At 33.4% G+C, this 72089-nt stretch overlaps 1 protein-coding gene across 1 annotated transcript; it reads left to right on the top strand.

Annotated features, from left to right (window-relative positions):
* The first annotated feature begins 19149 nt into the window (after positions 1-19149).
* LOC132946906 (NK1 transcription factor-related protein 2-like) lies at positions 19150-49180 on the top strand. Its single transcript, XM_061017023.1, has 2 exons — positions 19150-20264; positions 45422-49180. The coding sequence occupies exons 1-2, from the start codon at positions 19523-19525 to the stop codon at positions 46045-46047; spliced, it is 1368 nt and encodes a 455-aa protein (XP_060873006.1). The 5' UTR covers positions 19150-19522; the 3' UTR covers positions 46048-49180.
* The last annotated feature ends 22909 nt before the right edge of the window (positions 49181-72089 follow it).

Here is a 72089-nt window from a genome sequence, read left to right as displayed (position 1 = left end):
TTGAGTTTCAAAAGTTTCAAAATGGTCTTCACTTGTTTAAAATAATTTGTCATTCCCACTATATATGCATTATGCAATGACCATTATCTTTTATGAACTCGAGTCCACCGGTGATCTTTTTTAATTATGAATGTTGCTGATTCCGCATTAGCCGATGATAAATTTTAAAGGAGAGACGCGCTTAGACTCGCAGGTAATACTATGCAATAATTATAATATCTTTTCAACACTACAGCTGACAATATGCAGATTTCGGTTGTATTATTATAATTATCGTATTCGTTCGTGCAGTATTTTAAATGGTTATTATACCATTATTATTGAAAGTTTATGTATATAGGTACTATAAAGACTTAAGTTATATCGTTTTAAAATGGCATTGATATAGAATATCTGCGCAGATGATGTGGAAAAAATACCAAGTATGTTGTAAATTGTGTTTGAATTTTCTATAACGAAAAAGTTGGTATTCCTACCCATGCGTTTTGTAAGTAAATATAAAATATAATCAGAGAAAAACTATAATTGAGCCAATATGATACTCACTCGTAGACCGTATATCAGTATAATAATAATCATAGCATAGAGCCAAATGCCAATGTAATATAGTATAACGAGGGAAAAATTCTCGTTAGTTTCTTCAAAGACAAAAAATCGCCATAGTTTAAATCGTTCTTATAAAATTGCTGTGTTATATTTGAAAGGAAATCATTAACAATTGCGCGACGGTATAAAGGTAAAACGACGGTAGGTATACATCATTAATTTACAATTTTACATCGTTAAAACAATATTTATTAACGTTAATATTTTTTAACAACTTCGTCGTTAAGTTGAACGGGAGTAGGTATACATAATATAATAATACAATATACGCGTTTGCTACTATTGTGTGTTCAATGTTCACAATGCATTATATTATTAAAGTCAATAATCGTATAATCTCACGTGGCCTGCACGTTAAACCCCACAGGAAAAACTACTTAAATTTCGTGCATAATAATTGTTATTAACACATAACGTTGTCTGTGTGAGCTTAGTTTATAGTGATCAAACTGTTATAAATAATATTATTATATAATATGCGCGTGGCTTACAACGCGATTCGATATTAATATTATCATTTACGATTCTATTATACAAACGCGTATTATATATAGGTAATAATATAATAGAATCACGAGTGATGTATAGGTATATCACATAATATACTCGACGATTGGATAATAACCACAACACTCCATATAAATGTATTATAATTAAGTCTGCCCTAGTATTCAGTTTAATCAATGACGGTATTAGGTACCTAGAACTAGTGATTAATTATGCGAGTGTAATATGCGACCCACCAATACTCTACAACTTCATTTATAAACTTATTAAAAACCAGCTGTCCCACCCGGCGTTGGCCGTCTCAAAGCCGTCGTTTTTTTTATAGATTTATTTATAATAAGTGTATACACCATAAAATATTTACTTATTATAATAGTGATATAATATGTTACCAAATAATGGTAATCACAAAAAAATATTCTTTTTTCGTGAGCTGAAAAAAAATGCATGTACGAGCTATACCTTTGTAGCTGTCCCGCACACGGCCTTGCCCGTGCCAAAAGTTTGTTTATTTTTTTATAAATATATTTGTAAAAAAATGTATATACTATATTATATATTATAATATACATGATGATTCTATAGTAATACCTAGTAATATAACATGTAATCAATGGCAACCCTATAAATAAACAAAACAGTTGATCACTGAAAAAAAATCAGGTGTGAGCTACCTTTAAGCTACATGTGTATGAGGACTTAAAAATAAATTATTAACGCCCTTTAAGTTTCAAGGAATTTATTGGTATAACTTTTTATTGAATACAGTCCAGTAGTTTATGAGTCTATTAACTTCGGATAAATCAACGCGGGTTAAAAATATAGTGACCAAATATCAAAATTATAAGTTTAAATTATTATATTCGGTCAATTATATTATATTACGTAACATGTGGTAACCATTTGTATAGAAAAAATACTTAAGTACTAATTTCCACCATGAACTAGTTGAATATCCTGACTTCGCCCGTGTGCAGTTTATTATTTGGCAAATCCTATACTATAGTATATATACGCCATATAAGTGTATCTCAGTTAGAGTGTTCCTCAGTTTTAAGCTACGGTAGTGTACCTCAGGTTCATGGACAAATCGGCGTCATTGTAGGTAGGTACCAATAAATTTGTGAAATAATTCGACCTAGATGGGCAACCGCAAGTCGCGGATTGAATTTAGCACTTAGAATATATTTGAACTACCTATACTTGCTCTCTAAACTTTTCTGACGTCTTTGAAAACAAAATATCTGAGATTTGCTAGTGTGCAGTTTTTTTATGTGGAAAATCCTATATATAGATGTACTCAGTTTGAATGTATATCATCCGCGACTTGCGGTTGGCCATGTAGGCCGAATTAAAAACAAAGCTAGGTATACTGACGTCGATTTGTCCGTGAACTATAAGGTAAACTAAAACTAAGATACACTCTAACCGAAATCCACCTACATAATATATAGCGTACATAGTATAATATTATAACAATATACTACATAGGATTTAGTATTGGATTTAGCACTTGGTATATTATATTTTTTAACGTTTTTTTAAACTACTTATTCGGTTAACTTTTCTGACACCTCTAAAAATAACCTATGCGATTTTCGTCAAATTTAATTGAATAGTTTTTGAGTATATGAGCTATACACATACTTTTGGTTATGAGATTATGTAGTTTCTTTAATCGAGGCCATACGCGCGACTATTTGATGCATGCGTACCTGATCTGCCCGATGGCAACTATTTATAAACGAAAAAAAGTTTCAATTTCCACCGTGAATCTCAAGCTTCCTGTTTCGCCACCTCTTTAAAATGCGTAGATCGGAAAACCCTTTTTGTTACTGCACATCTAGAGCATTAAAAGAACCTGCACTTCAACATTTAAAGTTCGACCATTTTGTAGTTTCTGAGATTTAATGATAGAAAGTGAGTAGTTTTGGGATTTTATATACATAGATTATGAAACCAATGGCAACCATTTTACCTAGGTATTTTCAAAAACCCCATGGACAAAGGCCTTTGAGTTTTTCCTGAATTTTTTGATTTTCCGGTAAACAGTACCCGTTTTTTTCAGTAAAACCCTGATTTGGAATATTACAAACATAAAAAAAAACTGGCCAAATCGGTCCTCCGTTCACGATTGATGCTCTTACCAACGAACAGCTTTTCATTTTTCTACCTATTATATAGATTGAACATGTTCTTTAACTCACCTTTTGGCTTTCATCTTATCTTATTTATATTATATCAATTTTTTATTATTATTATTATTATTATTATTATTATTTATAAGTTTATTATAGCTTCAATCAAAGGCTATAAGATTTGTTTGCAAGCTACATTTGTACACCTATATAATATAGTTGGATACATATAATTAGATTAGCATTATATTAATAATATCATTATTCATTGATTATAGGTACATTATATGGTATAGATTTCCCACTGGTCATGGTTATGTGTTGCGTTAAATTTTAGTTCATTAGTTATTGACAATTATAGTTAATAGCGTTAATAGTCGAAATTAAAATAATAATTTGACCGGTGGTAGCGGCTGCGTAATTGCAGGTCAATACATATTAAATCGGTATTTAGTATTGGTAGCGGTGAAATACTAAAATGTAGCCGGATACAAATAATCGAAACCGCGGCGGCACCATCAAGACAGTATAATTAATCCGTACAATAATATAAACTATAAATAATGAGAAGGGGTTACTCTTGTAGGCGTAGCAAATAAAACACAATAATATTTTAAACACCGATTATAATTTATTATAATTGTTTTTTATTATTAAAATATTGTATTCACACTTGTCTATTAAACGTCATTCGGGTTGTGAATAATGATATGATAATTATATATAAAGAAAAAAATAAAATTTACCAATAATCAGTATTTAATACCTGTTAATTATTTGAAATGTGTGAGTGACAGTTAATGATGTTATAGTAAGTTTATTAGTTACATTTAGAGATTAAATCACTAATTATTTCTATATAATATTATCATGATATCAGTATCACATACTTATTATTATTAGTACCAATTATTAGTACCAATCACAGTTCGTGCGTAATTACTTACACATAGATACCTATCTACATGCCTACGTCTTAGAAACCGGGAATTTAGCAAGCTCACAGAGTGAGCTTTCCTAACTTGTTTAATTCCTCGGAATAATTTTTTTAAATTTTTATTTAACGTATTAAATAATAATTAATAAACTAATATATTTTATTCCTGATGATATACAAAAACTATAAAAAAATAAGGTTGCTATGGGTAACGTTTGTGTTTGAAATATATTTTATTCGTTTCTGTCTCATTCGGTATCTATTTAGTTACAACGAACATACGAATAATTTATTTCTACCGTCTAAAAGTTAAATAACGTACCTAATTTTCGTATAATGACTGACGTATATACCTATATCTGACCACGTCGAATATCAGAGCACTGGATGTGTCTAAAGTCGAGATCCTGCAGTCACCGCGATTCGTAATACCGATCTGATGCTCCTGGTTTTTGCCGAACTCCGGAAAAATCGTCCGAAAGCGTTGGAAAGACGTGGTCTCACGAGTTCACCGGTGCACTGCAGAGGATTTAGTTTAATGCCCATAATATGGCAGTGCAGACGACTCTCGCCGCCTCCGCACGGAGTTGCACGTTTCGACAGAGATCCATCACCGTCCACTGACTCGTTGACGACGCAGAAGGATCCGGTCGAGGCTTTCGAGTCTCTGCAGGCCCCCCCGCGATAGTCGTTGCGAATTATGCAAGTCCGCTACTATATTGTATTGGTTGACGTGGTGACGGTGAAACCTGCCTCTGCGGAAGTTTGCGAGATCGAATCCGTCTCGGGGTTCACCTATGCCAGAGGTCCGTCCGGTCGAAACGGAAGTGCTGCAGACAAGCCGCGATGCAGTAGTAAGTCCACGGCCGAGCAGATTCGATGACAAACATTGCAGTACAGTTTGGTCCGGTCGAGTCAATAAAGACGGATCGACTAAACATCCAACCAACGAGAAGCCTGTATAGTTTGCAGGGTCCGGCGGTAGGTAACCGATAAGTTAAATAATAGGTTGATGCGCGCGCGGGCTGGTTTCCATGTTTTTCGGCGGTACATACTCCACTAAATTGGATTGTTATCAGGGAAACAAAAATCATTTCTATCGTCATTTAGTTAAAATATTTTCAGTTACGCATAAAATTCTTGCTTCAAGCAGACGTAGTTCTGTACATTATAATATATTAGCCCGCGGATCGTATCCCTTGGTCTGATTCGACGTGTAAATTAAGTTTATTTTTAAATTTGTTTAAATCCTGGTGAATTTTTGTAACTAAACTTGTAGCATATATTTTTATATTTGTATTATTGTTTTTGGTCACTTTTGCCACCTAAAAACAAATGGTTATGAACAACACATAATATGAACAGTACCTATATTACGCACATTTAAATGTATAAATAGATTATATTTTATTGTAGATAAGTGTACTTGATTTATTATTCTAATCACATCATATTATGTAATTTATATTAGGCTTCATCGATTATTTTCTATCATCATTACAATATTATATTATATTTTATTCATTTCTAAAAAAATATAATTATAATTATCCTTATATAAAAAAACAGGCCTTTAGTACCAAAATGTATCAATTTTCTGAACTTTTTCCAATTTTTTTCTCAGAGTTGTTCTGAATACTTTTCTAAGTATCACCACGTCACCGGGTTTTTCATTTTTTTTTGTCTGTGGGGGAGGAGAGGCGGTGGATTGTATTTAAATTCTACGGTTTTTCAGCGTGTAATTTAAATAATTTAAAACGATTTTCTTTCACATAGTTATTCCAAATACTCTTCCGAGTGATCTATTATTTCCAATTGTACTGTTACTTAAAAAAATGCAAATCCTGTTGTTTAAGAAGCCACGATTTTATTCGTCATTTCAGTAACTGAACTGTAATCCGTTTTTGTGTTTGAAATATACCTTTAATGTCTATTGTTTGCGAAAATGTACTTACATGTACAAATTATAATATTATAATCGTTTACGCACTCTGTCGTAGATAAAGACTGACCAAAGTTGTATACTACAAATTAATATACATTTTTTTACGTACATAGTTTTAATATTAAATATTTGAGAATTGTGTGGAAAACACTGATCACTTTATTTGTATACCACGAGTCATGAATAGCTGAATTATATAAATTGTGTTATCGAAAAAATGTATTACTTTTACATTATACTATAACAATAATTTAAAATGTATTGTCTTTATGACATTATCTTATAACGAGATACGTCGATATACGTAGCACCAAATTTTAGGTGTTTTCATATTTTTTTTCCCGGGCGAAATCGTGTGATACTTCTTCTTCTTCTTCATTGGCTTTTACGGACCATTTATGTCCATTGCCGAAACAACCACTTGCCTCCATCTATCAGCTCTATCTCGAGCTTGTTCTTCTCCGTCGTATACTTCAAACTTGATGCATCTTTTGTAATCCCGTCTTTCCACCGCTGCCTGGGTCGTGCCTGCCTCGGCCTTCTTGTGTCCGGTTTCTAACTTGTGCCAACCCTATAGTGCGTTCGGACCTCCATACGTGTCCAGCCCATCCCTGCAGCCTACTACTCTTAGGGACTCCAATTATATTTGTTTCGCCATACAGCTCTTCTACTTCTTGGTTTGTTATTATTTCAAATTCTTCTAAAGCAAACGCTTTTGGCCCAAGGATCTTTTTTTCAAAGGTAGCTAGCCTATGTTCATCTGTATTTGTTGTTGCCCATGCACCACAGGCGCATAGTGCAACCGATCGTCTCACAAGACCTTAGTACAACGTTAATTTTGTTCTCCATCTTCTTCATTTTTGATTTGAACAGGAGTACTAGTCCAAAGTAGCATTTATTTGCTGCTACCTGCAGTCTTTATGATTCGTGTGATACAGATAATAGTATAAATAAAACATAAAATATAGTTTTTTTATGATTTATATTTTTATTAGAATAATAAAAGTTATTAAAAGTATTCTGCGTTGTCGATAAACACAATATATAGTAGCTAGGTTGCGCTAGCAACATGATATAGCAATATATTATAGAGTTACTTATGCGACATGAGGGCAACGGTATATCGATAATTTTTCTACGATATTATTAATGTTGACGATATATATCAGGAAGAATTTATGATTTTACCGCTACTAAAATTTTGCCGCTCCAATCATCTTACTCCGCCTGTAGGGTAATCCGATGCTGACACGCACACACACACGCTACACTCAATATTATTGTAAAACCAATTCATACTTCGCTAGTTCCGCTGAGGATCAAAAACAGTTCAAAAGTATATATTGTCCTATAAATTATGGAAATATAACGATAGATAGAATATGTTATAATGCGGTGTACAGGCAGTCCGTTATTGTAGCTGATATCAAAACCCTACGGTTTCACGCCTTAGCAGAAATGAAACAACATAGGTACGACCCCGCACGTACAACAACTGTCGTCGTCTAAATAACATTATGAAACATCGCCGCCCCGTTTGCTTTCCCGAAAAAAATAATCCGCAGTCCGGGTGGTGGAGATTCGCGGAGGAAATAAATTCTCGAGCAGAGTGTGATGTAAATATATATATTATGACTCTCGAGTATATAAACAACGCATCACACGATAATGTTATAATATTATTGTCCCGCAGTATAGTATGCGTAGATACCATAGGTATAGTATATAATGATACCGCCAGTTTTTCGGAAACCCCTCGACGAATGACGACGACGATGACTATACTGCAGTGAAGATAATGATAATAAAAAAAAAAACAAACATTATATTAATATTATAATGTGACGCGCTCGTAAATAATGCGAACACGAAAAAGTCGCGATGATATCCGCTGAAAACGGTTGCGTGTTCGCCGACAGCTGGCTGTTGTACCTACTATATATAGATATATATTATTGTATAGTCCTAGCCACCGTGGCGCTAGGCACTATATATTATTATTCTTAAGCGACAATAATATTATTATTATATACTCGAGACTGCTGCAGTGTATATAATAATAATAATAATAATAATAATAATAATAATGGTATCCATATATTATTATATAATACAGCGCTCGGCGCTAAACGAATATAAATATATCGCTCTAAATATCCATTTGTGCAACGCCGAAGAGTGCTGTAGGAGGTGCTACCGGCGGCGGTGGCGGCGGACGAAATTTATTATTCATATTCCTATTTCGGTTGGGGCGCGCGCTCGTTTTGTGACACATTGTTACGCGGGCTCTTTACCACCACCCTTCGACCCACACACAATATATGTGTAACTTTGGAGTACTTAATATATATGTATACAGAAGAATACGGTCGGGTGGCGGAGATATACGCGTGTTATTGTGTGTTTGTGAGTGTGTATATATATATTACATAAAGCGCGCGCGTGATGATAACGAGAAAACCGTTAAGGTTGTACAAGCCGTTTAAAATATGAATGAGATTGGCGTCGGGGGATCACCGGTGAGCGGTGGTGTGGTATATATATATTGTACGGAGAGAGAGAGAGAGAGAGAGAGAGAGAGTGGTATACAGAGCGTTTGTCGTATAGATCGGAGAAAGAGAGACGACGACTAAACATATTTTATATATATATATATACGCGCGCGCGTGGAAGGGATGGAAGTCGGTGATGGAGGTAGAGATATTAAACTCGCCGGTTTCGATAAATAATACAACGGTGGAGGCTATATAATACGTATACGCCCTCGTTACGCGAGCGCGGGGCTGTCGTTAACTGCTTTTCGCCCATTATGTACGACCCGACGACGAAAACGCGCACATTAGATACTCGTGATACCCGCAGCGTACATTTCAACCGCGAAATCATTCGTTAAAACTCCCTCCACGCACCTCCACCCCGGGCACCGCTTCGCTGTTTATTATATCCCCGTGATTTTCACGATTTTCACGATTGTGAGGTGTGAACGCTCCAACACTCGAATATAGGCACGTTTTCCGCTGTTCTCCGCCTTTCGGAATTAGCGGTTACTTATTGTTTTTGGTTTTTTTCTCGGTGGAGAGAGATGAACTAGAAATCAGATTTTTATTGAAATCGATCATAGGTCCTAAAAATGTATGAATTGGTACTTGTCGTTACAGTCGTTACTGTAATTATCAGGCGGCGACGAACAATTACCGTCGAAGCGCGTTGCAAGCGTTCACCGACCGCCGTAAATATTTTATTTGGATTACAATTTACTTGAAGTCAATTTAGTTTTTTTATTTGTTAAGAATCATTTTTTTTTAATTAGTTGGAAAAGTAAAAATCGCTCCGCTCAGAATCTAAAATATTAATTAATTTTGTCTGTAATTGAATAAGAATTTTAGTGAAATAATTTAACAAACATTGTTTTATTTAATAAAATTAGTTGGCTATTATTAAAAATAAACCTTATCGACCTTTACCTATAGCTCATGTGTACGTTACCTTAGTGGCTTGGTATTCATATCGACCAATGGCTACCTCCCATTAAAAACAAAGTTCAATCTCTAAATAATCGCCTACGCCTCCTCCGTCTCTTACTAACCTCCAAAAATATAAAACTACCAAATAAATTATTAATTTACGAACTATACTGCTTAGACAAACTACTTACTACTTACTACTCCTAATCTGGACATACGGCATCTAGCTCTGGGGCGCATCCATCAAAATGGTCAAATACCACAATCATATCCAAAGAGTCCAGTCTAAAATTATTTGTACCATTTAAAAAGCTCCATTATATGTCTCAAAAAATCCCTCCACTCCGATCTAAAAATATCTACAGTCACGGAATTAGCCAAACTACATTATAATCGCTTCAATAACCGATTATATCGACATCCCAATCCACTTAACTCGCATCCATATTCATAACTGGTAATCCCAAAAAGAAATTAAAAAGACAGCGCGATGGTGTCTAGACCTGCTCACATGAGTATATAATTCATTAGCGGGGGGACGGAGTGGCCGAGCGGACTAAGGCGTCGGCTGCGACGCAGCCGGCGCTGGTTAAAACCTCGGCCGCGGGTGGCATTTTTCTTCGGGCAAGTCACGGTGTCCGGAGAACAAGTGCCGCCATCCGGGGCATGGCAGAAACCTACGGGTGCCCCATTAGAAATTCTGCCAAAACACAACACACACGTGTACCAACCTACCCAATCTAAAAACCTACAGTTCCCTCCCCACACCCAATGGCCTATGTTGCCGTGGGTTATCCAATAAAAAAAATTAATTAGCTGTTATGTACAATTATGTAAAAAAAAAAATGTAATTGCAAGTGCATAATATATATTAACTATCTATTGACGAAATAGGTACCTCTACTGGGAAGTCTCTTCACTCTGTTTCCTGTGTGTACTAAAAAAAATCAAGCTTATTGTTCAACTTTTGTAACAGATTACCTGAAAAAAAAAATTATGTTAAAAAAAATGTATTATATTTAAAATATTGTAAACAAAATTATTTTATATAGACATTTCTGTTGTTTTTATTTATATTGTTTATATTTTCATGTAGGTATTCATACACTACAGTCCCAGCACCTCTGATACTGCTGAGCACACTTTGTTCCAATAATGCTGCTCGCCAGGTCCTTTGACCGCAGACAATATATGCCACATTTACTCTGTGGACCTGTGTTTTCGGACATTCCCACGCACATGATCGAGATGGCTACGACTCTTTAAGAAACCGGAGGCAACCTGCGGAGAGAGCATATAATATATAGCTATACACATTTATTGTTGTAAATATATTCTTTATTATGAAATGATAGCTTTGGCCAATACTGCGTATATGTATATTGTATTAGTATTTATATATTTGTGACTATTGTATTTTGAATAATTTTTTTATTATTACCATTGTTCAATAAACGATGCAACTGATGTAGAAGTATAGTCGTTCCCACCTTAGTTTCGATACCACACGGAACTAAAAGGTATTCAAATACTGACATTTTGAAAAAAATGCATGCATCTTTAATTTTGTTCAAATTTTCTTTTTGTTTAAATGTAAGATACCCGAACCTAACCTAAAAGTAAGAATATATCAAGTATAAAATATATTATTAATATTTCTGATCAATACTTTTTAATATAAAAATAATAATTGTATAGTATTTACCCTTCTGTAACTAGTTGATTATGTCCATAGGCAGGTAAGTACTTTAAATATTCTCAATCGGGGATTATTTAGAATAACTAGTTATTCTAGGTACATATACATATATATGTACATTATTAATTTAATTTTAATGTAAATATTTTAACAAAAGCAGTTCGTTAAATTATAAAATATAATACGGATTTCATATATTATTTAATGGTATAGTAGATATATAATATGTAACAAATGGTCTTAATATTTGGACAATATTGATTGAACGAAAGTGAATATTTGGACTAAACAAATGGTACACTGAATTACAATTTCACGAAAATTACTATTAATGGACGACAGTATGATATATATACTCAATTCATCGTCTCTACGGTTTATCAACGATTTAACTCGTACCTATCTACATTTTATATTTTTACACGACTGATAAATTGTTAGTCTTAAGACTGTATTTAAGTTACGAATATTGTTCAGAGCCGATTGGCGTTAACTACAGTAGGTACTTAATAAGTGAATAAATAAAAATAAATAGACGAAATGCCGATCTTTTCCATGCTCGTATATAATATCCGAATATAGGAGGTATAGGTTCACTTATATTTTATCTTAGAAACGAGATAAACGGACAAAGTATTTTATAACATTTTACCCATAAAAATAAATACCTAAATGCTCACCATATTTAGTAACGTTTTGTTTTAGGTACATACCTATGTATATTATATACATTTGAAAACGGCACCTATATAGAATATCTGACGCTTATATGTGATCGCGTTCAAATGACAGTTCAGACTTTTCTTAAAATGTCGGCTATACGCTTCACGTTCTGATATTAAATAATAAATCGGTTATCCGAAACCGGAAATATAATGATATTATATATGCATTGATGCATGTCATCATTGACTAAACATCATATATATTATTATCATCAGCGAATAATGCTGATTAATTGTTTAAATCTTAGTTATGCTCCAATAATGCGTTGTAATAATATATTTTTTTTTTTTTTATTAATTAATGCGTAGCCACTTAGGCCATTGGGTGGTTTTTTACCGTGGGGGAGGGTACTGCAAGTGTGAACACAGTGTTTTTGGTTTGGCAGATTTTTTAGTGGGCACTCGTAGGTATCTGCCATGTGGGGGATGGTGGAACTTCTCTCCGGACACCGTGACTTGCCCGAAGAAAAATGCCACCCGCGGCCAGTATCGAACCGGCGCCAGTGTGCGTCGCAACCGACGCCTTAATCCGCTCGACCACTCCGTCCCCCAATATTCATTTAAATATAACCAAGACATATTTTATGTAATGCATCTAAATGTAAATTGTATATAAGTAGGTACCTATAATTTGACTACAGAAGACTTTACCATCAATCCGTTCAAAAGTTCTCGATTCACGCATTAGCTACATTTAGGTATGTATAGTAGTCGTCGTACCCACACTCTCCTATTCATATATTATTTAGGTATATTATGCGCACTTATTTTCGAGTACACTGAGGGCCTACACGAGCGAATTATTCCTAATATATTACGAAATTATCAATCGTATTGTATCAATGGGCGAATGTGAGTTCCCACACGAGTTATCACAGGTAAAAATCACATCCGGGTATGCATACGTAAGTTACTACACGAAAAAAATTTCACCCATACGTAGGTTTCCACACAAAAAAAGGCGAGATTCGCCTTTTGATTTTAAAATAATATGCATATATAATATATAATAAAGCTACGGCGATATAAATTAATAAGATAATCTACTCAAGAAATCGTTTTTAGAAGCCAAAATCGGTTTATAATTTGACTAACTGTCGTATAGGTACCAGAGGCTAACCAGAGGTACTTATATACTATGCCCGCGGGATTGTCCGGGGATAAATGAAATCGAGACTGCCCAATTGGCCTGCGGTGAATAGTAATAATAAATAGTTACCTTTTTTCGACGGAAAGTACATTGTTTTTTGGGTGCTCCCGGACATCAGACGTTCCAAGTACATAATTCGTATCACTTAACAAATATTCTTCAAAGATGAACCTTTTTTTTGCAATTTTTACCATTCCAGGTGATTTCATTAATTTTTAGTACCTATATTTACGAGCTTTTAGTGTAAAATAGGAAATTAAAAATATTATATCAAAGCTAAATATAGTTTTCATAATATATCTCCCTATAGTTTTAAGGATTTTTCATCAGCACCTTATATTGTCCAATCCTTATATTATTAAAGCGATAACGCTTTATCCATCGTCGGCAATCATAGAATGTGGTGTCATTACTCAAAAAATTAACAACTCGCTAATATTGGTCTGCTGTTGGAGATAAATCGCGACCGCATTCATTTCCAGTATACTTTTTTATTTACTGTGCGTGCTTGGTAAGTTAGGTATTTAGTTTTTGTATAATTGTTAGTTTATAGTCGAGATAAAGATGTTAAAAGTGTCAAAAGTTGTATCATTGTTCCCTGTCGGTTGCGTAGTTGAATCCCTATAAAAAAAATGTTTAAGTAATTACTTTAATTTTGAAAACGGTACCATACCTCTGTATCACACGCTTTCGTGGTCATAGAAGATTTACCGAGTACCTATACCTATGTGTAATATAATATCTGATAATTCTGTAAGAGTTGATAAATTAATAAAGCCAAAGTAAGGTAACATGTTAATGACCATAGAGTATTCACCAACAATATTGTATACACAGAATTAATTATTGTAAATGATCAACATTATCAGAAATTTACTTGAAATTATTGAGCAATAATTAGAAAAAGTTACTATAAGTATTTATATTAGATTTAATTATGATACTTATTTGTCATTGTCATATTTTGTCTCCTTCATAATGGCTCACTCCATATACTATCATATAAAAAACACACAACTTAGGTGTAAAATGAATCATGTAGTGCTATAGCGAAAATTGTGGTTTAAATATTTTTAAAAATTGTTGAAGTAATTTTTCTTCTTCTACGATGTGTTAACAAGTTTGTTGGACCACGTTTTAAAGTTGTTGGACACCAGAACTCAATATAACGACAGTTAAAAATTTTTCAACATGAATAATAGTTGAAAAACGAAAAATGAAGTGCGCGAGGGAACTTACATATGTGCCCGCTTACCTGCTATGTTTCGTGTGGGAACTTACTAAAGCCCGTATCGATATAATAAACGCGCACCAATTTCACTCGAAACGGTGTCATTTCATTTTCCCATACGTCGCATATATCGTCGTTATATTATCGGTGTGTTTACAATGCGTTATATTGTGATACGGTATAATATATATTATATCATATCTGCAGCCCATCATCGTTCTGCTGTGAGTAAGTGTCGAATCGTATTATAATCGTAATAGTCACCACCACCGGCGACCCCGCGGACGAACGTTAATTTCACGGTCCATATTGATACTCTCCGAGCTGCGCAGTGGCCCTGCTCTCTCGTCGTCATTGTCGTCGTCGTCGTCATCTATACATGGCTTTGTTTTTTTCTCTTTCCGACATTATCGCGAGGCCCCTATCACCACTCCACTCCACACCCCCACACCGTCCTTATTATATTATATATTATATCCCGCGGGATTTATCCGAACACTTGTTCGACAACATTCGCATCCGCATTATATGACTTTAAAAAGCAGTCTATCATGCGTATACTGGTGCACCCCTGCACCGCCACCCCGACGACTCGCTGCAAAACTGCACTCACCCCTGCACCGCACCGCGACCGGCGTCGTCTATACATCCGCACACACATCGTACGCGCTCCCGCCACTATCCGCCACCGCCGGCCGGCACATGCGCATTATGTCAACACTTTGGGGTGTTTTACTGCGGTTATAAAAGAGTATCCCCTAGCGAACCATTATCAAACAATACAGGTCCCTTGTGTTGACTTAAAAATAAATCTAATTTCCCTCTATTTCGCTCTTCGCGTATAGATGTGTGTATGTATACATATATATATAAATATATGCGCATGTGTGTATATGTACATATACGACTGTATGTTATATGATTCGTGCGTAGCGTGCTGCGGAGGGTCGTGGTATTATATGTATATAATTATACGCGTATATTATATACGATATAGAAAGGATCGTATAATATGTATATATAGTCGGGTTGAATAACGAGCTGGAAAAAAAAAATCACAAAATCATAATCATCTGTGTACTGCAGGCACAGCGTTAATGATACGGAATCAAATGTTTTATTCGAGTTGATATTATTATATTATATATATTACAATCATACACCGCGATAGCTTTGGAAATCGTTTTAATTATAATATACGGAATTAACCATCTGCCGCTGTATTTTTTCGCCGTTTAAATTCGGACGCACGCGAAGACATATTGCAGTCCGATTCGGTTGGTTTTTCGGGATAAGGGTGTGGGTGTGTGTGTGTTTGTAAATAACGTTACCGTATCATTCCGAGGGATACAATTGTATATTACGTTTTACTGCAGTCGACGGTGCGTTTGATATCCAGTCCGAAAAATAATGTTATTGTCCCTCCATTATAATAATATAGATAGTGTATAATATATGATATAAATATATACGCGTGATTATATCGGTGATTATTCATAATATGATTTTAGAATATACAATTGTGAATATGAGAAAATAATTTACCGTAAATGAAAAGATGATTGTACATTTTCTCCCTAGATATACATTTTATACAATAGCGCAAGTACTTACTTACTATATCGTTGCAGCAAACACATACAATTATAAGATACGAATATACGATTGTATAAGTCAAAACCAATAAAAAATAGTAAAACGAATACAGCCGATTATAATTTGAAAAATATTTTTTTCTTTAAAGCTGCTATTAATTATAGTTAAGTTATGACATAAAAGACATTTTTTTTCTCGAAAATAATAGCAATGATTTTTCTTATAATTGACTGTGTTTTTCTCTTGATCAACCTGAATCAATGGAGGGAAAATGGGGGCATAGCCCCTCCCAAACCTCCTGGACTCAATCCCGTATCCCCCTAGAGTTTTTTCTGAATAATAACACTATTCCTGATGCAATCCTAACCTAACCTAACCAAACAGAGTTGAACCTGCAGCCACCTGAAGACCTAGTCTGGCTATCCGCACCACCTCAGCTTGAGTCATTTTTCTAACGCTACTCTGTGGATATTTTAAATAGCTCGTAGTTAATATATTATGTTTAATAAGTCTTTCTTTTCCTTTTGGTTTTGTGTTAAGCGATCTTCGTGCGCCTCTTATTTTCATCCAACTCAACTCTGAACGCACTTAACTTGCACTCGTGGCTTGATGCAGCGGAGTTTTATTTGATTTCTCATTTAGTTTAGGTTCATTAAACATGACGCCAAACTTTTGAAAATTGAATAGGAACTCTTCAGAAGAGGCAATGAATTCTAAGTTGACTGGTTCAGTCTAATCGACATCTATATTAAAAGCCATAATGAAATTAACCTTAATAATATAGTAATAATAAAGGTCTTCAGGGTTCCGTGTACCTATTAATTTTATCTGTATCAAACACTCAAGAATTGGTAGTAAACATTATTAAAATTAATATTTAAATTTAAACATTATTAAAATTATATAAATCACAAGCGCAGTATTTATATACCTATCTGGATAAAAGTATATTTTAAAATGTAAAATCTAATTTGACCTGTAGTGATACACTAATACCTATCTATATTCTATAATTTACAATAGTTTTGAATGTATAAAATCAGCAAGATTATTTTAATCTTATATTGGGTATATTTCAATCATAACTTCATATAGGATATTCGTTTATTATGGTACTGTGATTGTCATATAATATATTCGTCACACTAAAATTAATTTAGCTTGGAGTTGATAACCTTGATTAGCTGAATGTCTGTAACAATAATGACATCGTCAATTTTTTTCGTCAGTATAGGGTATATTTCGCTAAAACCTAATCAACTGCAACAACAACTACTGTAAACCAAACCTATTGCGTGCAAGTTATCTGGTTAATTATTTATGTTTGTCATTAAAAATACAGTATTATTGGTATATATACCTAAGATTGATCAAGAGGACGTCTGCAGCGCACTATTTGTTTTCTCTCTCCGAACCATCATCGTACAACATAGAAAATTTGCGTTCAGAACGTTCAGTAGGATCAATATTATGTCGTTAGGTTTAATATTAAAGCGTATATATTGAGTATTGACCTATTATTAAATTTAAAGTTAGGAATATTGTCTGCACTGTTTGTACGTTAGCTTTTTTACAATATAAAATGTGTATGCAAGTTATGATTAAAGTATAAAATATTACAATTAAAAATGTTCAATATAATATTATATAATACATAATCAGGCTGAAAAATTGTAACATCATAAAATGCCAACGCGTATAAATACCGCTGAACTTAATATACATGGAATTATGCGTACCTATTACCTTTGTATAATTCTCATAATCTCATATATATATATATATATATATATAATATATATAATGAGCCTATACCGGAGCCATATATACATTCCGATTTGATTTTTAACGCATTAATATTATGATGATTATGATAACATTTTTCATAGATAACATTATATACATATAACGATTCATCATATGTTTTCCCATGTCTCGGAATGCAAATGGGCATATGACGACTTCATATTTCGGTTAATACACGCATACTCCATATGTATTTAGTTCGCAGCAATAAACTCAACTATAATGTTTCTAACTTTAAATTGTTTAGGTATTCTGCAGTATGTCAATCTAATATTGAAGAAATATATGTTACGGGTAATGTGTTCCTGCCCGGACAATGTGAAACACGATTTTTTTTTTACTAACCAACTCATATTATTTTTATTTTTATTATAAATTATAATTTTATTATTACCTATTTATAAGAATTTATAGTATTTTTTTTTCAAATTTTTACCTATATCTATAATATTTTTTAAAAAACAATGGTTATTAATTTTACTATCATATTACGAATATTTTAAAACAATTATAATAAAAATAATTTGTTATATAATATTGATGAAAAAAAAAATTAACTATTATTATAATCATTATTTTATTTTTAATTGTAATCGTATTATAATGCGATAGATGGTATATAGGTAAATATTATAAAACCGTCGCTATATCGTATATTTAGCTGCACACCTCTGCATTATAACGCGAGTGATTTATTGACCGGCGTCCGGGGTTAGGTTATGTATACCTGTACAGTTATAAAACCTGGCTGATGATTATAACATTATTATTATTATTATTATTGTAGTAATAATATGGTACCGGGTTTAAGTAAACGTGCGAAATTAAGGTGGGCTCAATAATTGTCTTATATCCGGTGCACAAATTTCCGGAGCGGCGGCGGGCTTGAGGGTTGTGTTCGCGCGCGGTTAAACGAGCGGACGACGGCGGCGGAAGATACGCCCGTCTCGGAAGAGTAAAGTGTGGTCGGCGAGACGGTCGTACGGGTGAGGTGTGGGAAGGACGCGACGGACGGTTAGGCGGCGGGGGTGTGATGGCTGGCGGGGGTGGTTTTTGCGTTGCGGGGGAGGAGTGGACGCGCCGCGATTGTTGATCAACGCCCGGCCGCGGCGTAATAGTGTTAGGCGCGGCGCCGAACGTCGAGTGGAAACGAAAACGTAAAAACGTCGACGGGCTGGAGAGGGGGGGCAAAATCGCCGACGAACGGCCGCGCCCACAAATCGGCCGCCCGCCAATCGGACCGGTGCACGCCCAACACGGTGTCGCCGCCGCCGCCGCCGACACCGCCACGCTGGCCACACTCACCCCTACCCTGAAGAACAGCCGCCAAAGCCGCCGACGGAACGACTGTGCGCGCGCGACGCAATTATTGCTACTCACGTGTTGATCCGTACCGTACACGAACGTCGTCGTGGTCGTCCTCGTCATCGCCGCCGCCGTAGTCGTCGCGATAGTCGTTTAAGTGAGTTCGTTTCGTTACCGTACTGTATAATATCGTCGGAATTTCGGATTTTTTTTTTCTGAAGGATTTTTCACGACGACACCTGCAATATTATACGCACGATAATAATAATATCAGCAATAATAGTATATTAAAAAAATAATAATCACGTTGTAAGCGGCGCGTTTTTTGTGCTTTCCGCCGCATTACTGCAGTGCACGCAGTGATGCGTTTCGGCTGCTTGCGGCAGCAGTGATAAGCGAACCGCGGGAACGCAATGATGACCATGATGATGATGCAACGTCTGCTCCAGAATAACAACAACAACAACAACAACTCCAACAGCAACAATAACAATAACAACAATAACGGTTACGCAGACGAGATGAGGCTGAACGGCATACGTCACCATTCAGCAAGTCCATTTTCGAAACCAGCCGCCGTGCAGGCCGCGGCGTCCGACAGCTGCGGAGGCGAACAAGACGCGCTGACGTTGCAAACGTCGGCCGGTTGCACTGAACCGCAGCTACAGCCCGTCTCGCCGCAGTTCGTCTGCACCGGTACGGCGACGGCCGCCGCCGTGCAAGCCGAGCCGACGTGCACCACCGTGGTGACCGTGGCCGCGGCGGACGACCGGCTGACGTCCGACGAGGACGACGAGCTGAACGTGGACGAGCTGAACGTGGACGAGCTAAACGTGGACGAGGACCCGGTGGACCTGACCAACAACCGGTTGCACGGTGGCCGGGTCAGCGCCGGCCACGGACTGATGTTGCACTGCGACCGCGGCGCCGGCAGCCTGCAACCGCAGGCGGGGAGCGTGGCCGCCGCCGTCCCGATGGACACCACGGCCGCGGCCAACGATTACGAGACGAGCGGCAACAGCAAGGGCCGGCTCGCCTTTTCCGTCGAGAACATACTTGACCCTAACAAGTTCACCAGAAAACTGATGGCACCCGCCGCCGTCCTGCCCAGGTGGAGGCCGCGGGTCGACTTCGCCACCGACCCTTCCGGAGCCGGTGAGTGGTTGTTTCACTATTAACTTACAAATAAGTATACCTATATATCACGCACGTTATTTATATATTACAATTTATTATTACTACATGGGATAATAGGATTTCGATGAATTTTGCGTTGTTTTTTAAAGTAAGCTATATGCGATGCTCGTTTTATAAGGTTTACGTTTCTTTATGTATTTCTAAATCACCATGAGAAGTTTTATTTTCATTTTATAGAGCATTTTAGGGCATTTATCACTAAAATCCAGTTTTTTTTAAAAATTAAATTTTATGATTTGTACTAATCACTGTCTCTGTTAACGTCTTAACAATAGGTTTTTACCTAATCAAATATTGTTTGCTGGTAATCGTAATTTTTCGAACTATGCGTAATAGTCAAGAAAATCAAATGAGATTAACTATTTTTTTTAAAAAATAGTCTACGTACATGACTTGAAATTGAGTAGTCCTGAAATACTTTTTTGTAAATTGAATAAAAAATTTTTTGGTTCAAAACGTGTTTTAAATAAAAAAAATAAGTGTATTATATAGGTACATTATTTTGAATTTTCAGGGTATATAAGCATTTTTTGGGGTGGTTTTAGGGCGTTCCCGGTCTTGATTATTACCTAATATATTATTATATTATATTATAATATTTATTTAGCACACAGTTTCACGTGACATGAATTACATTTTCTTTGTAATATTTGGACCTATATAATTATCCTGCATCGCGGGTAATGAAACTCGCCCTTCCCACGTCATTATTTACACTGCAGATGTGTTATTCCGACAGTCCGGTAATTGCAGATTTCATATATTTCACGAGCACCTATTATAGTTATATTCCAACTATAGGCATATACAATAATATACGTACAGGCCCACTACATCAAATTTTAGGCCGCTGTACTAAATGTTTTTGAGGGCCCTATACAAAGTTTCCAATAAAATACAACCCATTACGAGCGATGCGATTTTTACTTAATATATTATAATATACATTTATATCATAAAATAATAGTATTCCTATCAAAGTTTCAAAATTTCAAAAATTACAAATTCATTTCAACGGGTCCCTTAAAAAGCTGGGCCCTGTGCTTCGCGGTTCCAACATACCTAGTGTCATACTGAAAACAATTTATTATATTTTACTTCATACCTAGGTATATATGGGTATTATCCATACTAAATTATATTATATTATATCTATATATTAGATGCGAAAGTAACTCTGCCTGTCTGTTACGATTTCATATGTCTAAACCAATTTCGATTAAATGTGTTATATAGATGGCTTGAGACACGAAAAAAAAGGACATGTATACAGGCTTCTCTTTTTTTTAATCAATCATCCTTAAGGGAATGAAACTAAATATAACCACTCCAATGTGATTATGGAAATATCAACCTAACCTAACCATGGATAGAAATTTGAAATTCGGAGAGGGTTAATAACTATTATTACCTATGTTGCGGTATTCACGCCCATCGACACAATTAATGAATTTTGGCATTTTTCAAAATTGAATAGGATGTCAACGTTTTAGATTTCAGTGATAATTTTGGCTATTGCAACTATGTTTTACTATTTTTAAAAGTATGCAACTAAACAAAGATGTTTTTATAATTTTACAAAATCTTGTTAAATTGAGTACCTACTTAGTTATTGTTCGACATATTATTATAGTTGTTTCTTTGTTTCTTTTACTCATCATCACTCATCATAACAAAACTATTGATACACGAGCGAAGTCGCGGGAAATAGCATTAACATTATTATAGGGTTATATATTTACTAATTCTTTTAATAAAAGAAAAACTTAAGAAGCAGATTGTTACAACAGAAATGTAAACGTTATTTATAAACGCGTAATGTATTTTTATAGTTTATTATAATATTATACCTATTACTAAACAAAAAGTTTGTAGTTCTTTATTTTTTTATTCTTTGTTCTATATAAGCAATAAGTTGCAGTTTATGATTTTAAATTACAATTTTCACGTAAAAATGTTTTATTATTGCTATAGGTACCTAGGTAAATTATTTCTAACCCACAGTCTTTTGACTCTAAATAAATTACCTACTCACATTAATGCTTATTGTAAATAATATATTTAGATTGTGTACCTATATATAATATTTAAAATAAATGTTTAAAAATATATTATATACCTATAGGTAATTGTATAATAAATTATACGACTTGCTTAATTAATTGATTAATCAATGGTAGACGATACTTGGTTTTTGTCATTATCGGAGTAATCACTGTTACACACACATTGACACAAGTTGTAGTCTTAAACTTATTTTAGTATACAATATTACAATGGGATGATCATAATTTTGATATTGATTTAATTATATGGCAACAAATAACATAATTGATAACTGTTATCCGATAACATTTTTTATTTGAAATATTTGAAAAACAAATAAATCACAGCAATGAGTTTTATTTACCATGCAATGTACATAAGTACACTTTGTTGCAATAATGATAACATACATAAATAAATACACATACGTTTTCGGAACTTTTGTACAGTTTCTCCCTTATAAATCGATAAAATATATAACAACTATATGTCTATATAACTTTTTATAAAAAAAATGATTCTCTCGTTTTCGGTTTCTAACCACAAGTTTAGAACACCTTACATTCACGTTGTGTCCGCCCGTTTGTTACCAGCGTAGGTAATATAATATAATATAATATAATATGCATATAGTATCGTTATTGTTGATAATATTAAAATATTAATTTATTCACTATTTTTCGTACCTATAGTTACTATTTACATATTATGGTTACGAATGTTTGTACGAGGATAATATTATAATGTTATAAGTAGGTATTCAATATTAGATTAGTTTTTTTTTTAATAGATTCATATAGATACTATCCAAAATATACTAACAAAATATTAAAGTTGCCAAATTCTTTTAAAAGTGTATTTGGAATATTATACAGTTTATTGCTTTGTATTAAAATGCGTCTGGAAACCGGGAATTTATAGCATGGCCGGAGAGTGAGCTTTCCTAACTGAAATTCAGTACGCATCATAGATTTCAATTACATTTGGTAATTTTAACTTATAGTTTTTGAATTTAAATTGACCAACAACTAACAATAGTAATAACTGGTTATTTTATTAACGAACGCAATAATATTATACTATTGTTTTTCATATTCGATTATATTATATAGGTACCTATACATGACTTACAACTATTGTTCGCAGACTTTTACGCCTATACAAGTCATAATCTTCGCCATGTGTGTAAATAAGCACTAAAAATAAATTCTATATTAAACTAAAGAAAATAAAACGGGTAAAAAAGCAAAACAAATTTGAATATTTTGAAAAGTTTTATTTTTGTGTAATATATATTCCGAAAATGTCAGTTAAACATTATAAATCTACCTGCGTGTGTAATATTTTTAAACAAAATGCGCATAATACACCTGTCATCACAGTAAACCGTTGGCTTGAAAATAATGTAGTGGAACGTTAAAAAAAAACCCTGTTTAAACGTAAACAAAACGTCAGTTGTTTGTTACAATCGTTTTTTTCCGAAAGCTTTTAATACAAATCTTTTATTCAAGTTTGAAAAAGAATCTTTAACGTCATCATTTAAGCAAGTTCCTACGTATATAATACGCTTATATAGCAACAAAAATCAATATAGTGTATTTAAAATTTAAAAAAAAACAATTCAACGACCATTTAATCCAATTAAGCAGGTATAAGAAAATTAACTTTTTAACTTTTTTCATAGTGATTTAAACCGTATATTATAATATTATATAAGTACATAACTATTAAAACAGTTATTTATATTTAAATAAACTTATAGTTTAAATTATAAAAAATTTGAATTATATCGATACCTATTTATGTTTTCTCTCTACTTGCAGATAATATTTTTTCAATAAAATAACCAATATTATATATCAGAGGTATAAAATTGTACGTGCGGATTTAAATGGGTATAGACTATATAGATACACAAATTAGGCCTCCAATAGTATTTATTGTACCTACTTACTTGCGCACCGGAAACGTTGAATATATATTATTATAGTTGTAAATGATTACTTCAATTATTTGTAAAACCGTACTATATGCCATGTGTGGTAATTAATTCAATCTCGGCGGTATTAATAGATATTTTATTTTATTATGCCCATGATGATGTCATGGCGTGAATAATTACAAAAACTCATAATAAAAATATAGTAGACAAGTATTATTACGGCAATCGAGTAGTGAAAATTGCGAAACAAATTATAAATAACAACCGTTTCATAGCGGGTAGATAGAACTTGATAAATAGCGTGAATATTTTATTTTCAGTATTCGCATAGTTAGGTACTTATATGGGTATTATATACATTGACGTTAAATCTTGAAGTTATATGTATTTAATTTTAAATTAAAGTTTGACAACAAATGCTGTTTTCGAAAAATTCGAAATTCGAAACAGAATTTACTTAATTATTATTATTTTATCCACATTTTTCTATACTATTAAATAATAAATTGGTAGGTACATTAGATGACACTTTGAGGAAACAATAATCAGACGTGTAGAGCTGTAGAGGTATAGGTACACTAAACTATAACAATATCAATATATAGTTAAATGTTCGTAAATTTGAAGTTCTCTCTGATATTATATAATATGAGTTTCTTTTACCACGCTATTATAAGCACTTGACATATGTCGAATGAAGTGGTTGAAAAACTTATACAAAACTTCTTTAATTTAAAACTCAGAAGTTAAATACTTTTGGCTGAGTGAAATATTACTCATCGTCTTTAATATCTATTTAAATAAACGGAGGGTGCGGGGAAAATCCACGATTTCTTTATCTGTGCCAGGCGTAAAAAAACTTTTTAATCTGATCCGCCCGTAAAATTAATTGAAATAGTTGAACCGAAAAAACGATTGTATTCCGCACTCCGGTCAAGTAGGGTAATTTTCAGAATTGCTTTTTCCCCCATCTGACTACGACAGCCGCCTGACCGGGTATGCGATTTCGTTAAAATATATATATATAGACATTATATATAGGTATAATACTAATCATAATATATGTACTATAAGTCTATAAAATAAACACCAAAATCACATATAGGTATGTATACATAATGCGCACGTCCATAAAATCAATTCTATAAACAATATTGCAGTGCTTAGAGTTTATAAAACCTATATATATATATATATATAGGTACAGGGTGATTTATTAAACTCCAGTAGTTACTCGTTGATGGTTGCCTGGGAATTTTTTGTGCAAAATGTTGAATAACTATAAGTGACGACTATATTTTTGAAAAAAAAAATAAGATTCGTTGTATTGAATTATAGGGCATCGTTTCACTTTTCTCATACCAAAATTTAAATTTAAAAATGCGCATTATAGTGTGCAAAACTATATATTATATTATTATTACATTAATGTATATTTGATATTATTTTATACGTTAACATTTTTATAAAAACAATGTACAATGATGGTCATCAAATATAATATAAGCTGTGGATAAAAAGTAAAAAAATTGACAGTGTAGTATATTCTGTGGTCGCGTTCACCGTTAAAAAAAAATTAACCAGTATACAATAATAAAATTGCTTCTGTGGCTATATACCTACGTCCTACATGTATAATATAGGTATAGTATGCGAAATATTATTTAAAGGCATCTGTTCTGGAGCTGTGGTGTATGTAAATATTGAAAATGTAAACACGAATAATTGAAAATAAGGAATAAATAAAAAAAAACGTATTCCCGGCGTATCTTTTATTCATAATAAATAACTCCAATTACGAGCTTTATCGGGTTGTATATAATATACAAAATTACGAGACTGTATATGTAAATGGAATTAATACAATTATCGCGGTAATGCGTTTTTAATTTTCCATTTAAATTCCCTTAAGTACCTCACTGTTTTGATAACAGTGGTTTAAAATCCTTACCATCTTATATCGACGGATTTTAAACGCCGGTTAACATTTTGCCCTCCCCGTCGCTGAAATGCGCGTCGCGCCCTCCACATACAAAACACGTCAGAAGGAGGATTTAGATGATTTAAAATCCCATCATTTAGCCCCACAACGCGCATTGTTCGCGTTTACCGACCGATTTCGGATTTTCTTGCCTCGCTTTAGTCGTCGTGCATATATATATATATATATTATTATATGATGTGTATTATTGACGATAAATATATCGAATAGACCGCGCGAGAGCATACGCCTTAATCGGATCGCCGGTCCATCTATACTATAATAATTGGATCGTTTAAAAAATACGGCGATAAATATATTATTTATGTATAGCATATAAAATAATAATTATTATTAGTCATAAATTAAATATATTACATTGTTATTTCCAATGAATACAACGTATTATTTACCTACGCTTTTTGCTAGTCGTACCTATTTATAGGTAGGTATACCTCGTAAAAGCGCCTCCTGTGTGTAACACCTGTATACTGTATATAGTTACTTATAGTATGCTTCCACATTATATAATTAAAAACATTTTAATGTTTACCGTCAATCAATATATTATTATAGTATATTATTTTCTCCTAAAGCATTACATTAATTATTAGCATGGCGTTTGAAATTATTACGTTATTAGTTTACCTTCTGCTCGAAATGGTATGTTACATAAGCAACCGTATAAACCTAATAATAATTCGATGTATGGGTTAGGGTATGATACGTTTGTAAATATTATTAATATAATAAATTATGTTTTAGCCATAATAACGCACTACCTGAAACCTATAATTAATTCAGCGTTTTCTCATGTCATATAAATAATATAACAAATCGATTATTGGTAGGTTCAATAGATTCGCTGCTCGGTATACATATAACATTTAATTGTATAAATATTTAGGTTAATATGCAATGTAGGTACACATTTTTTTCTTGATGTCCAAGACTATTGATATGTGCACATTTTACACTCGGAAATTTATAAAAAATGTAATGTCTACTGGAAAAGTATACAATGCTTGGTAAATCGTAAATGTATATATGATGTCCAATGTGGCAATGAAGTATAATATATATTTTATGACTTTTTAATTTATCACACATCGAGAGGCAACCAATGCTATCGCCTGTAAATTGTAATCATTAATAAATTATAATTAATAATAGCCAATTATTGAAATGATAAGTTATAAAGTCTAAGAGAAATAAAATAAATGCTTCTGTATATTACACTTAATTGCACGTGGTTTAGATCTCTTCTCAGTTCCTATACGAACCTATTTAAACAAATTTTAAATGTCCATTATTGGTAGGTTCAACCAGGGGCGGCTCCAAAGACATGGTTTAGGGGTGGGGGGAGGGCTAGTAATAATTTTCATAAGATGTCTATCATTTTTTTTTTGTAATTTTGTTTTTTACAGTATAAAATTGTTTAGAAATACAGCTTGGGGGGACCACGGGCCCTAGGGTCCCCCTGAAGCCGCCCCTGGTTTCAACAGTTTCACTGCTCGGTATAAAAAAAAACATTTAATTTTATTTAGTTTATAATGGTTACATATATTATTATTATGATCTATATTTAATGTTGTTTTAAATGGACCTGTTATAATATCGTATGATATAATATAAATGTAGATTTGTTTATTTTTTAATGTTGAGTCATTTTCTATGTTTTTTTTTTTTATCTAAAAAAACTTTATTTTAAATACGTATGTTACTCTTTTATTGGCCTATACACTTAGACCGCTTAAATTTTCTGTCGGCCAGTAATCTGTCAGTGAATCTCGCGCTGTCCTCGCAAATTACACATAGTTTAAGATCTCTAGCGACACGTTTACGTCAACATCCGAGTTAATTATGCGTCCGTGTAGTGTGCGCGTCTCGTTTGAGTACACACTGCAATTATATACATGTGTATATGATATAAATGCCACTGAACGCGCTCACACGTAATAATAACACAAGTAAAGACTACTGCACAAGTGTGAGCTATGTGGTGTGCGTGTGCATATAGGAGACGGATAGGAATAATAATAATAGTGAAAAAAGTCGTCTTCGACGTCTCTCACCAAAAAATTATTTCGAGTTTTATATAATTACTAAAATAGACAGTTTTAGATTTCTTTCATGCCGAAAATTTCTGTACGATATGACGTTTGATCGAAAGACTCTGTAGCGGTATTTACCGAGTAGCTAAATACATATCATTGAACATATTATCATGGGTATGCGTGCCGTCGCGAATATTATTGAGGATTACGTTAAATTAAGATATAATATGCTATTAAACGATCTCGTCCGCATCCGCTTTGTTTAAAAGAGTATAAAGTGTGCATTTATGTTCGATCCTTGTCTTTCCATTGTCGCGTATACACGCCGGTCATTGAAACGACCTTTCTCCGATATGGGTTCCGCTCCGTAAAACTTTATGCGACGCCTTTGGAGTTCTTATCGAATTTCCTACGATAATATAATGTATAAACTATGGCAATAATAATAAGCTCGCACTCTGCCGGTTAAACGTTCCGACTTCCGAGACCATTTTTTTAGATTGTTGGTCAGATTGTGCAGTCCAAACGTTTTCTATGCTATACTGCGCAGCGAGATTCCCTCGTGAAGTCGCGATCACATTAATAGTCTGATCTATTATATATTATATAATCGTGTTCGGGGTCGTGGCCACGAGATAAAAACATTCAACCTGCAACTCCAAACGTTTAAAGAAATATTCCTATGCACCTATACAACCCGAATTTTATAAATTTATATCGTAATCGTCTTACTTCATCCCTGTTTTTAATATAATTGTTAATATATTATGTTAATGTGTAAAACATAATATTAGCAAAAATAGGATACAATTACACTGATTAGGCTGCTTATAAATATTCTGCATTGTAAAAAGGATATTGATAAATTATAATTATAAATTGAGAAAAAAAAAACTTAAAAATTAACAATAATTATTAATAATAGGTATTGACTATTGATAACAATTAATGTAGATGTGGATAAGAACATATTATTATACTGTTGTACAGGTACTCACTGTCTCCCCATATGCGCAGGGTTTTCACGCCGAAAGTAATCGTGCACTGGCCTAGAAATCGAATATAATATTATATCATTATTATTACTTCGCTTTTTCTATATAATCATAAGACGCGTCCGAGATATCGCGTAACCCGCGTTCACGGTATAAAACATAATAATATATAGAAATTATAAAGGACTGAGCGAGGGATTCGTTCTTTTTCTCGGACGCTTTATAATAAAATTAATAGAAGATAGTAGTAATAATAATAATAACATGTGAGACGGGAAAGCGAAATAATACAAAGTAGCCCTCGTTGACGCCGATGAATGAAACCGCCTGAGCTCGGTATATAATATTAAAATAATATCATAGTGGCGCAGATAATACACAGCTCTTGTATTTGTTCAACAGCATTTTTAATGAACACGTCGAGACGGATATTTGTAAACCGAAATGACAGCGTTGGACGTAATTAATGCCACCGGAATGTCTTTTAACGCTCGAGCCGCGTACGTATACCTCGCGCTTATATTAAAACACGTCGAGCGGCGATCTATGGCACACACACACACACATGAATATATATAGGTACACATGCAAGCGACACTCGTCGAGCAAAGGTGTACGGTAGCCAATTAAACTCGATCGAACGATAGAAAAAAAAAAAAAACATCATATTATATTATAATATTATCAAAAACTTTTGGCCTCGATATTTTCGGCAGTCGGTATTTTTAAAAATAAAATGTTTAATTTGAACGCGCGACGTCGCGTAGTATTTCATTGAGTGAAAATCATAATAAAATGTACATATATACCTATATATATATAGTAACAATAGTGAAAATGGTGTGCACGCGTTAATGCGCTATTATATTATAATACACGCGGTCTGTATATAGCTGTATACCGCGTGTGCACAGAGTGCATATTATAACTACTGAGAACTAAAAACTAAAACGTTCCAAAACATCTGTGCACAGTGCGGCGAGGTCGCACGCTCGCCGCGGTGCGTTTGTATAATATTATTATTGTGCGACGGTCGGAGGAAGAGGAGGAGGAGGAGACGGTAAAAAAAATAACCGAATAAAGTATTTAGGGACGTTGTGCGCACTTTTGTTGTGGTCCATCTCTCGTCGCGCAATAAAATATTTAGGAACCTATATTATATCGCACGACGACTATTAACCGAGTGCACATCACACTGTGACAACAACTATCGATACAACAATATTATGGTATACAATAATAATTGCAATATAAACGCCCGGAGGCGGATCGCGAGATTAACTTATTGAGTCTTACTGGTTTTTTTATCACACCGGCAGCTGTTTAATCACTATACATTATAAAGAAATATAATATCATACTGGTACGCGCACACGTTTATAATTTTAACGTCTTTCTTCGTCGGACAATATTTTACGAAATAACTATACCGCGTCAACCGGTGGACAGTTGTTGCAGGTATGGTCTGGTATCTGGATTACTCGTTAGGGGGAGAATACTTCAGATTATGCAAAAAAAAAATTCCAAAAAACGTTTTTATAGTTATACTAATTTTGATTTCCATTTAAAACGATGGATTCTTGTTGCACTGCCACAGCCAGTACAACCGGGTAAAACTACACGAGTATATACTGAATTTCACAAATTTCGGGGGACTTTATTCTCCAAGTCAGTTAGCCTTCGAAATTGCGCAACCGGGTGTCGTCACGTCCTTTTATTAAGACCGTCCGTTTCAGACTCGCACGTGAATCGCGGACGATCCGGAACACACTTAACGTCACACGACTAACCTACAGATCAAAGGCTTTAATATTACCAACCTGCAAGTTATAGTCGTACCGGAGATATCCATATAATTATCCGCCAAGTCGACAATCCACTAGGCCGCGTTCTGCTGGCCGTTCAGTGGATACGCGTTCTTTGGTTAAAAAAAAACCAATTGGATTATATTTACACCTAAGCGTTTTAAGATAAATCTTTGCAAACGAAATTGGATAGACATAATGTTCAAACGCCGAAATCTTAGACGATGTTACAATATATTATTATATCCTGACTTTTAACTGCAACTCGTCGGCGGCCGTCGTAATAATTATTGTAAATCGTAACAACGACGAGCGGATGTGCAAACGTTAAAAATTATTATCTAAGATATAAATATATAATATATATTACAGTAAAATATTATTATTATGACGATTTAAAAACTCTGTGAATGAAAATATATTATTATGATTGTCGGACGTGACGGCGGTTATTGGATCGGACAGCAACGCTTGGCATGGTGGTTAAGCCAGCACGAAATAAAAGAAAAAAAAAAGTAGTGCATTATTTTCACCTTGGTAGTCGAAAATAAAATCACTTTAAACGTAATATATACTCGCCGTGACTATAAATATACGCCCGCCGCGGCTGTTGTACCGCTGGCCGCCGTCGACGTGTCTATTCGTCATCGACGGAAACGCTTGAATATTATTTCATCCGATTTTAGTCATAATAATTATTAATTATCGTAATATTATTGTTATATTATTAACGTCCATCCCACATGACATAATATATTATAGTAGTAAAATAGGTACTTTACATTTAAATCGATTATTATATATTATATATTATTGTTAATATATTATATTATTATATCAGTGGCAATCACTTTTCAACCAATTTCGACTTGCGACCCAGATTTGTGATCATAAAATGGTTTAGCGATCCCGTGATCCTATTTATAATATTTATAATATCCTATAATCGAGACAACAAAAAAAAAAAGCTCCTATTCTCCCGGCCAATTGACGAATACAATTGTGTATAACAAATGGTGGTAAGACGTTCCGATTTTTGACTGATTTATTGCGCCGTTATATTATTATATTAAATTTCATACATTTTTTAATAAACTATTTGAATTGTATGGCGATCCATTTGTCGAAAATCACCGATTACCTACGCGACGTCAATAGGTCAATACGTCAAAATGATGCGACTGCGGATGAACTTCATATACGAACTCTGATATTATTGTTTTTGTTAGATAGTAATAATGATAATTGATAATACACTAACATTGATAATTATGTACAAAACGCCCACGCATTATAGTATACGTGTGTATGATTATTATTATTATTATTATTATTATTATCATCATTATTATTATATCATGCGTACGACGATTAGAGATTAAAACCCGCTGCGGTTTTCGTTGAATTTCCGCGGCGCGGGACGTTTCGCCTCGATCGGTTTAGCATAAATTTCGCGATCAAAACGTTTCGCGAGCGGTTCGCTATTATAACGTAATAATAATATTATACATATAACTACTATTATATCGCCGCCGCCGCCGCCGCCAGTTCGTTAAACACCATCAGCGAGATATGAGCTGCAAACTGCTCGCGCACGCGCGTTTAACGTCGTGTATCCGCATTATAATATTACTATATGCGGATACGAACTATAGTATTATTATTGTCGTAGTAATACCCGACAGTATTATAATATTATATAGGTACCTAAAGTAAAAAAGTAAAACTATAATATATTATAAGTATAAACTGACAAATTAAATGCTTGTGGGTCGGTCGGTTTCCGTACATATGTGTTTACACCGAAAATATGTCCAGAATTAGGCAAACCAATCGTAAAAGTAATCATTGTGATATTGTGCTCAGAAGTATTTGGTTTTAAGATTTATTTTTTAAAAAAAATTATATTTGTAAACGTTTTTATATACCTACCTATAGATGCCATTTTCCACTATAATTACCTATAATTAGGTATTATACAGTCTATAAAAAAAGTTCGATTTTCGTGAGCCAAGACTTACCTCTTTAAAATGCAAAGTTCACTATTATGTTAGGTATATACTTAAGTATTATATCGCTGTTGATGGTTATATTATTACCCGTCACGGATTCTGCACCCGCTCCAACCACCACCTGAACAAACGTTTATAATAATACCAGCTATATGCACGAAATTCGTATGAATAAGCTCAAATTGAAATCGATAAACCGAATTTAAATATTTCACATAATATGTACCTATACTATTATAAGTTATAACTGTATAATGTAAAATATAAAATGTAAATTGTTTTTTTCCCGTCTAAAGACTAGTCAAAGCCGTAATAAATATAAAAAAAATCGACATTTGAAAGCTATTACATAAGTATTCTTAGGGTTTTAATGAGCACTAATTCAAAAATCGTGATTTTTTTTCCGATTTCATAATTAATCAAAAAACACTTTCAGAATAGTATAATCGACAAACATCTAAATCATAGATCATTTTATCGTGTGCTCCAAAAAAAACAATTACAAGTAACGAATAACCATTTTTTTAAATTATATTTCAAAATCAATTAATGGGTCACTCTGTATACCTAAACGATATATGTGTAATATTATGCATAGTGTGAAATGCGAATATCCGTCAACCTTACACCTGCCATGCAAATCCCATTAATTTTCCTGGTGATCGAACTCATCCCCATTTTATACATACAGGGTGATTCTAGAAAATCTGTAATCTTTTCGAAAAGCATCTAATATGATATAATATATTAAAGTATTTACATAGTTTAAAGTCATAACAAATACACACAACATGATTTATGAAAAGAAAATTCCAAATACGTTATAAGACTAACTCTACGATAAAAGTATAGTCATGCGGTTATGTATAATATAGCAACGTGTCGCGTAATAAAAAATAATTATAACAATAATATATACTCTACGAGAATATGCATGTACGCAATATATAAAAATATAATATAGGTCGAGCTCACCCTGTATATGTTGTATGCTACGAGAAAAAATGTCGCGGATGAACGGACTTCCGGTCCGGTTAGAAAGAAAAATAGTGTGGTCGCAGTGGTCATCGCGGGGTTTGCGCGGGGTTTGTGTGTGTGTGTGTGTGTGTATATACACCATTACACGGTCGTCCAGAGGGGGGGGGGGGGGGTGAGCGTGTTGCGCAATACAATCCAAATTACTGGGCATGAAATTAATTGTTGTCCTCTGGTTCCGGGCCGGAAACCGTTGTGCGCGTGTGTGCGCGCTCGCGTGTCTGCTGCGGGGGGGCGAGGACGGAGTGCGCGCGCTCGCTCGTTTGCGAGATAAGCTCTGCGCGCTATCAAAGCACAATTGAAAGTTAAGCTCCCGCTGATCCCCGGACCGTGTTATACGATTGTCCCATAAAAATCGTCCCCCACACCTTCGCCGCGCACTTAAAGACCGCACACCGCCGCCCCGCCCCGCAGCAGCTCTCTCTCTCTCTCTCTCTCATCGCGGCGGCGCGAACGGTATGCGTAGGCGGTCGCATAATAATTTGTATTACATCACATACAGGGTGTGTCTGGCCGCGCGTTTGGCCTCGCTGCAGCTTATTGTGTTACAACTATAATAATACTGTGACCGGAAAATAATAATGTTTGCATTCTGTTTTCCATTCGCGCCGTCTGATATAACATAAAAAAAATAACGATAACGACCGTCGGAAATTTTGCGGTGGAGCTCAACTATCGCTCTATCCAAAGACTAATGACAATGCTTACAGAATATTGTGGGCAAAGCGGAGTAGGATAGGACAAACGCAACGAGACATCCCGACGTCCTGCGTATATGATGTAATATTGTGTTATGTGCGTCAAGTTCATAAGACTGCAAGTCGGCGTCTATATAGTACATTGTGTGCATTTACTCGGAAACAATATTATTGTGTACCTTTTATACGGAAATCCTGCGGCGATAATTTATATAGCTAAAAAAAACCAATTATTATTATTATTATTATTGATTCGGAATTCGAAATCGTAACAGACGAGAGCGTTAAAAACCACTAGTATATAGGTATAGTTATAATTGTATTATTTGTATTTATTTACGTTTATCTATTACCTAATAATTACATGTACAGAAATAATGTTGAAAACAGATTTTCGATAAATAGGATTTTCTGAAGTGTTATTTAATATCCGAATCCTGACTACTGATGGTCTGTGCGGTGATTTTTTTTTCGCGTTCCAGCGTATAATAATATTATCTGTGGTGTACAAAACATAACGATTTATTTTTTTCGTTCGTTCCGCAAAGACCCGTACAGTTAAAAACGCGCGATTCCGCCTTCTCAGACGTGGAAAATAATAAAATAAAACGCTCGCGAGCAATTTGTGCGTATATATACCGCAGCAACCGTAGCACATTAATTTGTCGTCAGCAGTTATCCGGACATAAAATTGGCTGCACATCAATAAGCTAAAAAACATTTAATGCACTGTTTATAGTTATTTTAGTTTACCACAGTCGTATAACATTATATTATTATTATTAGTTATTATAACGAACGATAGAGAGTGCAACGTAATATACGTATACCTACAGTAGTTTAACGTGAAAATATTAATATAATATATATAAAAATACCGCAAACGGTGCTTCGTTTAATCGTCCAACTGTGGTGCACATGTATAATTTTGCACTGTACCTACTGCAGTTATAACATTTAAAACATTTTGTAAAATATCATATTATTATGGGTGTATTAACTATTATTGTTGTTGCGTTAAAATGCATTATTGTATCACTCGCATATTATGATTATATTTAGGTCTGGGATTATGATAAGCAAAAGATTGAAAAAAATAATACAAAAAGGATATAAAAATCTCGAAAAATGCTCTATGACAATTTCATAGAGCATTTTTCGAGTTAACATTTTATTTCTTAGACCTTAGAAAAGTAAAAACAATGCACTTCAAAATATGTATTTTTGTTGTTGTGTTTTTATATAATACCTACCTATACCTACTTCATGAATAAAAAAAATAAAGAAAAGCTAAAATTGGAATACTGTAATCAAACAACTCAAATGTTATATCATAATATTATGAAAGTTTCTAAAGTATCTATATCTACCATGTTATGTTTAATTAATTAAATCTTATTTTTACTATACAACTAATAATTGTAATAACGATGAACTCCTTGTACCAGATATGAACTTATAGCTCTGCAGTTGGTATTCGTATCAGCTATTATTAATGTAATTTATTGTAATTATTTAATTTAACTGATTTGGCTGAATAAATAAATAATATTTGGTAGATACTATAACGACATGGATATATCTGTACTGTCATATATTATCTATATAATAGGTAACTGGTACACGCGTTCACTGCTATATCTGGCCACTGAATGTACTAAAAAATAATACAAAATACAAATAATTGCCCTAAAATAATCACTATCAATTCAAACACACATTTTCACACTTGAGGAGCAACACGTTTCAAAACAGCAGTAAAAATAAATTATACTGCTTACGATATCCCAACCTTGTTGTTACGATATAATAATATAATATAGTCTTTGTGTATACCGAAATCGTGCAGCGTGTGCAATATGTGCATTATGCGCATGCACATTTTCGATCCACTCACGATATTATAATAATATTGTTTATTGGAGTGCAATATTGCGGTGTTGCAGTTAAGACTGCCGCGGATATCTTACGTGGCTATTATATACGACACGTCATACAATATAATACTATTATATAAACCATTTTACAGGGTGGACCACTCGGTGTTCTTTCCATCATAAGGTTAACACGGGAAAACGGGGATACGCGTAGACCCACTGTGTAGGTTACCCATATATTATACAGCTGTATTCGTCATAAATGTATATACATTTCATTATACACGACCCAGCAAGTATTTTTCAAATTAAGTATTCGCATGCAAGGATACGCTCGAATAAATTGCCATTAGTTATGGATCGAACGATTGAGAAAAAGTCAGCTACCTGTAAGCGGCTGTAACTCGACGATTCGACATTATTGATGATAAGGAGATCAAAATATATTCTCCTCGAGTCAATGTAAAAATAATCTTATTATAACAAAGATAATATAATATACTTACGCGGTGGTTCGAATAAAAACTATTGGATTTCGTCCTCAGTGGACACATAATATTGTCACTGTGACCTAGTCTATTGCGTGTGTTCTTTTCCGTTAATTTATTATGGACCAAATACGTAAACGCTGAGGCTGTTCACCCATAGTGCCGAAGAAGTAGGTGATAAATCGTTTCAAGCACTCACAATTCAATTGAATATTTTGAAAAAAAAATATTACTAAAAATTAGCTTGGTACCTATACATATATGTTATAAAATAATATTCTTTTAAAAACATCCAACTTGGTATCCAAATAATTAGATTAAAAGTTAAATATTTTATATACTCATACGTATTATTCGTTTGATGTATATTTTATTTTTCATAAATTATAATAGATTTTATTTTTCATCGTATATGTAATGCTGCAGTAATTTATATTAATTTTATTTAATTTCTTACGACTAGAATTAATATATTTTGCAGCAGTAGTTCGAGTTGTATCGGACCAGGGTCGTATATATAGTTATATAGTATAATGGTTGTATGCGCGACGTAATAATGTATAGTGTAAACGAAAACGGCTCTGGTGCTTAAGTTGTTATTTAGTGTACTGTGTCGTATACAATAAAATATTATTACTGTATACACGAGGTAAAACGTAAACAATAATATTTCCAAAACCATAATAATATATGATGTTATGTAGCCCGCCGATCGATATAGCCACCGCGGCCAAAGTTTTAACGCGATATTATAAAATAATATGTTTTAATCGTAACATTAATATAATACGAGTGTACAATGATGATGATAATAATAATAATTATTACCGTCGTAAAGAACAACTTCACGACGGTTTTCGCACTTGGTGGGAGGGCTAAGGGCGGCGGTTGGGGGTGGACAACAACGTGGAAAGATAGGCGGATCGCACAGAAAGTACATAATAATAATAATAATTTAGGGGTGCGGTATCTCGCGGTGGTATGGCGCGCGGCAATATTCGTCGGGTGGCGACTGGCGAAGACGACGGCGGTCCGAAAGTTTCCTCGGTGGTAAACACTAAAATACGATTATAATATAATAATATAGTTTCACTATATTATTATTGTTGTACTACACTATACCTACAGTTAAATTATTATTATTATTATATTTTAAACGGAACGGTATACAAAGCATAGAGGTATACAATTTATAGCGACCACCGAATAGAAGTCGCGTAGTTAATTTTTTCACCACGTGTAATTATGATTATAATTATATATAATTAATATCCACATTATATCAATATAATTTTCCCTCGACCAACATAATAATATTATTATTATATGAATAATCTTATTATTACCCGTGTGTTTTTTTTTTTCACCGATCCAAATGGTATTTGCATCTACGGTCACGCATTAAGATCGAATTTACAATATACGCTATTATAACTTAAATTTATATAGTTTCCTTTCAGAAGTCGATCATATTAATTATGTCGGATTGATCGTCTGCAGGTTGTAGTAGTGATTCTCCTAACTGTTGTGGTAAGAGGTGTTAGCTTCTTTTATTATCTTCGCGACTTTTCATAGTTTAGGCATTCTGTCAAGATATTAATATGCTTAACAGTATAATCCATACCACACGTGATTCAAATAGGTTATTCAATGTTTGATATTTGTTATTCAGTGTTTAATAAATTCATAAGGATAAAAATTAATACTAACAAGTTCATTTTTAAAATATTGACACCAATGTCATTGATTATAAATTATAATAACTAACGCGCTATAGTCGGGCATGACATAAAATGTTTAACTTTTTCATTTTTAGTTTCATAATAGTATGTGTATTTAAAAATGACTCGCATGGTTTAATTCCATATCAATGAAATATGATGGTGAAAAGTGGTTTGACAAAAACAGTACCTACTCTATATTAGGACAAAACAAAAACATGTCAGTTACCTACTAAAAAGTTTTGTAATATTGGCTGTTGTTATACTACTTTGCACAAATCTTTGGAAAAATAAACCAGCCACGTCAAATAATATAATTGAGTATACAACACAAAGGTTTAAAAGACCAAATGACTTACATTTATTTTTTTTTATAAAATACTAAATATATGCTCAAAATTCAAGTAGGTACCTATAATATCAATATTACCAAGTAGTTTTTCTTAAATGTATGAAACTTACGAAAAAAGTGCATTTGAAATTTTCATTCTTTAACTCGTCGTCACTTTATATACGGAATGGATTTGCAGTTTGGTTTGCTATAAATCAAGAACATACAAAACTCCTATAGGACTTCCGTGCTCAGATAGTTATAATATATATTATTACAAATAAGTCGCGTCGGCGCCACGTGCAGCAGCTGATTCTCTTTGGAAAACAAATTATTATGTATATACGCCAGCGGAACGCCAACGCCTCGCGATAACCGTGTGCCGATTATGTAGATTAGACGTCGTCGTTAACTTAATTTACATTGTTGTATACTTGTATACATATCTATATATTATTCGCATTTTGTATGTGCGCGTTATAAATTATGTAACAGTCGACGCAACTACTCGAAAACAATGTAAGGGGATAAAAAAAAAACACACACACACAAATAATATATACACCGCACGAGACTTCGGCCGAGTTGACATAATAAATATATAGGTAACAAATCGATTGAATAAATATTGACGGGCGCGGTCCAAACAATATTGATCGATACACCTACGAGTCACGTTTCGAGGCGTATTAATTTTTTCCCTATATTCTCGCTCGATTCGGCGACAGTTTTGTAAGTATAATAGACACGTTATCATTCTGGGTTAACCCACTGAAACTCTGCGAACGAAAATTCCGACGGCGTTTAAACGCAGCCAGCAGCAATAGTTGGAACACCTGGTGGTGTGAAATTGAAAACCGCGACGGACTTTGAATTTATCGATCGCGTTGGCATCGATGTACCTCGCACAGGTAGACCGAAATTTTAAATCACACGAGTCGCGACGACGCGTACAATTTTCGCGCACGACGGTTTTCGCGGCGCGCTGAAAAGTCACCTTGTCGGTCGAAGTAATTTTACTATTACCACCAACTACACTAGCACCGGGGCCGTCCTTATGTAAGCAAAAAGCGCGAGGCTCAGGACCTGGGCCCGGCTCACCCACCCTAAGGACGGCCCTGACTAGCTCCACGAGTATATAGTAAACAATATTATATTATAATTATACACCGTGTGTCCACAAAAACACTTATTAAATTACCCATCTATTACTCAATACCCTATAGGTATTTTTGAATTTTGTTTGCGGGACATGAAACTATATGGACTATTGGATCGTCTTCAATCTCCCACAGACAAAATTCTAAAATATGTATAGGGGTAGGTACTGAGAAATGTAGGAAACTGAATCTACTCAGTTTTCGCGGACACTCGGTATATATACGGGGTATTCGTATACGAGGTAGGTCGTAATACCACTCACTACTTATGTGTTTTCCAAAAAGTGTATTGTCTTGTATAAGTCTAATAAAATTTAAATACATTACATTTATAAGCAACGAGTGTTCATATTTTTTAATGACGAACAAATATTTATTGCACCACAACAAAAATGATGAGTTTTGGTCAAACGCGTTTTGAACGCCGCGTGCAGCTCGAAATTCGGTTGTTGTCGTTATTATTATTATTATTATTAATATCGTTATGGTCGTTATACCGCGGTTCGGGAGGATTTCGAAAGCTGCTCGGCAGGGCGGTGGCGCGAACCGCGCGCGAATCATTTTCCGGCAAATCGGGAGTGGCTGAACGGTGGGGGACGATAAGGCGGAGAGCTCCACGAAAATGGGGTGGGGGTGGTTCCAGCGACGAAGGGGTGGGCGACAGAGGCCTCGGGAAAAACAATAGAGACTGTGTAAACAAACGATAACGTCACCATGGATACCATGGAGGCGGTGGTGGCTGCGGCGGACCCTATTATAAGCGGTAAATAATTGTGTTTACCTATGTATATATTATACACAAACACAATAATAATAATAATAATAATAGTAGGTAATAACAACAATATTCAAAATAATATTATAATTTGCCTGTTTACTTTCCGGTTTCTATAAATGTATAATATTTTATATAATGTAAAAACATCATAGATATACTATATATTATAATATACGCCCTAACGCCGTCACCGTTGACGTCCGGTAAAAAAATATCTTCTCAATATAATTTAAGATATTCGTTCTCACATCGGACGAGCAAAGTAGACCCCTGTCGTGGCTACAGCGATAGTATATTATAAAGTATACCTATTATACCGATAGCACATATTATGCCATACTTCTATACACATTAAAATACAGTATACCGTATAATATAACAGAATTATACGATATAGGTATGGGCGATAGTAATAATAGTAATAGAATACGACGTGTTGGCAGCCAACTAGACATCATCAGAGCACAACTGTGGTGTTATATATATTCAATTTCGACGTGTGCGAGCGCTGTTGACCCGACGCCAGACGACGTCTTAATATACAATAACTACCCCTCCGCACCATCCCCTAACCATTACACGCGCACACTCGCAATATTCATATACACAGTACTGCAGGTACTCGCACTTATATACAGGGTGATCGTATATTTTGTAATATTACATTTATTGAAACTTTGATTTTTGGTATTTTTAAGATGTACCATATTATTAATATTATTGTATTAACATTTTTATATTTTCTAAAAATTGAGTATAATAATTATAATCTTTAGACATACCCTAAATACGAGTATTACATTAATTTTATATTTTACGTAAAGTCAAAATAAATAACTATAATAATTTATTGTCCTTAATGCATATACATTTTAATAACTCATCAGAAACTGCTCATTCGAATTCCGATTGAAATACATAGACATCATCAAAAAAATCATCTGCTTAACAATTATTTGCGGTAAAAAAAATATTCTTATTTGAAGAAAAAAACACAACACACTTTTTAAAATGTCTTGTAAAATAAATCTATGACAATGACCTATTATAAATATGAAAATATTATGGTCCTTATATTAAGTATATTATTAAAAATCAGAATGTGAAACAATGCGTTATTATAAAATAAGAAAGGGGCGAATCACTCTGTATGTACGAGTACCCCAAGGTATCTATATAATATCATTATGTGAGACGACGACGACGACGACGATGACGTTACCTTAGCGACAGTCTCCATCCGACCGTATCGCCGCGACGTGTCATTATTATAATATATTATTATAATCGTTTATATTTTATATAGGTAGGCTCTACCATTACGGTGGGTGGGCGTATAGTATGGTGGGAGGAGGATAACTCTGTTGTAAATTATTTCATAATAATATTATACCGCCACACGGAGTCCTCTTCTCTGACACTTGGGAAACGGTACGATAATTATTATTATTTCATGTCTGCATTATCAAAACACACACATCGTGTGAACAATCACACAATCACGATACGCGCGATGTATACCTACACAATTATATCAAATTATAAAATATATATTATGCGTAAATGTAATAATATTATCAATGGTGTTGTGTTATAATATTATTATATCGTTAAATCATAATATTATTATTGTACGGTAGTTATAATATATGACTCGATTTAACACGTTGGCCGTGACGTACATTATGGATGATATTATCCTGTACCCGCAGACAGCAATATTCATGCGTCATCGATTTGTATTCTACCCGCAATGGGTTTCATCGATTTGATTACAACGACGATTTATTATTATTATCATTGTTGTTGTTGTACGTAAAATCGTCATTATTTACGGGACCTTTCTCTATATTATATATTGTACGCAGACATTAAAAATATATACGAACGCGATCATAATATTTTGACATTTTTGTGTCGTACCTATATTCAATTCAATATTATTATGACGTGCAGCGGACTAAACAATTACTGTTATATTGGTACACGGTAAATGAAATATATTGTCAAATGCCACTACAAAACCGACGGAATGAAATAACCAATTAATTGTATTATAATATTCGACCGTTAGCCACGGCGTGCATTTATTCATTATGAACGTAATTATTAATGAAAACAAACCCAATGCACTAAGCCACGCGGGTCGCATTGTGTACTTACCGATATTTTATATTTTGCGATCACTATGAAATACCGCGGTAGTCAGTAATGAAAAACGGCGTTTAGCTACACAATCATTAATGTTTTTCGCTTTTGCGAGCGACACTTGGCTCGCGGTTTTAAACTTCGTTTTAAATTTTTACGCAGAAAACGAAAGTAGGCGGGTAGTAAAATACTGAACACAATTCACTGTAATAAAGCTAATTTATCAAAATAAATATTATTATGTACCTACCTATTATACCTGCCTTATGGGCAGGTATACGCTTTGCGTTTTAACTTGTGCAAACAACGAGTGGCATTTGTTTTCCGGGAAAACGAAATTGGATTGTGTAAGTACAAATAATATTCTAGTTGAGTCGTTTGAATTTTTAATGGAATATTTTATGACCTTCTGCATAAGAAAATCGGACGGTAAAACCGAAAAAAAAAAAACAGTTTCACACTGCGAGATTTCCCCTCATTCGGTAATCATTAAAAAAAAAAAAAAACGTCATTCGTTATGCACGCGGCACGGACGATATCGGACGATAATTTCGTCGAAAAAGCGTAAACTTTATCGGCTGTTTTAAACCGCGTACTTACCCATGATACCTATATATATATATATATATATATTTATAAAAAAAAACCCAACTCAATTAGTCATATCGTGGGCGGAAAAACGGTCGGACGTATCTTTTAGAGGATTCGTTCAAACGCGACGACAACCCTTGACGACGTTCGTACGCTATGGCGGCGATCATAATAATAGTAATAATATCAAGTGCGGGGCGATTCTCGGAAAACAAAAAGTTACCCCTCCGGAAACGAGACCGACTTCGTACATAATATAATATTGTATAAACGCGCTGTAGCGGTGCGTATAAAATGTTTATAATGTTGTTCGGAACGCTTGTCCGCGGACCACGAACACCCGATTTGTCTTGTGTGGTGAACGACATCGTAGGTGCAAAAAAAAAGAAAAAGTCCCCATTTGTATTTTTTATATTTTGTCTGAGCTCTCTGCAGTATAACCAGCTGCGGGTTATAGCCCTAGGTGTGCAACGGTGGTACACGACCGCAGTATAAAGATCCTGTTTCAAAGTCTATATAATACGCTTATTTTATCTTTTTTTCTCTCTCTCTCTCTCTTGAATTTACCACGCAGTTTGTTTATTATATATAACATAAATTCATTGTAGTTAAGATTGTACATGGCTCTCTATAATCTCCAACACGAGCTATAAAAGAGATGTATAATCACGTTTGATATTTACAATTTATTTTTTATGTAAGCAATAATGATTAAAAAAATATACGAGATCTTTGCTAACGTTTTTCGATTTCTAGACGACCGCCACACAACGTTATAATAATATTAACAGTATTATATTATTATTTTTGTACCTATAGAGGCCGGCAGAAACGTGTTTGTATTTATCTTTCATATAAATTATTATATAAAGAGCATTGTTTTAGTAGTTATTCGCCAATCCCCGAAACCGCTTATCCAATTGACACAGAATTTTGCCCATTTCGTTTTTTAACCTAAGACCAACTGTTTGCTGCTGTAGGGTGGCTCACACAGGAATTTCGTTTTGGATCACGAAAACCGAATATTTTCTTGTTTATATAATTATAATACGAGTAAGCTCGCCATTGCAGGTTACAGAAATAAAAGATAACTATATTTAATCTATATCTTTAGTAGGTACCTATGGTAAAAGCGGAAATGTTTGTCCGTGTTTGTGTAAGCGATCCACAGCCAAGTCCATCGCTATTGGTTCAATAACAAACCATATTAATGTGATGCATAAAAAAATCGTTCGGAATCGCGTATTCGTATAAAATAGGTAAATAATGATTATTAACATCTTCGCGATTCCGAAAATCTTCGAAATCTTCCCCTACCGGCACGACCCTTCCCTCGGTCGGGTAGTTCGACTACGATTTATTTGTATATAATTTAATATAATATAATTTAATTTATTTAATTCACTATAAATACGTACTCATCGTCGTCATCGACTGTTGTTGTTCACAGGCGAAGAATGTTCGCGCAACTACATAATGGACGAGGACGACGAGGACATCAGCGTGAGCGGCGACGGTTGTGGCAGCGACATGAGCGACGACCGGGACAAGGTCAGTGGCGACGGCAGTTCGTCGACTGGCGTCGGAGGTGGCGCGAAAAAGTCCAAGTCGTCTTCCGACCACTGTGGCGGAGGCGGTGGTGGCGGCGGAGGTGGAGGCGGTTCGAAAAACGGAGGCAGCGGCAAACCGCGGCGGGCCCGGACGGCGTTCACGTACGAACAGCTGGTGGCGCTCGAGAACAAGTTCAAGACGACGCGGTACCTGTCGGTGTGCGAGCGGCTCAACCTGGCGCTGTCGCTGTCGCTCACCGAGACCCAGGTGAAGATATGGTTCCAGAACAGGCGGACCAAGTGGAAGAAGCAGAACCCCGGGCTGGACGTGAACAGCCCGACGGTGCCGCCGCCCGGCCCGGCCGGGTCGTCGGCCACCGGCGGGCCGCCGTTCTTCCACCCGCTGGCCTACTCGGCCGCGCACCACTACCAGACGCAGAGCTACTCGGCCGCCGCGGCCGCCGCGTACTTCCACCACCTGGGCGCGCACCACTCCACGATCGGCGGCCACCACCCGCCGTCGTAATGGCCCGTCACCCGTTCCTAAATATTGCAATAATATTATAATAACGCGACCGCGTGCCCCCTGCACCGTCCACGGCGGCCGGCGCGCGACGACCGCGGCGAGACGGCGTCCGCCAGATCTCAAAATAATAATAATAATAATTGTGTACGTTATTGTCATAATTTGTTCGCCGCCGAGCCGGAGACGACTTCGGCGGGCCGACGAGACACCGCGACGACAATAATAATATTTATATTACAACGGTGTACAGTTGTAGTCGCCACTGATTTTCGCCTGTCGGACCGAGCAGTCCCGATTTACACGTACCAACACATGGGAAATAATACCTCTATTGCTCACTGCATGTGAGTTAACCACGATGGTCGATGTGTATTTTTAAGGACATTTTTCCACATAGTTTTAGACCGTTTTCCCGATTTTATCGCATATAATATTTTGACGATAAACGCGTTATTTCCTCGATGTTTTGAAAATATTTTTTTCACATAATTTAAAGTCGTTTTTATTCTTTGACCTTTATCGCATTAGTTATATCGACTTGTCCGGTTAATGCGGACTCGAATGATGCTCTGGACCCTCAAAGTGAATCCAATAAGTGGCAACTACTGCAGCGGTATTATGTAATATTTAAAACGGCACTATTATACGAATATGAGATGCGGTCGGTTCGTTGTAGCACATCGTCCGGAATCGTATTTTTGTTACTAGAATAAACGGTTTTCCTGGACGAAATCTCCGAGTCCAGACCGCTGCAGTTGGGTGTTCACGGCGGCGGTATTCAATGTTATATACCAACAGATAACCGTGAATACCTGGATCCATATAATATCATAGGTATATTACGTATAATATATTATACTATTATGTACCCGCGTATAATGATGATGATAATAATAATAATAATATTATGTCGTCGTGATGTTATGATAATATTTTATAGCCAATGTTTTCCGTACCCCTTCTGCGCCCATCGCCGCAAACCCATATGATAATACTATTATATGTATATTAGGTATCTTGTGTAAACTATTACGATTTTACGTCTTATTCTTGTTACATATTATATCATAACATAATATTATCAATATATTGTAATAATATTATATTGAACAACGGAAATGGTCATTCGTATGGTGATCCGAACCGTGTCCGCAATAGTCGAGCGATCGACACGTATAAAAGCATTTATAATATATTATAATTATTGTACATCCACGTGGATAAAGTTGTTGTTATCATACTAATTATATTATGTATATTGTGTCGTGTCGGTGTAATGACATCAGGCCTTATGAAATGTATCGGTTGGTTTTCGAGCCAAACCTTAGGGTTTATACCTACGTATTATAATACTGCGGGGTGATTCGCGTTGTTCCGTACAAAATTTGAGTAAGAGGTATGCAAATGTAAGATTTCAGAAATTTTCAAAAATCTGGTTACACGTATACCTCAATAAACATAAAAAAAAAATAGGAGATTTGGGGACGACGATATTCTTGTTTTATGATATCTACAAGTTTCAATATGAATCAGACAGATGGGTAAGTGTACACTCAGTGGAATCTTACGTTCATAAAAAAGGTTTTCTATTCGACTGACACATTATGAGAACATTATCGAAGTTTGTACTGAACAGCCTGAATCACTGTGCAGTATATAGGTACGTCATGACACATTTCGTGTAAACTCATCAAATTTATGTATATTTTATATTATTGTTGTTTTGTTTATCTGTTTTTATGTTTATTGTTTGTATTATTATTATTATTATTATATTATTATTACTACTACTACACACTCATCGGCCGAGTCGAGTCGAGGTAATTATCGAAACAGTTTTTTCGTTTGATTTTATTACATATTATATTATCCGACCTGCAAATGCCCATCGATTACATTTTGCAATATTATATCAATTTAATACAAATATAATTACTATTTTTATACACATTATTATTGTTAGATAATATTATGTTATTGTTCATTAAACGTGTTTTTTTATGATTTTTGGCTTTTAACCAACTATACAAAATAATATCATAAAATGTAATGCAGTTAAATCATATATTATTATTATTATTATTGTACTTATACGTTATAGTTATTGTGTGTCGTCGGAATATCGATTTAGCTACGATCTGTGAACTATATTGTATAGGTAAACCGTATCATGCGCATCATAGTCGAACCGGTATGTTTTTTGTTTCTCAAACGTATACCACTCGAACACTCAAAATATAATATAATATAATATATATATATATATTAATACAACATTTTAATATGTATAGGCGTGTACGGCGGCGTACACATACGTCATTATAATATAATTATTACATTGTACTATATAGATTATCACCGTACATAGAATTAGGTCGGTTTTTTATTGTTTGTTCGGTACACGTATACCTACGTATTATTATTGCCTATATGTGTAAATAAACTATAAACGATATTGTATATTATAATATTATTATTATATCGTGTTCGTTGTAAATCACTACCACATGTACAGTATAATAAATTATGAAAAATAAACGGACTACCTATTATGTTCGCTCGTAAGCACTCTTGTTTTCATTTCCAGGCCCATCCCCCTCGCGACTGCGCGCCCGATACCAGCGTGTTATTATCATTATATTATTATGTACAGCTGATATCGTGTGTGTAATATCGTATACCCCCAAATAGCGGCGACACATGTGTGTCCGTACACAAACATTGTAATGTTATATAATAATATATTAGCGGTTGTTATTCTAGCACATTTGTTTTCTCTCTCTCCGCGCGCTAAATCCACGAGGGATTAAACGAGCGCAATTTAAAATAAAATAATAAAAAAAAAAAACGTCGACCGCGATAGTCATTATAATATATATTAGTAAAAACGTGTACGGCAGCGGCGGGCGTCTGTGTACATAAATCATTTTTTTTTTTATTCGACTACTGTGATATTATTATTATTATTATTTTATATTATAACGATCGCGCGGCCGATCTCTCGCGAGACTCGGAGACCGCACGCAACGCAAGCGATTATAAAAACTAAGTAGATCGATGACGTACGTAATGTGCACAGAACGGGTGACGGCGATAACACGTGTGTGTTTCGAACGGCTTTACTCGACCTATATAATACTGTTAGGTCGCGGATAATGATTTGGGATGGATCGCCAGCAAAATAAAAAAAAAAATCAAGTAAATTAAGTGGTGTTTTATTATTTCCGTGGACCACCCCCGAAGTCGAAGGGAAACTTTCTCAATAACGGTTTTACGTAAATCATAAACACAATAATAATATTATTGTACAGGTATAATACAGGTATAATACAGGTATTGTACAGTATAATACAAGGTAACAGAGAGACTTGACGAAAAAAAATTATCTACTAAAACGTATGATAAAAATTGTTAAAATTATATGATTAGTAAATAATTTAAGATATTATACACCCGTGTCAGCAAATTCCCCAAAAAAATATTTTGAAAAAAGTTATTACGTTCCGAATTAATTTAATCAAAAAAATATTGATATTTTCAAAAATTCTAAAAAATTAACTACTTGACTTAGATAAATGTTATATCAAAAAAATTAAATTAAATTTTTTATTTTCAGTGTTAAAAATTAAAATATTTTTTTGTTTGATATTTGTGTAGCGCAAATTACTATAAATTATATATAAAAAAAAGCTGGTAAGTGAATGTCGCTCTGCTGTACAGTAGGTTTCAAGTGAGTATAATGGATTGTATTAAACTTAAATTCAATGATATAGTATCATTGTATAAGAAACACGATTCTGAGCGGAGACGGTTTGTCAGTCTACATATTTTATAATGTTACTAGTATCTATATATTCTATTTTATTTAAACATACAATTTTAAATGTAAGTAACCGGTAATCAGTAACTTTTCGAAAATTTCAAATGTACCTTATACCTTGCACCATTCTAGATAGTTTTTTCAAAAATTTTTCCTGTACATTATAATCGGTAAAAATAATAATAATGATTATTATTATTACTATATATCAGATATATCTTCGTGGATTACTAATTGTAATTACGCCTTAAACCACCAATACAAAATATAATTTTTGTTTTAAACCATCGTTAATAAAATACGCAACAGCTTAATATTTATAAACGTGACATATATTAACTGTCTATATAACAACATATTTTGAACATAACATTTTTAACAATAATAAGTAAAACAAATTGAGTACAAGACAATAATTAGTAATACAGGTAACAATCGTTGGTAAATTTTGTAGTTTACATAACAGCTAGGTATGAGCTTGGATCGCTCACATACAAATCGTGTATTCACACTTGTGACCAATAACCAACAACCATCCTGAATATAACAACAGTAAGTTAGGTGAAGACGTGGTGACGTTAGGCTAGTGAATATTTATAACAACAGTATATTGGTGTGTTGATGTAGTGAAGTATACAGTCTTGCCATATAGTCTTTATCAACACACCAAGATTGTTGTTGTATTCACCTAACCAACTGATGTTTTGTCCGGGCTGGTTGTTGATAGTTTGTCTCAAGTTGGTTTTGACGTTTGATTACTGAAAAAAAAAAAATTATAATATTAATAAAAAAAAACAACGTCTGCACGGTAAATTGGTACAATTTTGAACCGGCTACAACCACTTTGTGCTTATTTACCTAAATTTCAACTATATTATTTACTCACATATTCTCGTGTACGCACTAGTTCACGAACAATAGTTACATGTTTATTAAATAGTTTGTGCACATTTCCAAGTATAACAATAAAAAATAATGATAATAATAGTTTATGATATACAGGGTGCAGTATACAACCTATAACTGGTATTATCCTTGGAATTCAATTTTCACAAAATGTACGAAAAGAGAAATCGTTTAGTTTTTTTTTTGCAGGGGACAATATTATTATTATGATATATTTTGGCCTGATCAAATGGAGATGTCTAGATTTGCATATTATGTCTCGAATTATTCCAACTGTAGATATTATTATAGTAGGTATATATAATTATAATTATAAAGTCGGTTTAAACAATGTATGCATACTAGATTTAATAACACGAAACACTAAACACTTACATGTTACATGGTTATCGATATTTTTTGAATTCGATTTTTTGGACAAAGTCGTGCGTTGGCACTGGTCTGGTACGGGTTTGGCCGGCCGAGACGAGCGACTTTGCTCGGTGGACATTTAAGGGTGGGACGCCGTACACTTTGTTGTCGTACAATGTCAACCGATTTCATGGTGGAAAAACAATCAATTTCAACAAAAGTTATAATAACCATGACATATCATATATTCTTATGTTTCGTTTCACTATAAGTATAGGTACATAACAATAATATTATACTGTACGCATTCATTGAATTTTTATTCGAAAAAATAATTTTTATATGACATCATAGTTCATAACAATCGAAATCTACGTAATATAATATCATATAATGCTGTTTTGTTTATTTTTAATATAATTGGATTGAACTATATTTGAATATGGACACGTCATGAGCGATTCCAAGTTCGTAATATATTATTATTATTATAGTACTGCAGGTGTACAGCTGCGAGTAACGTACACATTAAAAGAGAATGATACAATACATTTATGTTTTAGTCATATTATAGCCTCATAGGCGTTGATCTTAGAGTATGCAGTGGCTAATAAAATGTGTGCGCTCCCGAAAATATAAATTCCTCTAAGTGAATAAAATTATCATTACCGATACGATCGCCACAAACTACTAATTTTACGAAGTCGTGTTTATTGAAAAGGATATAATTTCATTATTTGATTCCCATAATAATTAAACCGTGAACATCGATCGCACACCTACGTCCATTTCGTTATTTTTATTTTTCTAAAAACTGTTATTTTAGACATGGTTCATATTATGCAGCCCTCCTAAAAAAAGCGTCTGCCCCCAGCCAGCAACCTTATAACATGCATACATAGTGCGCACGCCTATATGGTTATAATGACGGTTTATAAATATAAAACAAAAATGAGGTCTTATTGGCCGAATGCTTTAAAATGTTTAATTTAGGATTCACCTTTTAAGCACAACCCATATAATATAATAGTATAATATCACGAATATTACAATAAGACAATGAATACATAATAATATTGTTGCATGTGCCGTAGGTTTATAGAGTACTCAAAAAAGGCCTAAAGTGATTTATTAATATATTATAATATTAATATTACAATAAGCAAGGTGGAACATATTTTGTTTCTATCAGCTTTCACAAGTTTATTAATTTAATTTAATTTAATTTAATGCTCAGGTTTACGTATAAAAACACTAGATATTTGCATCATTACTATTCACTCCCCTATATATGTATTATGGGTCACCAAATGTCATCATTATATATAAAAAGCCTAAATTGTATGTTTCATAAATATTTTAAACCCTTAATTGCGGACTTATCAACTTCTTTATAATGCAATAATATATTTATATATATGTATTATGTAATATACGTACATCATCAGAAGCGGATACTGATCCTAGTTGTGTAAGATTGTTCAGTGACTTTTGATCAAACTGCATTAACTCATAACAAAACTTGGCACTGTATTTAATCTAAAAAAACATTATCAAAGTTACATAACTTAATTCTTAGTAATATTATTATAATCGTTTCTTATGAACCAATGACATAGTGCAAGTTCAAGTAGCCTGCAATGTTTCATACCCCATAAAAACATTGAAAAACAATGCTTGGCAATGCATTTCACAGTCAGATTTTTAGGCTTAACCTATATAATGATAATATTAATTGACAATTGGTAAACATAATATAATATCAAAATAAATATGTATATATGCTCAAAAAGATACATATCGTATAGCGCAAACGTAAAATGATAACGAACGTACCTACTGACAACTTGTGACGAACCGCCAATAAAAAAGAGGAAAACGGGAGATAGTCAACCTACTCAAAGTTTAAAATCTAATGTAAAACAATTATTATTTAATTTTTACTACATTACTATAGTAATATACATTGAATTAATTAAATGTCGATATTACATATCGTATAGCGCAAACTTAAAATGATAACGAACATTAATAATTTTATTATGATTTCATCGTATAGTGTAAACGTAAAATGACAACGAACGTACTGGAAACATGTGATAAACCGCTGACCAAAAAGAGAAAAACAGAAGATAATCTTTATTTTCAACTGAATCAATGTTTGAAATCTAATGTAAAACAATTATTATTTAATTTTTACTACATTACATTACATTATTCTACACTGAATTTTTTTATGTTGATATCTTCGTATAGCGCAAACGTAAGATAATTACAAACGTACCTACTGACAACTTGTGACGAACCGCCAATAAAAAAGAGGAAAACTGGAGATAGTCAACCTACTCAAAGTTTAAAATCTAATGTAAAACAATTATTATTTAATTTTTACTACATTACTATAATAATATACATTGAATTAATTAAACGTCGATATTACATATCGTATAGCGCAAACTTAAAATGATAACGAACGTAATGTATGATATAACGTATGATGAACCGCCGATCAAAAAGAGGAAAACAGGAGATAATCAACTTACTACTACACATAGTATGGAAGTATGTTCCATACTATGTAGTAAATAATAAAATAATAATTGTTTTACATTAGATTTCAAAATTTGAGTAAGTTGATTATCTCTTGTTTTCCTCTTTTTGATCGGCGGTTCATCATACGTTAACATTACGTTCGTTATCATTTTAAGTTTGCGCTATACGATATGTAATATCGACATTTAATTAATTCAATGTAGAATATTATAGTAATGTAGTAAACATTAAATAATAATTGTTTTACATTAGATTTTAAACTTTGAGTAGGTTGACTATCTCCAGTTTTCCTCTTTTTTATTGGCGGTTCGTCACAAGTTGTCAGTAGGTACGTTTGTAATTATCTTACGTTTGCGCTATACGAAGATATCAACATAAAAAAATTCAGTGTAGAATAATGTAATGTAATGTAGTAAAAATTAAATAATAATTGTTTTACATTAGATTTCAAACATTGATTCAGTTGAAAACAAAGATTATCTTCTGTTTTTCTCTTTTTGGTCAGCGGTTTATCACATGTTTCCAGTACGTTCGTTGTCATTTTACGTTTACACTATACGATGAAATCATAATAAAATTATTTAATGTAGAATATAATACCTGTAGTACCTACCTACTATGATAATATAAGTACATTATCATTGCTATTTGATGTTGTTACTTATTATATAGATTAAACTTAAAATGGAATTAACAATTTCCAATGATGAATAACTGTTTACAAAAAATAGTCATGTTAAAGAAATAATTGCTTCTACTCGAACGGTTCAAATAAGATATTTACATTCGTTTCGATTTTTCGTTCAAGCAAAGTATACAATAATATGATATAATAATAATTGAATGCAACAATTCAATATATATTATTATAATAATAGTATAATAGAGGATTTATATTATCCGTGATAAGATAAGAATATAAAATTAATGTTTTAGTGGACAGTTTATAAATTTAAAGCTTATAATTCATAAGTGTAATCGTAAAATATTCATATTCGTTGCCCATAAAAAATCACAGCTCTTGAAAAATTGTCATTGTTCAACTTTTTTTGCGTATAACTCGTTGCAGTAAGTGCAACTCAGATACCCTGGTAGGCAATGTGTGAAAATTAGATTTGATGCATTCTTGTACCTGTTATATTGTAATAAATATTGATTTCTACTAATTATTTCTCCTATAACCAATAGAAACCATTTATAAACAAAAATGTTCAAAGTAAATCTCAAAATCGCTGTTTGAGCACCTCCTCGGGTTGGACTTGATGATTTAATTACTCATAACACTTCCCACTAACCTTTCTATTGGTGAAAGAATTTTTGAATTCGGTCAAGTAGTTTTTGAGCTAATTCGTTACAAACTAACAAACCTTTCCTCTTTATATATTAAGTATAGATATAGATAAGTGTAATCCATTTGTATGTAGTTAATAATAATAACAATAATATTTTACACCTTTAGGTATATATAATATCATCAACAATACGTACCGAACCAACGTCGTCGGAGGATTTCGCTCCAACAATCTGCTATTGTTGAGCCCACATTCTTTCGTACTCCAAAAACTTAATATCCAATGCCAAATCAAACATTATTTTAGTTATACGCATTACGCACAGATACGCGATTTACTGCCAAGTGGAATTTTCACAGCGAAACGGCGTGGGCAACTAGGTGCATATACAATTACGGATTTGCGTTTATTTGAATGTCGGTATCCAATGTTATATAATAACATAGGTATAATGTCGAGTACACCAGGGTTACGTATATTACGTAGATTTAATATTATATTATAGACTAGCTCTAAGTGAAACTCGGACGCCTGTTGGACTCGCTGAGAGTGGGTACCGATCTTGGAGTAAGAGTCGTTTGAATTATAAAAGTCGCGACAGTTGAAAGACGAAAGTTTAGGATTTGTGATAAGGATTATTGATATGGTTTGGAGATAAGGATTGGCGTAGTGGCGGGAAGGTTTAAAAGTTTGAGCGTCTAGCAATCTGTTACGAACGTTGTATGGATAGGCTGGACACGATCTAGTATTGTATATTGAATATGTATTGGATAAGTAATTACTGCCATCGTTCGTATGGTACTTTTTGTTGTTAAAAAGTGTAGAGTCGATGCCGTATTCGATTGTATAGCTATCAGTTATTAAATCACATAGGTAGGGTTTATGTTGTACAAACAAAAAAAAACATAAAAAAAAAATAACTAATATACTTATTGGTCTGTTTTGTTTAACACTTAATACCTATATACTAAATAAGCAATGCGGATTCGCCTTATTGTCTCCTGTTGAAACAAATCTTTTAATTTTTTTTAGAGATCATTATAAAATTGGGTTGTGTAGTATGTTATATTTAAAACTTTACGGTCCATATAAAAAGTCAATGCTTGCAGTAATAACGAATCGTAAAGCCCAAGCTTTAAATCAAATTATTATAGTGCTTAAACTGTGCCTATTGTTATTTCTTATCGCGTAATGGTGGACGTGTCGTTACTTGCGTGCTGTAGTTCTTAGGGTTTTCCTATTTTGTGTGTAGTAGCATCGTCTAGATAATATGCCATTGACGATTTCTGTAGACATCAATAATATTATGGGCTAGACTTCACCGATTGATAACAATATTATTAAACTAAAATTATAGTGCTTGTGTTGACATTTACAAACTTAATACTTCGTGTTTATAATGGTAAGTAAAAAAATATTTTTAACTTCAATAGTGTGTTCCTATTATCACAGAACAATATAGAAGCGACACTCGGTCGGCAGGTCGGGTTTGTGTATCACTACGGTATGAAGTATTGGGGAAACAGATTAACAAAACGCGCTCTGGTGGAAACAATTTGTACCTTCCAATTCGGGATGTATAGATATAGTTTTAAATTGGTTATTTTACTTTTTATAATAAATTAATTTTGGTATCGAAACATTATACGCTTTTATGGCTAACTGTATACGTTGGTAAGTACAATTTCTACTAATATTATCAAATACATTCAAATACACTTCACTTAAAGGAAAATAAATGCGAAATGTCGGGAAAATACATACAATCACCCGACTCCACGTAGGGGGGAACCCGTCCCTAACCATCAGTATGATAGTCGTCGAAAGCGCTCCCAGTGTTAATCTGTCCTGCCAATCGGACTCGAAAAATTGTACCGTATCTGTAATCTGATAAGATGTCGGTAACGTGTATCCATATTTGTTACGATATTATAAAAAAACGGAATATGAAAGTATGTTGCATATTTTGAAGATTTTCAGGACATGTTTGCAAGGGCTACAGCCTATAATATTGTACAGATCAGTTATAAGTAATAACTAAACAAAATGACAAAATTGTTTTTAATATGACTATAGAAGGTAATAAAAAAAAACTAATTGTTTGCACTATATTTTTTCTAATAAAATGATTATTGTTTGTACATTTTTAGCTAACAAATCCCTTTTATTTTTTTAAATGTTTTTTTTAAAACAGCCTACGCCCCTGCAGTGGTATCCCGATCCTCGACACCGATGAAAACGATATAGGGGTGCCGCTGGTGTTGGATATCCGTCAGAGGGATACATTTTCGCCTGACTCACCATTTTGCAGATTACCGAAACCTGAGATAACCTGCTCGGAGATATTGCGATGGACTTTCAGGTTTACTACGTCAACACGAGTTTGGTCTCGGAGACTGTACCCACCCCATCAACCACAAATCATTATCGAAGCTTATATATCGTTCAGCTGTTATGTATTAAAGTCTCGTGAAAACACATTTACATAAGACATGCACAACATACATAACAGTAATAATTCCGACATGTGTTAAACATAAACGAATCGACTTTACTAATGCTCAAATCCTAAAATAAATACAAAATAAATATCGACTTAAATTGTTTTGATAACGTCTCGCTGCAGTGTGTATCGTTAATTTGTCAAAGAAAACATTTTCTGGTGAAATATTAATGGAAAAATGTATTTATGGAACGATTTTCGTCACATTACGAGTTAAAGTGCTCAATGCTGTTTAATATTTACGTTTTCTGCAGTGTTTTAAATCAGTGGATCTCAAACTTTCTTTGCCCACGGCCCCTTGAATATTTTCTAAAAATTCTGGAACACCATATTATGCACAGTATACACGAATAGCATTTATTGTATGTAGTTATGAGTTGCAAATTACAATCAAACATACATAATTTATTGTTTTGAAAAAATATGTAATATTTCTATACTATGCTTTTTTTTTTAAATTAGCTATATACCTAAATAAATGTATAGGTTATAAATTATAAGGCTTCAAATGACAATTAATCTATAATTTGTATTTTTATTTAATTTTATAATAAATATACAATCTATACTACTTATCATAATAAGTTTATGTTAAGAGAAACTGAAAACATATGATATGCGTGATTAATAAGTCTACCCACTAGTGACTCTTTGCTTGAGACAATAGGTACATAAATAATAAATTTGTAATTGTGTCGGTACGATAGCATTCACAAACCTGTATCAAAAATAAAACATAGTGGACAATTAGAACAAACCACGCAGAAATTGTATCATTTCAACCACACTAAAATGAGTTTATAATACCTACAGTAATATAGAATTTTTAATTTTAAAAACTGAGTAAAATACTATTCATATGAATATAAAATATTTGTTTATATTTCCAAAGAGTCCATGGCACATCTAACCTAAGTTCACGACAGTCAGGTTGAGAATCATTGGTTAAAATAAATTCCAAAAACAAAACATTTAAGTTACGACTTTTTAGTATTGTAAGTTTTAAGGTTATAAGCTGCAAACAATAATACATTCATGTGAAGACGATTTCAAAATTACAGTTAATTAGTTATAGGAATACGAGTACCTATTTATAGCATTTAAAATTAAAATTATCTATCCGATATTAGGTTTGAGTATACTCGTTAAATAATACAATTTATACATTTTAGTATTGACTGTATTTTAAAAAAAAATATTTAAAAAATGACATTGTAAAAATGAATATTATAAAAATACTTGAATAATCTGATCAAAGAATAAAACGCTAATCTATAGCAAGGATGATCATAGGTAGTTTAATGATAATTGATAATCACTCCAGTGTTAGCTTAAAAACAGTAATGGACAAATTTATAAAAAATTAAAACACCCGCCGATTGTATCCTGCAAAATTGAATCGAGGATAGATAATATATTTTATAACTCCACATTATAATACTTTAAATCAACATGATTTTACCAAACTATATAATAACTACATAAATTAAAAATGTTTACGATTGTAACAAAATGTACGGTTTTCATTGGAATTTAATTATCTTTAATATTATTTACTGTCAAGTATATAAATATTATAAATTAAATGTATAATTCGTCAAGTATAATTGTCATGTATGTATATAATATTTATCATTCATAACCTATACAATGATAGTATTGTGAACTACAAATATTGAACAGCAAACAAAAATATTGTATTGAAATGCAATTGTTAAATTAGAGTGAAACGGGTAAAATGCAATACGTAAAATTGAATGTATTTTCAATCTGGATCGACTAGAATAATACAGTTCTATACAGGAATAGTGAATTAATTACGATTTATCGTACCACATTGGATATGAATTATTTATACATTCATTTTTCTTCTTCTATAAATCACAACTTTTCTTAGGACTGTATTTTATATTTTTTTGAAAAAAGCTCACTAGAATAATATTCTAACTTGAACCGTTTGAAATATTTTTTAGCCATAAATATAAGCGTATACTTTCTTAAAAGGTTTTTAATCGAAGTGTGATTTATTATTCGGGAAAATGTAAATAATATATTCCACTCACTTTCTGCAGAACTGTTGGTGACAGGCCTAATATAGGCTTCAGAAAATGTTAAATGTCAACATATAATATCTCGAACAAGAAGTTGAATTTGATTTGTGGTGATAATATAATAGTATTGTAAAAAAAATCAATTTAATGTTGGTAGAACTTACCAAGGACGCCGTATATGTATAATAGATGGAACCGAGTACCGACTTTACCTACATTACACATAAGTTGTAATTTTCTCTCGATATGAAGTAATCGAAAACCCTATAAAAGTATTAACGCAAAATACATACATCAACTTTAGAACAAAAATCATAATATTAAAATAATATTAAAATAATAGATATTTGAAATGAAAATTATTTTTATTTAGTGAGCAGATAGAGCAACATAACTAGACTATAAAAATATTGTAAGATGTATAAATAATATTATACAAAAGACGTTAACGTTTATTAGCGACAAAATCATTGAAATATTATAATAATATAATATAATATTACTTAACTATATAGGTAATATTTTTTTATATAATAATAATAAATAGGTACCTTATTAAATGTGTGTATTATAGCTGGTTCGTATAAAATATATTAATGTTTATGAGTAAAAAATAAATGAAACCAATGGTTCATATTTTGTCATTTCAAAAGCAAGTATCGTGTTTCCAATAAGTCCCGGAGGCCGTTTAATATTACAGTGTATAATATTTAATTTAAAAATTACTTTCGGCTATCCTTCGAATTTTATGGTATACCAATTATATATTATATCATATAAATAATATACCTACCCCAAAGTTCATAGGCTATTGATTTCCGTATCGTATTATTTGCCGCACACAATCAACCGAAGCATATAATGACTTTTCAAATCACAGCAGTAAAAAACGAAAATTGTTACTTTTTAGTTTTTACGCTAACGTGCGATATTGTTTATTATGCGAAATAATAATAAATAACAATATATTGATGGAATTTCTTCGTAGCTACGGATTTTTTTCCCGTTAAAATATTATACAGAAATATTAATTCAACGAAACATATAAGTACCTATATACATAATCACCTATATAGGCATAGTAAATAATCGATTAAATATAAACAAATTACCAAAATATAGATTCGTTATTCGTGACAAACATATTACAGGTAATGGTGGTTGGGCGGTTTATACTTATATTATATATATACTATATAGTAAATAGTACCTAGGTACCCAACCACTTGAGTACTACCTACAGGTCGTTCGGTAGTTAAATACTGTTCACTGTAGTAAACTGGTATATAGTATATATTATCCGAGTGAGCTGGTAATTATATGTGGATTTTTGCAGTATAATATTCGCCATAGGTTCAGATTTCATCGACACCTCGTGATAAAAAATGACGACCAGCTGCAGTTATAGCGCACCGTTAACATATATATAATAACTATTATTCCAGACGGATTAGATCATAAAATGATTTCGTAATCGACCACAGATTGGTACTTACCCAGTTATACACGTGAGGATTGAAGTTTTCTGCTGCGGTATTGCGATATACCTGTAAATAGGTAAGTCATATCCGCGTCCGCGATGTTTAGAAGACTAAATAGACTACCTACGACTGCTAACCTGTCGATGGTCGCAAAATCGTTTCAATATTATATTATTATAATAATATGTTATGTACTATTGGTTCGGGATATTATTCGGTTATTATTTATTATCGAATCTATAAAGTTATTTGATATTTTGATGGCTTAAGGATATCAATATATTTTTACGGCTTAGTTTTTGTGTGTAGTACGCCCACCGGCTATTACTTATTTGGTTTATGATATTCCGTATACATAAGCAATATAATATGTAGTACCTACCTACATTATAATAATATGTAAGTATCGTGTTACTGTAAAAAAATCCCGACATCCGATCCCGATACTATTATAATTGTATTTTTAGTTTCATATTTATCACTGAATGTTTTCGGCTGAACCATATCAACTGTGAGAAATGAAATTTGTTTTACTAAATGTATAATAATATCTCGTCGACTTAGTCAACAGTTCAATCCAATTCAAAATAATGATGACTTATAGTTAACTAGTCAACATATATAATTTATGTATTGTCCGATCCATATAGTTTATTCTTATATTTTGTACCTCCTTCAACGACATGTTATATACGCGTCATATTAATCTTACTATGGAAAGTATTTTTAACCGCGTTTCGAATCCGACCACGTAATTTTCGTAATTCATTTCTGCGTGACTACGAAAAAAATTCGCACATATGGATTTTTTTTTTTTTTAAACCCTCTTATTTCGAACGAGAACGATAGATCTATAAAATGATTATTTTAATGAGCCTTCAATTCACAGTCTGCAGCAGTGCAGCAGTGATCCCACATAGGACTACACATCCGGTCATATTTCATCCTTAACTATGCATCCTTAACTTAATGTATAATAATATGCTGCAGTGGTGTCATAATTTAATTTTGTAACGTATACATATATTTTGCACGATTGTCGCGCGTTCCGTCGAGATCAACTGTTTCAGAACAGATTGCACAATATTAGTCCGTTTAAATAATAATAATATTAAAAAACAACAACTACATTGTATATACATTAATATTGTTATCGACAGCCGACACTCACTCGTCAGCGTTTCAAACTTGCGCAGCGACGACGAATTCGAAATCGAAACTGGTTTATACGTCGTACCTATAATATGATGTGTGGTAGTCGCTGAAAAATAAAAAAACGAAATCGGAAACCGTCGTAATAATTTCCGATCATCGTTTCTTGATCTCGTGACAACGACCGCTCGCACCTACGGCCATTATAATGTCCTCGAGGGGGAAAACCATGATATATACTATAGCTATATAGGTACCTACGTAAAACGTCAATAATAACGTCCGTCACGTGTATATATATTTTATGCGACCGGTCGGTCGAGTATCGTGTGCGCGCGGAGGATTTCGATTATCATAAATCGCACCGGGGCGAAGAAGACCCGTCCAATTAGCCGACTATATAACCCATACGGTCCTCCGGGTTGTATACGTCGTCATAATATAATCGACACTGCGGAAATAATACATCGATTGTCGTTTGTCCGCGCATTGTGCGATGTCGCGTTATTATTATGGTCATCTGAGGAATAAAAGCGACCGGAAGGAGCTGCGCAAACCCCCTCGTGGGGGTACAAACGCCCGTCCCTGGGGTGGCAGTTAGTTATAATTGGCATATAAGGGTCTGCCGACGAACACACACACACACACGCGTGATTTAAAGTTAATACCGTATACAGGGTGTTTCTGCAATGAATATCACCATTGCATGATAAACGTATTATAATATAGATGTGTATATATTATATTATATATTTGAGTATATAATATACGATATATTATTCGGTAAAGGTAAACCAAAACGATTTTTTTTTTATAACACGGGTAATTTATTATTATTCTCAAATTTCAAAGTTCAAAATTCCACTGTAAACTCGACAGTAAAGTCTGCAAAATTATTGTGTACATAATTACGATATTTACGGGCTGTTATGCACCTATAGCTCGCTCAAATAATAATATAATCGAATAAATGACCCACCGTCATCTCGTTTGATGATTAACATTAATTATGCCTGCAGGCATATTGTATTGTTATTCTGGAATGGTTTCAATGGTAACCCTGCAATACTTACCAGATGTGGTGTGGTTTCTACGAAGAAAAATTACTCAATAGTAAATATTGCAGTTACTATTATATTGCTTACCAGTGTGGTTATTGTTCGTACGATCGTTTGTGATTAGTATAACACATTCCAATATATAGGATTAACGTTAAAAAAAATCGTTTATAATAAATATTGACTAAGACTTGATGAACTTCATATATTTGAAACACTATTTATTTGTTATTACGATATAATTTAATAATTATATATATATTTTTGTTTTTTTTTCTAATATATTATAAAATATACCGAGTATAAAGACAGACCTATAAACTAATATGTATAGAAGCAATCGATAAATATTATTATTATAATAAATAATAAAGCGCGGTCGCATCGACGTGTCGATTCACGGGAGTTCAAAAAACTTAAAACCACCTTCACGATCGAAGAAATAGTTTCGTTTTCTATTACCTAGGTTCACACCTCCCTGTAATAATTATAGGTATACTCGTCCGGGTATTTCAACACTAGCGACATTCGTTGTAGGTACCTAGCGAAACACCCTGTACAGCGCAGCGCGCACTATTAAAATTAATGGATGCGCATCGCGCGCACCGATTGGCGATTACGTTATGTATCGTTATAACATCCGTGACTAAGGACCCCACAATATCGATGTGTACAATATTATGTCTCCCGTACGCAATATCATCGTAGTGTAGCTTCGTATTAGGAACAGAAGGAACATCGAAGGACCAAAAGGACCTGCAGGAGGGGCAGAAACAGGAGCGGCATTTCTCATGGGTTTATATTATTGGCGCCGTACCACGTCATCTTCGCGGTATACACATACTATAGTAATATTATAACACTGCAATAAGCTTCTGAGTGCATCAGCGTGTGCATCATTACGCAGGTCGTTTTAACATCCACGACTAAGGACCCCCGCACAATATCGATGTGTATAATATAATTATGTCTCCCGTACGCAATATCATCGTAGTGTAGCTTCGTATTAGTAACAGAAGTAACATCGAAGGACCAAAAGGACCTGCAGGAGGGGCAGAAGCAGGAGCGGCATATCTCATGAATTTATATTATTGGCGGTTTACACATGATAACAATATAACACTGCACCAAGTCTCTGCAGAGTACACCAGCGTGTGCATCATTACGCTGGTCGTTTTGACTCGTATCGTTCACATTATATATTTTGATATCATGCGACGTACACCGCGGCCGCCTCCTAAGAGTCACGGTCCCATGCACCGGGAAACGATCTCTGCTCCGCGTGGAGGGCTCGTCTCTCCCCCGTTTCGATTATTCGTGTCCGCGACGCATATTGTGATTATTTTTCAGTATCGCTTTGTTTGTGTCTTGAGGCCGCGTATATGCTAGCCGGTCATTAAACGCAATTATTGCGCGTCTCCCATACATATTATCGTAATGTAGCTTCGTATTAGGAACAGAAGGAACATCGAAGAACCAAAAGGACTTGCAGGAGGGGCAGAAGCAGGAGCGGCATATCTCATGAGTTTATATTACAGGCGCTGTATCATGTGGTCTCCGCGGTGTACACATAATAATAATAATAATATAACACTGCACCAATAGTCTCTGTGTACATCAGCGTGTGCATCATTACGCTGGTCGTTTTGACTCGTATCGTTCACATTATATATTTTGATATCATGCGACGTACACTGCGGCCGCTTCCTAAGAGTCACGGTCCCATGCGCCGGGAAACGATCTCTGCTCCGCGTGGAGGGCTCGTCTCTCCCCCGTTTCGATTATTCGCGTCCGCGACGCATTGTGATTATTTTGCAGTATCGCTTTGTTTGTGTCTTGGGGCCGCGTATGTGCGAGCCGGTCATTAAACGCAATTATTGCGCGACGACGACCACCCCTCTCACCAACGCACACGATAATAATATAATGTTATATTGTATAATATAGTCATATTACGCGTACATTATTACTATTATTATCGAGTATATATTATAACTACGTCCACTGTAGTCATTTTTTGCCACCCGGCGAGTTTTCCGGTGTATAATATAGTAACCCAACATCGTTGGTTTCCGGATGACTAAACGGTTAAACGAAAGAACACTTCCGACAACTATATACACATTTTACTCTGTGAACTATACACAGATTATAAGGATGTATGATACATCTTATATAGTAGTATATATACATATATCATGTATATTATATATCACTGTTTATCTGCAGGATTTTGATGATCGTCTTACATATATTCAAATAAAATACCTGGTCGTAATATCATCCGGATAACATCTCTTTTATAATAGGTAGTTGGTACATCGGTTTGGTACTTTTATTAATATTACTAGCTGATCCTGCACAACGTAGGTAAAAATTTTTTGATAAGTATTTTGATTAAATTAGTCAAAATCTCGAAAATTATCAATTATTGTAATCAAACAATTATAAAATGTTCAATTTTTATATAGCTAAGGATTTAAAGGTTAAAACAAATATTTTCATAAACAGTTGTAACGATTGTCGTCATCGACATAGTACATTCATTCTTTTAGTAAATTGCATAGGTATTAAAACCAAGAATAACGCTTTTAGTTATTTTGTTGTGATATAAAAATATTACTTTTAGATTATAATATTATATTTTATAAATCTACACAATGACATTTTCAAATGTGATTTTTTGACCGGTTAAATTTGTTCCGGTGACTAACAATATAATAAAATTAGGTAGTCCTTAAAGTATTGTGACGAACATCTATTGCAATATACTATAACAGGCAATAATAATTACAGACGCAGCACTCGGATCAGACGCAGAAACCATCACACAAATTCTTAAATTCTTACACAAAACTAAACTGTATAATAGAATTAAAAAAATTTGTAACTAATGGCCATTGTAGCTTATGTTATATTAAAAACAATAAGAATAATAATTACGCTTAGACTAATAATATAAAATTTATTTTGCTAAACAAATAAGTAGGTACATACAATGATATAAATATATAATAAATAATAATAGTTATATGCTGGATTGGATAAACAATTTATTAAATTTAATGGTTCACTAAAAATTTAATGGACCAATCACGGGCCACTAAATCTTGTTTAAGGGACCATTAGCTCACTATTGATTCATTAAATGATTTGTGCAATCCAGCAATAATATGTTTGAAACTCCCCTTTAGCATAATGTTTCCGTATAGGCAACATAGATATTATTACTATACCTTGTTCAAAATAAGAATAAGCCACCAGATTTACGTAGCAAAGCTGGTTTTGCCCGTGGCCACCTGGTGGCTTCTTATTTTGAACAGGTTATAGGTATCCAAAATAAATCAACAGCTAAATATTAGAATTTAAACCTATATTAAAATGGTCTAAAGATGACATCACACCATTACCAGGGCTCATATAAAATATAAATACGAGCAGTGCGCCTTGTATTTGTTAGAAAATAGTCACACCTCAAAACTGGCCTCTATTACCTCTTAGTGTCGACTTGTGTCTGTCGTTGCTATACAGCCGTCAACATTGCCGAGGGCCTCTATAATATATCATTCCCAGATTTAAAATAATTTTAATTTAATTGTTTAACGAGTTTCACGTCAATATAATATTAGTTAAGTGTTATACTATTTTTACATCATTCAATGGGGTTCCGTTTTTCAAAACAAAATTATATTATGATAATATTCACATTCTTGACAAAAATATTGACTGTGACATAACTGATGTACTACGTAACAGTTACGCCATAAAATAATTAAAAGTATATAATGTGTACAGTGTTTTGTTCGGGGATCACTGTATTGTATATTACACTGAACTGTCAGAGTTATGATAACAATTATAACACGTGAGTTTATATTGCGCATTTCTTTTCAACACGCGTATATGCATAAAATTTAATTTATTTTCAAAAGTTAAAAATATTTACACATTTATTTATGTGTATACTTAAGCTCGAGGTATTTTATTAAATAAATATATTTTAAATAATAATGATGAAATTATATAAAGCATTTTATTATCAACCTCATTGGAAAGAATGAATAATAAAATAATACTTCTTACTTATGATCTATACAACATTTTTTTTCATCTTACCTTGAGTAACTGGTAGATAGAGCTGTTATAGCTTTTAGAAACTGGAAAACTTTTTATAAAATCTTATAGTCGAATACGAAGGGTCAGTCATCTTCATGAAATCCCTTAAAAAATGTTTATCCACTTAATTATTTACTTACCCACCAATATGTTGATATTTCTGATGTGAGGAATATAACACTAGTGTCTAGTAGGTACTTTTGCTGTGTCTGTTGAGTGTTAACACATTTTTGTGAGTTTGGAATAGTCCAAAACTTTCATGTAGCCCTTCCACTAATCGTAAATTCGGTGCAGCTATAATGGCACTTTGTCAGAAAAGTTAATGCAAAATTAATATTATCATAATCTAACTATTCCTAGAAAATAACTAGAAAATCATGGGTAAACTTGTGTAGTGCGTTTTAACATTTTAATATGACGATATGTAAAATCATACTTACAAATACGTTTTATAGTGCTATAAAACCTGTAAGAATAGCACTGTAAATATGAAATATATTATCAATTATTTTTAGATTAAAAAATGTATTAATTAATTAATCTGGTTTCGTCTTAGACGGGTGATGACTGACTGGTTAGACACTTGACATGGTTTTTTTTACATACAAAATAAGCACCGGGCATACACCGGAGGACCGTATCATGCAATTGCCGATTTTCATGGCCATGTGAGATTTCCAATCACCGACACACAAACTCAACTTTAAAACATTCCCGTTTTCAAAATGAGATCTCCAAGCTTTATCACAAATCCTTGTCACCATCTAAAACTTTTGACTTGTAACCAACCATCATAGTCCGACTAAAACAAGCATGACTTATATAATTCCAAGGACTCTGTCTCCTCCACCGGTACTCACTAACAGCGGGTCTCACGGATCTAAAATCTATAATGATAATAATTAACGAAAAAAACGATATAATAATATGTTTTATTATTACTTACACTATTATTACCATTTCCGTTGTACTGTATTACTTTTATTTAAATATTATGATAATTGTAAATAACATGTAAATATGTTTTTGTTCCCGGCTAATGACTGCAATGTTGAAGCCGTAATAAATGAATTAAAAATATATATTTTTTTTCAATTCAGATACAAATACATATACTTCTATACATTTTTATTTTTAATTAATTATTATTTTCAAGTAGGTAGTTGGGTTTTTTTAAGGATAGATGCAGTCTCAAAGTTATCCCTGACTTATAATAACAATAATATTATTCCTTTTATTATCAGTGTATCACAATTATATTGGGAGGGGGGAGGGTTAACAGTTCCATACCAGTATATAGCACAGTCTTTCTGTGATTTAAAATTTTTATTTTTACCGATAGTGAATTCTGGATCTCATTATTTCATTAATCTTGGTTATGCCAAAACTCACTAAACCATTGATGACTTTTAACTCTTTATGTTTAAGTCCTTCTCCGTTATGGAAAATAAGAAACTGTAATTTTGTGGCAGGTTAGAGTAGGAAATTCACTTAAGAGGCCTCTTGAAAATCGTTAGAAAATAATGTTTTACACTAGATAGCGCCATTGTTTCAAAATAGTGAAATTTGCCGTCGACGAGTTTTGACAAGAAGCCGACGATATATTATATTAGTACATAAAATGGATTTATAATAATATCCCATAAGCATCGTTGTATATATTATTATATTATATTATAATATATACAATAATACAATAGGTACATGTGTATTTTACTGTTTCGTATCAAAATAGAATGAAAAAAAAGAGGGGCAAAGAAGCTTTGTTTCTTAAAAAGCCTTTTCCTCTCCGTTAAAAGCACTACGGGACCAGCTGCAGCAGCTGCAGCCGCGTGATCGGATACTGAGAGCACGGGATGGCAAGTTGAATATTTATAAACGATTGGTAAAAGGTTCAAGTCAGATGCATTTCACGGGATTTAAACCCATTTATAAAAGGGTATTGCATCTACCCCACTGATTCCCTATCCCTCCCCCCTCTGCAACATCACCATACCGGATTGGCAGTCTTAGATTGACGGCAAAGCTTTGTTAATGCCATGGGAGCGGTAACAACTGAACTTTTAGATATGTAAATAAGATTCTCCCAGCCCGTTGTTGGAAAACCTCGTCGACATTATTTTGTTGACCTATGATAAAAGTCGCTTTCGCTTCTTTAGGCAGGCTTCCGTCTACTTCCGTTCTATAATAATTTGATAGAGTGAAAGAGGGTTTTTAAGTCGTTTAATGGCGCTATACGAGCGTGAGGATTAACACTTTGCCCCCTCCCTACAAGGATCTCGTAACGATTGCGTTAATTGGTTTCTCGTTTGAAATGATTAAAAATCAAATAATTCAAATCAACGAAATGCAAGAGATCGAATAATAATAATTAACATAGTATTTAAAACGGTACTAAAATCTTCAAGGTTTAAATTTTTATACTTGTTTAATGGATAAAGATATTAACTGCTTAATAAAGGTTGTTCAATACAAAATGAATCGTGTGCCTACAATATTCGAACTTTTGTTAATTGTAGTTTCACATAAAATACATCACTTATACACTAGTACCACTTGTTACCTTCATTTTATTTTAATAGGTATCTACTAGATAGTTGATTAAAAGCTCGTACAGAAAATTAACTGGAGCTCGACTAGAACACGTAATTTAAAAAAAAAAAAGTTATCATCAACTCTCCACGTCCACGCAACTTATGACTGTAATACAACAGAAATCTAGTCACTTTATTGCCACTTCTGGCTGACCAATAAAATATGTTGTTCTTGCGGCCCGAAAGCTATGATCAATGAAATTAACCATTAAATTGTTGCATTATTATGCACCTTCCATTCGCCGATATTAATCTCTCGACCTTTCGACTTAACCTCGTTAAAATACCGTAATAATATAAAGATGTATACTATGTACACATAAACGAATGCTCTTGTAAAATATATTTGATAACTTTTAGAACACGTATATATAGTTTATACACACTTGAGGTTATCGATAAGCTGGTTAGGTATTAGTGTAGTAAATCACAAAATAGTAAATAAAAGAACAAAAAAAAGGTGGGCAAGTGGGTGTCGCTCTGCTGTACAGTAGTTGGTAACTGTTATGGATGGTATTATATTTGAATTCAATGATATAATATCATTGTATGAGAAAAACGATTCTGAGCGAAGACGGCATATGATATTAATAAGTATATATATTTGATGATATTATTGTGAATAAAATAATATAATATAAATAACCTATTTACGTGGAACCTTCTTTTAAATTTTCAATCCTTAGCTATAAAAGTTGAACATTTTATACATATTTAACTACAAAATAATTATTAAATTTTAAATTTGATACATTTTGTCAAAATTGAACTTTAAATGCTTATAAAAAAATGTGTGCCTATATGTATTTTTTAGTATTTTTAAACGGCTATTGTAACAATATATCAGGACCATTGTATTCAATTTTCACGCTTTTTGGCCCTACAAATAAAATTTTATTGATATTTATAGAAAAAAAACTAAAGAAATTGAAGTTTGAAATTGTCCGTAAACAGCTCAAAACAAGTCGAAATATTTTGAAAACGTTATGGTGTATAGAAAATGGGAAAATAAACATTCGTGAAATTTTCATGTATTTACAGTTATTCATTTTTAAATTACAACAAAATAAGAAGATCGTTACATGAGAAATCGAGTGAAAATCCAATGTGGGAAAAATATGAACTTCAAATACACATAAAAATTTAATTTGACTTTCTTTTAGACATTTTTTTTTTTTTTATAAATGTAGACAAACTTATGAGGAATCTTTGATTACATTTCCAAATCCTAGATTTATAAAGAAAATTTTTTATGAATTTCTAACTCAAAATAATTTGCACAAACCAATTTAGCGTAATAATTATCCGCGCTTTTAAACACTAATGGTTAGGTTAGTTTTTAACAAAATAATTGTAATGGTATTTATCTTCAGTTAGTATAAATTAGTTAAATATAAATTAATTAATTAGTTATTTAATTATTTTTACTTGATGGAGAAGACGTTATTAAGATTATTTGGCTTCCCCAATACACCAACTAGATTTACTTTCCCATCGAACAAGATGCTGAAGTTGAAAATCAAACCATTATTTCGACTACTTATTGTGTACACAGACATAAAAAAAAAATAAAATTAAAAAAAAAACACATAGTAAAATCAATACATTTATCGCTTCGCTCAGAATCAAAAATATACAAACTGGCAAACTGCGAGTATAAAATCTTATAATATTCAGACAGCTTAATATTATTAGTCGATAAGGTTCAAAAAATAATTTTTGATCCAATACTGCAAGTGGTAAGACTCTGACTATAGTCTGACACCATCATCAATGACCACGAACAGATCTAAGATATCAACACGTGTTGACGTTCATTTTGTGCGTGCATGTGTGTGTGTGTGTGTGTGATACATTACATGCTAAGGTAGTAAGGTTAGGACATGCAAGTTACGGCTCATGTAATATAAAATTAGTAAAATGGTGTAATTAATCGTCTCGTTGATATATTAGAACTTATTAACTTTGGCCGACTATATCTTTTAACTCTCGGCACCGCCTCTGTCTTTAGTCTGCTACATATATTACGAGTTATAATAAGGCAACAGTCCTTTTAAAAACGCAGCATACTCTTCGGATCATTACCGAACTCCCGGATTTAAATCTATTTTCGCATCTCTGAAGGCTTTTTTCTCGCGTTGTATTTTTGTACCCACATATTGCGC

This window comes from Metopolophium dirhodum, chromosome 6, assembly GCF_019925205.1.
Source record: "Metopolophium dirhodum isolate CAU chromosome 6, ASM1992520v1, whole genome shotgun sequence".
NCBI classification, from domain to species: domain Eukaryota; kingdom Metazoa; phylum Arthropoda; class Insecta; order Hemiptera; family Aphididae; genus Metopolophium; species Metopolophium dirhodum.
Note: the sequence above shows the minus strand (reverse complement) of the source record. Positions and strands in the feature narration are given on the sequence as shown.

Bases quoted from the DNA above. Each gene is read 5' to 3' on its own strand.
- LOC132946906 (XM_061017023.1), top strand. From the start codon at position 19,523: ATGATGACCATGATGATGATGCAACGTCTGCTCCAGAATAACAACAAC. The intron at 20,265-45,421 runs GTGAGTGGTTGT...TGTTGTTCACAG, and splicing joins CACCGACCCTTCCGGAGCCG to GCGAAGAATGTTCGCGCAAC.